Genomic DNA, 72,089 nt, shown 5'->3' with positions numbered 1-72,089 from the left:
AGTGAATCCTAAAATGATGTGGCCGTGCTACATATTAGCCACGGTTTATACATTGATTTTGCAACATTTCTTCAGTTAATGAGGTTGACAGGTTTCTTTAGCTATGAGGGACAGTTAATATGGTATTAATATGGTTTTGTTTTTTTTACCTGCATAAAACGCTATCCAGCGGCTTATACACAATGCGGCTAATACACAGGAAATTACTGTACTGTTTAAGTGAGGGCCTTCTCCATGACACTGAAGTCATCACACTAGCTGTGCTATGGCTGATTGAGCCATCAACATCCATATTAGGGCACAGGAGGGAAGAGACAGGAAGTATAGTTAAAGTTTAAAGAATTTTGGCAAAAACGGATGAAAGGCCATGGGCCGGCAGGTGCAGCAGTTTATCAGAAAGCCAGAAATAATTGAAAGTGACAACCAGCAGCACCACAAATGATTTATTAGAGTTTTACTCTGCTTCTAACCATCCTTGAGGCCAGAATAAATTATTTAACAACGATGTGTCTTCAAATCATTAATTCTACTGTGTGTAGTCAAACCCCATTCTGCTCAGTGGTCCCTGAGAAGAACAAAAACACTACATCTGGAGCTTTGGTCTCCATCCGCACATCAGTGACCAACTTCCCTCTTCTCTACCACACAGCATTTTGAAAAGGCATTACGAGAATCCCATGAACCATCTCTACATACATAAAAAACGATTAACCAAGAAAACTGCCAGGAAATGTGGTGTATGTTTTGCAAATAGGAGGACGGAAGGCAGGTAGAGATGAAGTTTGGGGCGTGATAACAAGTGCTTACTTCCACTGCTGGTTTATTCTCTCCTTTGCTCAAAGCATTCACACCAGACAAATCCATCACATCTGTCAAAGCCACACACACTCTGATACAGTGTAAGGACATATATGAAAAAATAATGGGCTTGGTTGGGAGGGGGGAAAAAATAAATAAACTAATGCTCCACAAGATTTTCAAAATTACATATTTATGTTTCAGACTCAATGGGTGATTTATAATTAATCTGACATGACTGTAAGTTTGGTAGCACCACTGTATTTATGATAGCTCAAGTGTTTTCAAACTTATAAATACAAAGCATATATAATGTGTTGCCTTCCTATTATTAATAATGGAAATAACACAGCAAAAGGCATATCCTAAATCCATTACTGTTGTAAGCTCGACTTGTCTCAATAAATCAGCATCTACAATCAAAACTGAAATAATTTTTTATGCATAATGTATGTGCTTGTTGCCACAACATCTGTTCATTATGCAGAGTAATGCATTCCTGTAGTTTTTAAAAACTTCAGTCCTATAAAATAATCATAATGAATGCTTCATTATAGAGAGCAAGAATACTGGAGAGCGCCTGTTGAGAGAAAGTAGTTCGCTTTTTAAAAATGCATCTCAAGTTTTACTACTTTCCTCACCTTTTTCCAGACAATATCATCATGAAAGTGTTGATGAACAGTCTCTCAACTTCTGTTGTTTACTTCTTTTTTGTATTATTTTATTTTTTAAATAGCTTTCTCAGCTTTTCAATTAACAATTTTCTAATGTGAAGTGTTACACTGGCTAACAATCATTTTCTAAGAAGATATCAGACTAAGGACATGAAAAATACAATTAAACTATGATTAAAAATTGTTTTATGAAGGTATAAATGAAGGATACTGTTAAAACAAAGAATAACAAACTGAGAAAGATATAATTAGACCGGTGCATAACTAATAATGACTAGTGGATAAACCACTCTATGCAGTGGAGTGAGTCATTACTATTTGCTGATAATTCAAATGCAGTTCTAGATTTAAAATATATCATCGTATGAGCCTTTTAGCTCTCTGTTGATCCAGGATGTTCACAAGATCAAAAAATCAAGAATTTAAATTCAAAAGAAACACAAAAAGTCTGAGGCAACCGTTACTGTTTGTTAACAAATGTATGCATGGTTGAAAGACACATGGTCCAGAAGTTGAAGACAACAAATCACAATGGTATATCTGGACACAGGCCCGAGTAACTGCCATATTGCGACACGACAAACCAACATTTCTCAGCAAGGAAGGTGCATGACATAGGTAATCTTTCAGTCATGTTACTTTCTGTTCAAAGTACTAGATAAGACAGCTATATGGTTAAGCCAACATTAGCTACAGTATTCCTGAATCAAGAATCACTACCTACTAAGCTATTTCATATTTCTGAAATATTCCTAATTTACTCTATTATGCTATCAACATATACAGGGAAGTAGTGTTCACTATAAGCACACCTAAAACTCTCTGCAGGCTTTAACACCAAATTGATAAGCCATATTATGAGAACAGTTCCACAAAGAAGTATGACAACACCTTTCAAGTACAACCAGTCCAGTAAAGATGATATCTGTACTTAATGCTTTGTCAGCTAAAAGTCAACATGACATTATTTGGTCACAGTCAAAAGTACTGCTGGCTCTAATATGCATAAGCAAACTGTGGTTTGGGAAAAATAACCATAAACTAAGCCATTCTAATTTTGTTTTTGTCTAATTAATTTTCTTGTCAACACAGTTCTTTTGTCCTAGCTAGGACCTGTCTCTGCTTTAGTTCTTCAGTTCAAATTAAGACAAAATGGCCTGAGAGATAGATTTAATTTCCTTGTGTGAGTTGATGTGAAAATGCGATCCAACACGGCAACAATGTGGCATCTGAATGCAATAATCTCAAATTAAGCCATACATAATTCAAGGCTTGTCATGAAGATGAATTAATAATTGAATAGATAAATAATTTACAAAATAATCAAATAAATAAATAATGACACACATAAATAACTGATTACACTAGATCATCTCATAAAGCAACCTTGTGCTGGAATCAAAGACAAATAACAGTGAGTAGTGGTCTTGAAGAACTATTTCACTTTGTCCAGGTTTACCAGGGGAAACAGGGATTACAACTCTTACTTTTGATTTCCAGTAACCTTGTGATGAATGATGGACAAAATGGAATATCTTACTAAATGAATAGTGATTTATTTAGGCTATTTAGCACTATTCACCATGCATTCACAGAAATTTCAGGTGGCCCAATATTGTATTAATGATTGACATGGCTAAACTAGCTGTAGGGAATTACTAAATGAAGAGCTTTAAAGATTTAAGGCAACCATATTCAATCATATATCAACCATACTTATCACATGCAAAGATAAAAAAGTGCAGTAGTCACAATAACAGTAAGGGGTAGTGTGTGGCAGGAAGCTACGACGTTGAAAAATATTTTTTTAAGCAGAGGAAATTATTATTATTATTATTATTATTATTATTATTATTATTATTAGTAGTAGTAGTAGTAGTAGTAGTAGTAGTATTAATAATAATAACAATAATAATAATAATAATAATAAATAAATTAATATTAATAGTAGTAGTAGCAGCAACATTAGTAGTAGTAGTAATAGCAGTAGTTAGATAGTCATATCTTCCTCATCACCATCACACCTTCAGGTAAATTTTTGACCACACAGGCTGGCTCTACTTTACTTGGAGACAACAGTAACCAGGTCTGTGGAGGTACACTAAGGCCCAAATGCTGCGTTCACACATTACAAGCAGATGTAGCCTAAATTAAACTTCCCCCAAGTGTGGCATTGAAAAAGTGATGCTCGCTGGGATTCCCAAAAGGCCTCCTGCAACTACCCTCATTAATAATTCACTGTACCCACAAAACTAATATTAGCCATTTTAAACATAACTTATTTTGTCTTTGTATACGTATGGCAACAAATGCTGGGGTGAATCCACAGCCCTGTCCCCAGAGGTGAGATAAGTCTGTCTCGTCAGTAGATTGGAGGACTATGTGGCGCGCATGTGGGGTGTGGTAGATGAGGCCCCAGCACTGCCCTCTACCACGGAGGTCACGGAGAGGCCAGGCGTGCCAGGCCAAGCCACCGTGCTCCAACGCTCCCGCCAGGGTCCCTAGCCACCATATGGCTGCCATCTTCCTTCCAAAACACACCCACCCAAACACACACACACAGGCACACATACACACACACACATTAACATTAACACACACACACACACACACACACACACACACACACACCACATAACTGGCAGGTGCCCCGGCAACAAGCCCACTGGACTGTCAATTCCCATAATGCAGCACCTGCAGTTCTTTGAAAAAGAAAGTGTGTTATAAGAGTGAGGTGGTTCACTAGCTTATCGGGTATGTGCATTCAGGCTGACAGTGAAGGCGGACAAAACTAATAAAATCAATTGAGGAAATAATCATTGTTTTGTTAAATAATGGAGAGGAGGAAATGTATTAATAATTCATGGGTGCTCAGTTTGTGGAAGGTGGGGTGACGTTAAATGGGTTTGCCTGAGGCAATGTTGGTGGACGGCGGACCTGCAGACAAATGTACAACATTCTGGTACATTCTGCGTGGGTGTGGAATTCAGCAGCTTATGAAATAACACACTCGTATTATTTTCAGAGTTCTCTATATTAAATTACAGCCTAATCACACTAGAGTCTCAGTTTGACTCTGAATTCTGCTCGAGTGAAGGGAGCGCACAAAATATGTAAACTTCCCCTCTCTCTCTACCTATTAAAACCCATTCACTCCCACTGATGGCAAACAATGAGGCTCCCAAAAAAAAGAAGGGGAAAAAAGAGGCACTGGACACAAAGATTAATTAAAAAACAAATGTACAATGGACACATGAATTGTTTCATTAGCAGCCAGTTTGTGCAGATGCAGAAACGCCAAGACAATATTTATGAGGGTCCAGGATGGACAGCGCTTAAGATAAAACAGTCTAAAAATGTGCAACAGACAAAACAGCAGATCTGGAATGGCGAACGGTCTAATGAAGCCAGCTGGTCCCCATCCAGACAGCCAGAGGAGGAGGGGAACGATTGATAGGAGAGGAGACCCGGGGGGTGGGTGGAGAGAGAGAGAGCGAGGGAGCGAGAGGAGAAAGAGAGAGAGAGAGAGAGAGAAAGGAGAGAAGAGAGAGAGGAAGACATGTAGGATGTATGGCTGCAGAGTCTGTTCTATTGTATCAGGAGGCACCAGTAGGTAGACTTCTTCCAAACTATGGGAAGCTCCACTCCATGCCAAATACTGTGCATCTGCTAATCACGCCGCAATTACTTGCCTAATAGATGTTTTTTTGTTCTCTTTTTCCACCCAAATCCGCCATGTTGTGGAAATTCATTATAGCGAGAGGGCAGGACTGCGGCAACGTCTCTCCCCGGCGCCTTTAGACAGAATCTCTCTCTCTCTCTTAGTAACACAATGAGGGCGGGAGGAAAGAAATGGACAATTTAAAACTGAGCTAAGCTTGCAAACAGCTTCCGCCATCATCCTGACTGATGCTTGAAACGTGACTCTGAAAAACAAACAATTCATGCCTCTCACACATGTTTAACCCAACGCTGGGTCATGCCTCAAAACATCTGAATTCATCAGCAGTAGCACTGCTTGAGTGTAAGGACTAAAACATATGTATTAGCTGTGTACAGATATCAGCTCCATGGCAGTGGAAGCTGAAATGTTTGAAAAATGTCTTCCATCATTGTAACAGTATATTAGAAATGGACTCCCAGTGAGAGTTCACTATGACCACCCTTCTTTTTTTTAAGACACTTCTTTTTTTAAGACAATGTACAGTTAAGAACAAAATTATTCATACCCCTGGCAAATATTGATGTAATGTTGATTTTCTCTTGACCAATATGTTTGTTCTGACTGAAACTGACACTGCCACATGCCAAAAGGTTGTAAGACAATGTGGTAGAAACATGGAATCAAAGAATTGATCGTTTTGATCTTTTTTAGCAGTTTTTATGAAAAATGCCATGTCCAAAATTATTCATACCCTTTTTAAATAATCAATGGAAACATCTTTCTTTGAAGTAACAACTCAAAATGGTTCTTATAATACCTACCAAGCCATTTTAACAGCAATCTGGGTTTTTAGTCAAGAGCGATTATTTGCCTTCCCTCTGGCCTTGTGCTCACTTTTTTGACGGATTGAGGTCTGGACTATGGCTGGGCCACTCTAAAATGTTGGTATTGTTATTGGTTAACCATTGGATCATTGTGTGGTTTAATGGTCCAATGCCGCCTATTTGGGCAGGTCTCTCGGCAGACAGCCTGATCTTCTCCTCCAAAATTCTTAATTTGCCCCTTGTTTTAGTGTTACCGTTTACTTTGAGAAGTTCACCAGGTCCCATTGTCTGAAAAACACCCAAAACTAACACATTTCTATAGCTATTCCATTTTGGATGGTGTTTTGGTGGTTGAAATGTTCACTCCATTTAAAAATGGATTACTTGGTCATCTTGGATGCTGATCATGGATCACCCTTCTCCTAACATGCACAACTCAGCTAAACCTTTATAAGGGCACACCTGGACCAAGAATTTAGCTTTCACTGATTTTTTTTTTTGACCCAGGGACATGGCCTGAGATTGGCATAAAAAAAGAAGCATTAAATTCCAATGACACCATGTCCATTTCAATTGTGGGGGTTAATAAAGTATTCTTTTGGGATGTTTTTCAACCAGGGGGACCTGGTGACCTTCTCAAAGTAAACGGTAACACTAAAACAAGAGGCTACACTGAGATTCTGGAGGAAAAGATCAGGTAGTGTGCCAAGAGACCTGCCCTTATAGGCATCATTGGACCATTAAACCACACAATGCCAGTGTGGTTTAATGGTCCAATGTTTTGGTTACAGCCAAACAAGTCAAGAAATGATTAACAGAGAACAATGTCATATTTTAGAGTGGCGCAGCCAGAGTCCAGACCTCAATCCGTCAAAAAAGTGAGTACAAGGCCAGAGTGATGGCAAATAATCATTCCTGCCTAAAAACCCGGATTGCCGCTAAAAAGGTGCGGTCTACAATCATTGTGGAGACATGGAGCAGCTTGGCACGTATTATAAGAACGATTTTGAGAGCTTTGATTGCAAATAAAGATGTTTCCAGTGATTATTTTAAAAGGGTATGAATAATTGTGGACACGTCATTTTTCATAAAAATGTTAAAAAAAGATAAAAAGGCTTATTTTTTGGATTCCATGTTTCTACCACATTGTCTTACAACCTATTGGCATGTGGCAGTGTCAAGTATTAGCTCTCCTCCTAGAGTACAGTACATGTACCTCAATTAAAAACTGCCATTGGTCGCCTTGGATTGAGACATTCCTCCCTTTCCTACATTCAGTCCTCTAAAGCACCACCACAACTACTCCATGGGCATAGTTCAACATAGTTAAAATAAAAAGTGTTTTTAACATTTTTAGAGGAATCTAAACCCATCACTTTCATAATACACACACTAAAAGAAATTGGCAAAAACAGTGACACAAAATGCCTCATGGGGCAAACAGGCAAAGCTGGCAATGGTACATACCAGGTTGGGCATGTCTAAATTGAAAATGTTATTTCCCAGAGCCATACTAGAGTTTTAAGAGCACATCTTGAACGGTATGAACACATCTGAAAATTTAACCTCAGTTGTACTAATGAAAAAAGCCAAAATAACACAAAATGAAGCACATATATAAAGAATTTTTCAATTCTGTATTCTGTATATTGTATTATAATTCTGCACAGATAAAGTTTTTCCTTCATTTTGTGTAGTACCATTTAAAAAAAACAGTGTAAGTCATAGCAGTTTGAATTTGTGGACATTGTAATGGGCTTCGCACTAATTAATGTAAGCAAGTGGCTCTCATGACTTCTGGTACCAACAGAGATTTTCTTAAGAGTGATGTACAGGCTGTTCACATATGCCTGCTTGTTCCGATGTGGTTTTCACCCAATTTGCTGCTGCAAACCGGATCCTTCATTTCCACATTATTATGTATCCTTCTCTTCAAACAAATCTCTCTCCTTTAAACTTCCTGCATTAAGGAACATTAACATATGGGTCCATGTTTTAAAATTCAGTTTGTAAATCATGGGCTGTCCATTACAGAAACATTTTCTAAATGTATGAATTTATTTAGTGAAGAGTCTCCCCCCTGGGGTTTCCATAGTAAACATTTGGAACTCATTACTGGCTCATTTTTGTCTTTTTTGCATAAAAAAAACAAGAAAACCAAACTTTCACTATGTCTTCTCTCCTTCAATCTCCCCCCATGATTGACATGTAAGGCAGTTCATTAGGCAATGTGATTGACTGTAGAACTGTATCGTTTTAGGTTGATTTTTCCTGCATGCTCGCCAAACATACAGTGCAGCCCCAAATCCACATAAGACCTTGGAGGCAACTCCCAAGTTTGGTCTTTCATGCATATAACCACAGTGTTTAGTACTGTTACTGGGGGTCTATAGTTGGCATGTCTTCAATTATTCAAGACACTCCAGTATATCTGTTCCCCACTTAAAGTGACACAAAACATTTCAGGAATGTTTTAAATTTGAAATTGTGTGGTGATCACATAAATTGATTATAATAAACTGATTTATTATTTACCCACTATGTGGATACGTTTTTTTAGAATTGATTTTGATTAAGTTTTATTTAGTATAATTTGTATTTTGTATATTTAGTATATTCTTTATCTTCTACAGTCCTTATTGCTTAGTTGTGTTTTTTATATTATATACTTTTAATTACTTTTTCTGCTGTTATTGAATGTGTGTGTGTGTTGTCTGTATGCTACTGTGACCTTGAATTTCCCTTAGGGATCAATAAAGTATATCTATCTATCTATCTATCTATCTATCTATCTATCTAAATTGGATCATTGCAATCATATTGACCTTTACTTTTCATATATCTGGCATGGAAGGACAGAAAGTCAAAGAAGTAGTAAGGTCTTAGCATAGACCATCTTTCCTTTTTTGCTCATTTTACACTAAGAGAAAAATCATTTTCAAAGTTTCATTAATTATGAAAAGCTAAGGTTACATGCATGGGTTGCTCTCAAACAGAATGACCTCTTAAAGCTATTACTGAGTCAAAGAACATACCATCGAACTCAGTGGTGAGATGAGTAAGTTCAATGTGGGTTGAACATCTCTTATGCGTCTTCCCTGAAGTGCTCCACTGCATGACACAACACAAAGCAAACAACTGGACACGACCAATAATTGAGCCACTTCTACAGCTTTTTAATGAACACTTCAAAACCTTCAGTCCTCAATCGGTGGTTTCCATATAGGCAGTGAGACTACAGAGTAAAATTTTGGCAGCAGAAGGGGTGTGATAGCTATTATTTCATGCCGTAACTTCATTATTGCAAAAGATTCAGCCATCTTCACTGGCCAAAACATGGCAAGATGTAGAGCAGGCGTTTCAAGCCATTCTTTTGAGGGTACCTGAGTCCACCAAAAGCAGTGCCTACAGCCCAAAATAATATGGCAGATTTGGGAATCTAATCCAGGCTGACTGCCTGTCAGGCGATGATGTTACTGCTGCTCCACCGTGTCCGCGAATATTATGTAGTAAATAACAAAACACTTAGCTTTAACCTGTTGAGGAGTAAATTCTTTTCCTGGGTCCTTCTAGAACAATCTATAGTTTCAGTGTTTTCTCTATACAGTTCATGAGAGAAATCTCTGAGGGTAACTGTCGCATCATAGTGCGGAATTCTTGGTTCGCGAACATTCTAATCACATATTTGTGATCATACTCCTCAACATGGGAAAGTTGGGGGATGCTAATGGAAGAACCGCTTATCAGCTAGTCCTCCTGACATAATATGATGTAACTTCAGAGTCCACATAAGATCCACAATATCAACCAAAAGTTTGGCCAGGGACACAAATTATCAGCCTATCAGAGGACCCCTCTCTGATCTGTGGACACACAAAGAGTCATTGGTTAGATTCACAATGACCCCCACGCCAAACTGGACAGTTTAACTATGGTAATTGCCATACTCCTCTAGGTCAGAGAAAAGATTTATAGTTCATTCCAAAGTTATCTGTGAAATGTATTAATGTATGAATGTAACATATTCATGTTTGATCTTGAATTGCTCATTGTGATGTGGGCAGCAGTCTGATAATGGTTTATTAACAATCTAAAGTATCTTTGGATAGTTGTAGACCAATAACTTCACTGTAGTTTACATTACTAATCTGAATTTCAGGCCTAGCCTCTTCCACACCAGCTGACCAATTTACAGGCCAGCTGGGTAGGAGGACATTGTTATTGGGGGCAACTGCATATGGGTGTGAGGATAAAAGATCTCCATCTTGGGAGATTTCTCTGCCCTCTTCCTGTCTCTGCTTGCACTTGGTGGGGCCTTCCTTTTGGGTCCTCTCTCATGTGGGTTTGTTTTGATTTCTTTACATTTCATGCATTTATGGTTAAGTGAAGAAAAAAAACGACTGCTGCCATTATCGAAAACTGACTGTTTTGGAACTTCTATAGCTTTTGAGAATGTGGCACTCCATCACCTGCCAACACTTTGCAAAGCAGGGACTGAACCTCACTGCACTACACTTACTGATCTATGACTACTCTTAACCTTGGAAACAACAGGTGAATTGATTACAGTTGGAACATTACAGTAATGTTAATAAGATGTTGGAATGTGTCACAAATCATGGCAAAGTGAGCTGCGTTGGGCTGTCCTTTGCTAGGTAAATAGTAGGCTATTTTGACATTGACACGCGGGGCTGATACAAAATAAGAGGATGGTTGCAGTTGCCTCCGAGTCAAACAAAAATATTTTGATAATATCCGGGTCAATCGCGGGCGACTCCGTGACAATGAAATGTAACCATATTAGGCACATGTCCTGAAGGCTTCAAGCAAAGTAATAGGCCCTAGCCTACTTTATAAAACGTAATCTGCTGACAGCAATCATGAGAGAAGATGCAGCCTGTGGTTCTCGCCACAGCTGGTCAGGCAGTGTAGGCAGGCTGCATTGCGTGAGTGAAGAATGGAGACAGTGCAGGAAAGGTTGAGGACCGAATACTTCAAAATATGTTTGTTTGCTGTGCTTTCAGACATGATTTATCGTCAATAGCACAATGGCTTCATGTCTTAATTCAGAGCTAATGACAGTAGTGTAAGGCTAAATCTAAACACATTCTTTACAACAAATAATTGCATTATTTCCACCATGTTAAAGTACTTGGAATGGATATCAGAAAGAAATTTAGTTTTTGCCATCAGTATAATATTTGCATACAATATTTATTATATTGTAACACAGCGGTTCCCAAACTTTTTTTCTCACATAGCCTACCATCACCTACATCCTTACTCAGCTCGCGTAACCCCACCATTCGACACATAAAAACGTAACACATTCTATTGACATATTCCAGGCATCATGTTTATTAGCCTCCCTACATGATAACAAATAACAAAATCAAAATATGCAACTGGTCTATGAGCTCTCACACTAAAAAACAGTGTGGAGAACAACATTATGAAACACAAAGAACAAAAAGAGCATAAGCTTAAGATTTAAAAAAAATCATTTTTAACACCTTTCCCACATTGCCCTTTTCATCTTGCGTACCCCCTAGTGGAAGCTCACATACCACCGGTGGTACACGTACCACAGTTTGGGAATCCCTATTGTAACATATTATATAATATTATATATATTTGTATTTATTATTGTTCTCTGAGTTGGAGTTAACGTCATTTCAATAAGACTGGTTAAGTAAGGCACATTATCATATCAAAACTTTTGGTAACACTTTATAATAACTACACAGAATTCATAATTTAGTAAGCCGTTGTTACTTATTAGTTAATGGTTTGTTCATCATTAGTCATTTCTAATTTATCATCAAGTAAAGCATTTGTTCACACAGTTATAAATAGTTTGTTCATAGTAAAAAAGTCTATATCTTAAATACGTTTATACATTATAGTTAATACTTAATAAATTATGCAATATGCTTTTGATTAAGTAATATTTCCATTATTTAACAGTTGTTACATACACATGCACTAATGACTAGTTAGGGTGAGGATACATGGTTTATAATAAGAAAATGATTTCATTATAAGTGTTTGTTTCATTACTTATTAAGTATAAATCATGTACTTACAAACATGTTTTTTGGATAGGCTTATTTACTATGAACAAACCATTTATAATTGTGTGAACAAATGCTTTACTGATGATAAATTATGTATGAACAAGAAATTACTAATGGTGAACAAACCATTAACTAATAAGTAACGAAGGCTTAATAAATGATTAATTGTGTGTAGTTATTATAAAGTGTTACCAAACTTTTTAATGGAAAGCTTTAGTGTTTACGTTTTACAACTATATAAGCAATTATGATGTTCAAAATGTTTGAGTTTCATTGGTAGGGTGTTACTTGGTTTGATGGCATATTTGAAGTATTTCCTCTGCTAAATAAGTTCAACCAGGTCAGCTATATTTCTAAACTTATGTTAATTGGAAATGTGGACCATATTTCAAATACCCAACATTCCATTTACATTTACATGAAGATTATGATAATTCTCTGCTTTCTTCAACTTCACAGTTGTAACACATTACAGAATGTCCCAGTGTGCTCCAGTTTTCTTTTCTATATTGTTAATATAATGTGTTGAAGTGGTGTATAGTTTTGAAATGAAACGTCAATTTGAGGATAAAACTGACTGAAAGGTGTGTTTTGTGCCAACAAATGGTATTTTTGACCTTTTTGTCCTATGGTTAATAATTAATAACAACACACAGTTGGTGTAACGATACACCAACCTCACGGTTCGGTTTGTATCACATTTTTTACCCACGGTAAAAACCTTGAACCTCAAACCTCTATTTTTCTTTTTTGTGTGTGTGTGTTTTGTGTGTTATAAAATAACATTTTAATAGCCTACCTTAGAACACCAGAGGACTACAATATAAATATAGTTTAATATATCTGTATTATTTTATATCCTGATATAAAAAGATTTCACTGAATGTCTGATAGGCCTACTATTTTTATTACTCTACCTCTTTAATTCAGCTGTCTGGTTTAAGCCTGGAAATATTGTAAACAAAGTAGCATAGTTGGCTAGCTTATCATAGTCTACTGATTGGACTGTTCAGTTTCCCCATGTGTGTTTAAGTTTCAAGGTAGGCCTAATACTTGTTCTCTTTAGGACAGGCCCTTTTGGGAAACGTAGGTATTGAGATGATCAGTCAACTTGAATGCAATAGTTTTAAACAAATATGTGCAGCATGCTAATGATGCTAAGCGGATTTAATTGTAATTTAGCTAGTCGTCTTCTATGCGTCCTTGCCTTCACAATTGTGAATGTTTTATTTGGATTGTGTTGGCCGAGTTGCGCGTGTTCATTGAGCGGGAGAGTGAGAGAGAGGGAGAGCAAGAGAGAGCTGGGCAAGGAGAGGGGGTTTACGTCTATACTGTTTGGTAAAGTGAAAGCAACAAGAGTAAAATATTTATTTATTTATTTTTGGACAACGTAGGCTACCGGTAAGCAAAGTGGGAGATGTGTGTTGCTTATGCGGCAGTGTAAGCTGCAAAGCACTGCGTGAAACACTAGAAAGGGTGTCACGGTTCTGCCTTTTTCACACCACATCACAGTATCGTGGATATGAGTGTCGCGATTTTGGTTTCGATTCACATATCGTTACAGCCCTACAGTATTAGCTTGTTTATTGATACGTTGCACGGCGCAATGTAGGCCTATTAGAAATCAGTTGAGTAATTTAGTCATTTGTTTTATTTAACATCTACACAAACATGAAGGAGGTTGACTTTAAATGAGAGCTTGAGTGCTATGAGAGCTATGTTCATGTTGTACTGAGAACTTCATCGTCTGTGCGCTGACCTGCTGGTACTTGCGTGTTGCATGGTGTTGCATTGTGTTAGCAAATTTTGCATTGCCCAGTTCATCACATTAGCATTAGGTTGTCTGGGTCGGTATTAAGGCATTGATTGCACTGTGTATTAACTCTAGTAAAAGCTTAAAAGCCGACAAATTGATAGCCTAATGTTAACCGCGAGCGCGTCTCTTAAATGCATGTTGTTAACTGCTGATAACTTTCCCTTTCTAACAAATTTTATCTCTGCAATTGACTCTGTGATAAGAACAAACTAGTTAATTTGCATGCATGAGTAACCTATTAAACTTAATATGCGCTGTGGTGTTGATAATGCTAACCTTTATGAACAACGAGCTGAACTGTCATTCTGTGCTGCAACAATCTTGGATTGTTCTGATTCAAGTAGCCTAGGCTACAGAGGGGTGTCTCCGTTGTGCGTATGTGTGTGTGTGTGTGAGTGTGTGTAAGTGTGTGTGGGTAACAGAAGCCAGCAAGCTTAGCTGTGCGTGTGGAACATTGGTAAACCTCACTCCCCGACGTCTCAAGAGTGCTGCTGGCATGAAAGCTAGTAGCCTGAGATTTTAGCTTGATTGTCAGCACGCTCAACTCCCGATCCGAAGTGCTGCTGTTCACGAGTTTGAGTCCGGCATGTGCAGATCTGAATCGCGCAGGTTCAACACAAAGCAGGTTACATATGTGAGAGTGAGAGTGGGACAAGGAGAGGCTATGTGAGTTTTCTGCCACTACATGTAGCCTTACTAACGAAAGACCATATCTACGTGAAATAGCAACGAAATGCAAACCATCGTAATAGCCAATGTGGTGGTCACGCTAGGGGGCACAGATTTGATCTGAGAGGGCACCGCCCCTGCACTGCTCCCTGTTAATTAATCTAACATAACCTCATATCAGGAGGAGCAGTGCTGAGTGTGTATAAACACTTATCAGCTGGATAACATGCATACTGTCAGCTGGGGACCTTGCTCCTCCACTCCCCTATACAGCTTATTTTCATTTTTAACACAAATCCCCAACATCCCTTTGATGTTTGGTAGGGCGGCAGGTGAAAATAAGAGCCAACTTGTTTGATTAAGTGTTGGGTTATTCATTTTAGTAAGTGTTTTCGAAAAGAAAAAAAACTCAAAAAAATCTTGAAAATCTCTCCTTGGGTGCCGTGGGTGTCTCATCATGATTCCGGAACCCAAGGTGATTGGCTAAATTAAAGTCGCTCAGTCTAAGCCATTTGCGTTGTCTGCAAATACAGTAATGGTTCTCGCTAACTGTTCAGCTTTAATATGGGTGGTGGGGGTTCGGAGAACAACCTGACACCACTGACTCATCAGTGAGCTGCAATGGAGCTATTACTCCAGTTTAATCATGATGTTTAACGCGAGCCCCTGTAGATATGAGACATTGAGGCGGTGTCCTCTCAGCAAGTTGTGAGTGCAGTTAGCAGGTACTCTCACACTTAATTATTGAAATACTACACTCTTGTAAATGCCTGTGAACATGACAAGAATAAATACCACATGCAGCAAAGAACAATGGGCTTTGTCACTGTCAGATGACATGCTACCACACTCGACTGACAGCACAGCAGTGGAAAGGTTTTGTTTACATGTGAAGACACCGAAAATTGAGTTTCTGGATAAATAAATGTCATGGGAACTGGCATCACTGTAAACTTTAAATACTGTATGGGGCTACAAAAGCTTACATGTCAAAAGATTTTTTAAAAGCCTTTAACCTGATTTCAAGGATCTTGTTTTGTGTGACATTTTTTTCCCTTTTTCTCAAAATCATTTAATCTGGTTAAACAAAGGGGATTTGCTTGGACAAAAATGGAGAACACTTGCTACAAATGCAGAGTTTTAGAAAATGTTCAATGGCGAAGGGAACAAATAGATGTTCTGAATTTACGTCGAACAATGGCAAAACAATGCTTCCATTCTGGGTTGAAAATGCTCCTTGTAAAGACAAGCACACAAAAGGAAAGAGGGGATGGTAGTGGCAACTCCTGCTGTGGCCATTGTTTGAGGATCACACATATGTGCACACTGAGCAGGTGTGTGTGTGTGTGTGTGTGCCTGCATGCACAGACACACACACACACGTATACATGTGTGTGTGTATTTGTGTGTGTGAGCCAGTGTAACTACATTGTTAAGACATCAGCAACAGAATCTCATTTTGTCAGGGCAAGGCAGACAAAGTGTGCGAGGGTCCATCGGGACTTTGCTAGCTATTGTCTGGGGCCTAGCCCTGTTGAGGCCGTGGGGAAGGCAGCAACACTGGGGCGTCTCCCTACCCACCCCGCGGAGCCTCCGGGGGTCAAAGGCAGCGTGCCAGGCGATACTCAGGAGGCCAAGATAGGAAGGGAGGTGGGAAGTTCAGAGAGCGTCTCATTTACAACAGACTATCTCTCCAATGCCAAGCATCAGGCAATGACAGTCAATTAGGATGTTATGTATAAAATACATATATAAAACAAAACCACAAAATTAATTGTAACTGTGAGACAGTTATTAAAGTTCTGGTAGTTCTTCTAGCAAAATTGATTTAATAATATGTACTTGGATAAATATTCACAATGTCAATGTTTCTAACATTTGGATATTAATGCAATGAACTGACTGATATATCCAAACAAATTAAATCACTGTGTACCTTTGTAGTCATGAATAAAAATTAAGCATATATTTTTTTTTGTTTACACAAAGATAACAAAAAAAAAAATCCACTGAGAAGGAGGCAGCATACATCCGCCTGATGTTATATAACAGGAGATGAGTGTTTGACGAGGCTCATTTCTCTTCGGTGTAGTAACGTCTCTATTTGCGCTCCCTGGGGATTGGAGCTTGTCAGCATGGTGGCTCCAGAGAGGCAGATACAGTCACTGGGGGAGATCACTGCGTTTGCTTTGTGTTAATCGACTGCAATCACACTCGGCTTGCTCGCTCGCTCTGCTGGGGAAACTCTCCCCGCCCTTGTGATGCAAGGTCTGACCCTCTATGCTACGGGAGTCCCACCCACTCCCCACACACACACTCTCTCTTACACACATACACACACACACACACACACACACACACACACACACACACACACACACACACTAAAACTGCCTCATCCAACATTACCTCAATAGCAGTGCTTAACTTTATTTAAAATATATATTTTTTTTTTTATCTCTCTGTGTAGTGATATTATGTAGAAAATGCAGAAAAGATCAGATACAAGTCAAGGTCAGTCCAAATTTTAGTAGGACAAGTAGGACTTGCCATATCAGAAGAATTGACAGTACTCTAAAAAGGTGTTAAGATTTCAAGTTTTCAAGGCCTTAATATATTAAATCTTTTCATTCCAAGCACCTGTATACCTCAATCAACAGAACAAACCACCCTAACACTGACATGGGGTCTGCAAACAAGGCTTTTTGGGTGCATCTCATTGTTGCACCGTTCTGCCCTCCCTCCCCTCCTCCCAGCAAAGTTGTCCTCAACCTGTTGGAGGCGACAGAGTTTAAGTCCTTTTCTTGTGACACAGAGTGGTTAGAGAGAGAGAGGGAGAGAGAAAAAACTTCCAACAAAAAATAAATAAATAAAATAATCCCCATTGTTGAGCTGAATACAGTAGCAGGTGCAGACTCCCACTCCCCCCGACACTGCGCATGGAGAGCACCCATCAGGCACAGATGCGCCCCATCAAAGGCCATTTCAAACACCTCCACCCCATCATGCAAACCAAGATAACAACCTATTGAGTTTGAAGACTCACTTTGGGCGCAGCACCTTGCTTATTTTTATGTACCCACCCCCACCCTCCTGCACTCTATGTCTTCTTTCAACAATGCACATTTGCTGAGGAAATGTTTTTAGGTCACATATGGTTGGGTACTGCTGCCACGCATGCTCCTATTATGCCGTGATGGGCGTTTGTAAATTGACAAGAAAACTGATAATGCGATAGCAGCAGCGTTGTTGAGAGAGAGAGAGAGAGAGAGAGAGAGAGAGAGAGAGAGAGAGAGGGAGGGAGGGAGGGAGAGACCAAGGGAGATGGGGTGAGGAGAGAGAGAGAGGGATGGAGATGGAGAGAGAGAAAAAGCGAATGATTGAATAACAGTAATTAAAGCAGTTATTCGTTCGGCGAGCACCTGCATGAGGGATGATATTGCTCCTTAATTCAGCTCAGTTTAACTTCTCTCAGCCGGTGGTGTTCGACTGCGGCTCATTAATGGCTGATTGGCATCGAGCTGTTTGCAAGAACAAAATGTTTACTCCGCTATATCCTGTTTCTCAAGGCAGTTGTTGGGTTCACATAATTTTTACATTATGCAAAGGGTCTTTATATGCTGATGTTTTTCAGATAATTTTTCTCCCACCACCCCCTCTATTTACTGCAAAAAAAGTGATCGTTAAATATATGTTGTAAGAGTTTGGCAGAGTTGACCAGACTGGTGGTGATTACATCCCGTGTGCTGAACACAGCATGAAAGAAATCCATCAGTGATTAAAAAAAAGATACATCCTACACACACGTCAGACAAACATCCTATACACATGTCAGACAAACATCCTATACACATGTCAGACAAACATCCTATACACACGTCAGACAAACACACTTGCACTGTAAGCTTGCAAAGTGCATGTGTGAATGAGTATGATTTATACGTGCATCACAATTTATCCAAGAGCAGAAAGACGCCTGTCACCGACCGAAAAGGAAGGAAACACACAAACACAAATAAATACACATGGGTGGGCCTGCACATAAACACACAAACACAAATAAATACACATGGGTGGGCCTGCACATAAACACATTCACACATTCCAATTATACTCCTTGCATTATTGTCCTACTTTAGAGAAAGTCGAAAACATGAAAACAGAGAAAGAGCAGCTGTAGCTTTATCTTCAATGTTTACTCTTCTCTAACAACAAACAACAATGCACAGGCACTTGAATCGAGCAATGAAATTCTTTTAGATGGGAGGAAGATTCCTCTCTTTAAATTGACATGGTCTTTATTTTATATAAATACTGTTTATTGGATTTTCTACCATTTCATTTAGCTCCGTCTGTGTTGTCTGTGTGTGTGTGCTTTTTTTTTTTTTTTAAAGGTGAAAATGAAAAATGATATTGAACAGAACATGTTCAGTGCATCATATTGTGCTTGTTGCAATGTAGGTCAGTGTTCTGCAGCGCATGAGATAAGAGACGGGGAACAAGTGTTGTGTGTACTTACAAGCAAATATCTGTCAAAATAGCAATTGACAGATCTACAAGAGCATTTTTTTGGCTTGGGGAACGTTCCTTCATCATTAGCATTTTCTGAAAAAAAAGGAGGGAAAAGGGGGCCAGAGATTTGGGCCCCTATCAGCCTCAGCTCATTGCAAAAGCAGCCTGGCCCAGGTTGTTATCTGTTCAGTACAGAGGTGCAGCTGTTTAGCAAATGGATTTGCTGATTTTTAAAGGGAGATGAGGGGAAAAAAGGCAAGAGAAGAATCAGGTACTCACACTACCCTTCCCGAACCAGCGTTTTCTCTCGCTATTTGTGTCTCAATGTGTGTGTGTGTGTGTGTGTGTGTGTGAGTGTGTGTGTGAGTATCTGTGTGTGTGTTGCTTCTTACAAACCTTCCCTTCTGTTTTTGGAAGCCTGCATTATTTTTGGAAGTGAAATGAGATGAAGACTGAATGAAAGAAAAAAGATGGCGAAAAAGGGGGGAAAAAGAAAAGAGCTCGCAAAAAAAAGCATGAAAAATGCTTATTCTCTCCCTCTATTCCCTTTCCCCTGCCACTTTTCTTTATTCACTTTCCAGTCTCCCGAGGGCCTCTCCTGTGCCGGCTGGGCTGCCACCCGAGCGGTCGTGGCGCGCGGCAGAGAGGGGAAGGAGAGAGGGGAACAAATGTGTTGCTTTAGGTGGGATGGAAGGATGTGGAGGCTGCTGGCAAGATCGCCTTCTTTGTCTGAAGCTATCCCGACATGGCTCGCACTCACACACACGTGGAGGAATTCATTCTGGCCTCATCAGGAGAGATAGACGGAGTGTGTGAGAGAGAGAGAGAGAGAGAAAGAGGGAGGGAGGGAGCGAGAGAGAGAGAGAGAGAGAGAGAGAGAGAGAGAGAGAGAGAGAGAGAGAGAGAGAGAGAGAGAAAGAGACAAAGGCCCCAAGCCACTGGGAGCCTCACAGGGTGGCTGCCTTCCCTGAGCTGTGGTGTATGAAAATCACACACACACACATACACACACAAACACACACACACACACACACACACACTCGCACACATGTACGCACACACACTCAACCCAACAGGGCAAGATCACACTCCCAGGTTCCACCAGGAGGGGTCGTTGGACTGGACTGACTAAGAAGGAAGCAAGTTTCCAGGAACATGCAAGTATCTCTTCCAGACAGATGCTGAAACTTTCATACAAATGCATCAAACAGATATCCACTTGGAAGTTTACCAAGTTACACAAACAGACTAACTTTTCTCTGTAATGACTTTGAGATTAAATCTCAAAAGCATGACAGAGCCGAATTGAGAAGATACTGTTTATAAAGGACATTATTACATTTGCCACTGTTTAGGTACAATTTCAGAGGAAAACAAGAAGCAATGCTAGTTTCCATATAACATGCAGAGACTGAGGGATGGATGCAGGTGTCTACTAATTTATTCACTTATGCTTTTTCAGATCTATTGCTGCCTTTTCCCTTGTCTAGCTATTGAGAGATTGGATAAACTAGCAATTATACTATTGTTAAGATAAGAGCTAGTTGCAGTTTGGGGAGATGATATTCAAACACCACTAGACTAGAATTAGTAGTACATGGCTTCTCCCAGAAATATGTGGTAAATTCAATGGAGCAAACTTGAAGATGAGAAAGTATAATCAAATATTGTCTCAAAGGTCGAAAATAAATGATGAGCCCATCAGCTACAACTTTTTAAATTATGTTAACTTTAATTTGCACCTATTCAAAAGTGAGGGAATACTTTGTGTGTGTATGTGTATGTGTATGTGTATGTGTATGTGTATGTGTATGTGTATGTGTATGTGTGTGTGTTGCAAATTGTGTCTCAATCTGATCTCTGATATTCACTACAAGTTAGCAAACTTGGGAGAGTTGAGCTTGCTAGTGTATTATTTTCCACTAAATTTTGTGTGTGGAAAATTTCTGGCTTCCACTGTGGAGCTGACAGATGCTGCCTGTCCGCAAGTCTCTCCACTCTGCCAAAAATATCAGGCAGGAAATTAGGGGAGGCAATCTATTATTTAAAGTAACAAGTGACAGTTCATATGCTGCTGCAGCAGACTCACAACAGAAGTGCATCACTGTGTCAAGGATCCAGGCAAGCCCCGAGCCATAGAGCACATCGTTTCCTAAAAGTGAAAGAAGGACAAATAAAAGACAAAAAGAAAAAAGAAACATACCATTCCGACACTTGCACTCTATATGTCTCCCTGTTCACACGGGAAAAGAGGTGCAGCAGTTCCATGTGGTAGACACTGGTTGATAAACAGTGAGAGATGAAATGTTCAGAAAAATGTTCCTCTACAAAGCAGCACAAAGCATAAAGCAGGATCTCTCATATTTCTTTTCTGGTTCTTGCCTTGCTGGTGATTACCCTCTCGTTCAAGTGAGCTTTAACATTAATGAGGGACCATCCCGCACTCACTGATGAGTGTGTGTGCAGTTTACTCACATAATCACAGAAACGCTCGAGACACAACGAGACAGGATTAGCTTCCTCGCGGTGTGTGAAGTGGTGTACAGAATAACAGGCCATACTAGTATCATCACAATGAGCTCTCCATGGCCTTCTCGAGACGCAACACTCACCATCATTAATTCTTCTAAAAAGCTCTCAATTCTATTGAGCCCCAAACCCTTGCTTTTTTTATTTTTTTATTTCCTTTCCATTTCTTTTTTTGCCAAACTTCGACACTGCCTTCTGCTGTGAATTAGCCTGCTGCACAAAAAAATTAGCAGGTAGAAAAATGTTAAATTAAGATAAAGAATTGGAAAATGTTTCCAGTTGGAGGAGTGTTGATTACAAGGCCATGGTCCTGGAGGATTACCCACTATTTATCCTCATATTTCAGGATGCCTCACCCTTCTCGTTCCCTCCCAAGTCTCCAGAGGCCTGGAGAAGCAGCTTGCATCCACCTCTGCCAAAAGAATTTATTAAAGCAAATGGCATCGTAAGCCCTATGGAAGGCATACCTTATGTGGAGATTTAAAAGATATTAAGAGAATAGTGCGGATGAGAACCCAGGTGTGCTGGGTAATAGCCATTGTCTTCCCAGTCTGGATGGAGCAAATGTGCTTGCCAAAAAGAGAGAGAGAAGGGGGGGGTCGGAGCAGAGAGCACCCAAGGCAGCACAACAATTTGCGCCTGAGTGGAGATATTTCCAGACAACACATTCGCCTGCCTGTTGAGTCTATGCCACCGACAACATTAACACAAGTCTTTTTTTATCTCTTAACCATATTCTGGTAATATTTGCATTTGCACCAGAAGATCAGGGAATTGTTGCTGGAAACAATCCGTATGCCGTGTTTGATACCAAAGATTGTGAGCACATGCTGTCACTTTGGGGAAACCGTAAAAGATCAAACAGTTCAGTAAAAACATTTGTTTTGATATTTTTCCTGTAGATATTATCTCTGACCACTGTTGCTGTTGCTCTATACCAAGATGCTACATAAACAAACCTGTAATTTCTTTGTAAATAAATACTGCATCAACCCATCTTAACAGACACCTTTCTGTATTTGTGGTCTGATGTGGTATAAGCATAACTAAGACTGAATTGTTGAATCTTCACCGTCCCAAATTGCATTGTGTGCCAAATCATCATCCCACCTTGCTGCCCCAGAGAGTATATGCTATATTTAACATTTCTTAATCCAACATAAATAATATAAATCCAATCCAATATTCGTAATGAAGCCATGGTTCATTCATACACACTACTAGATTTGTCTAAACAGTCCTGCATCTGATTCTGACAAGCACCACTATAGGTCTCGACAAAGTGCTAAAAGTTTTTCCCAGCCATGGAAACCCTGTTCAGCAGGAAGCTGAGGAAGATGCTTCTCCGTTCCTGTGCATCCATCACAGGAGCTTTTGAGTGACTGAGACACCAAGCCGTTAAGTACAGTACAATACCAACACCTTATCCTCATTACACTCCCAAATTATTCCATGTGCAACACCTGCACAGCAAATTTGGCACTGGGATTTGCTAAGGATAATCAAACAGCAGCGAAACACTGTCATTATTTCTACCTCAAATACACCAGTGGAAATTACTATTTTTTCACATAGATTTACCGACTTATCAATTCAGCTGGAAGTAAACTTCATTTTATAGGTTTGATTTACTTCATTTCCCAAAAGCGTACTCAACTGTCATGGCTCCACCAACAACAAATGCATTCATATTTATATATACTGCACCTGAACAAATTTACAAAATCAACATGACCCAAGTAAAGTTTTGTGTGTGTGTTTTGGAAAAGTCACATCAAAACTGCTCCTGACGGCTTAATCGCTAATGCCTTATCACTCCCCCCTTTTATTATTGGAATGTACATGCAGCATGGGAATTTCACCAGAGGTCTGCATTTCAGCAGCAGCAGGCCCAACTGCCTATTGAGCGCATCCCCCATCTGGAGGGGAGAATAAACAACATTTATCTAGGCCTGCACCGTTAAGGTAGCCTTGTACTCAAAAGCTAGATAAAGAGAAATGAAAGCTAATGAATTGCACCTCCCTGGATATAATTCTGTAATAGCAGTAATCAGGCCGTTTCCGAGCCCATGTATATTCATGCCCGGCATCAGCTGCAATCCTGTTGGTGGTCAATATTCTTGAAGCTTTGCCAGTCTGGGAATATCCCTGCCTTCTCTGCCTTAATGTTATCAGGTAACACACACTGGCATTAAATCCACAACATAATAAAAGCCCTTTCTGGAAGCCTTCACAGACAGACAATGCTGCTCTCGCCGAAAGCCCTTTAAGTGTTCGCGTTTAATGTCATTACGGCTCCACGAAGCACGCAGAGGCTCGGCGAAGCAGAGCTTGAAAAGGGAAACCCTATACAAGACCTCAAGGTATGTTCCCTCGGAGGAAGAGATGAGAGAGAAAGAGGGGGGGGGCATAAGCAAGGAACAAACAAGCTGTTTTATTACGTTCGGGGCAATGAATGGTGAAACAACAACTCCAGCCATCTCGGCTGACAGCTTTTTAAAGCCAGAGATTTGTGCACATTAGTCACACATTTTAAAGAGAAGGTGGCTTTATAAAGTGCATTGACAAGGATTATAGTTCTATCGTTAACCCGTCTTTCTTTCCTTCTAAAATCTGTCGCTGATTTCAGGCTTGCCAGGATGCTTCCGCAAATAAAGGGAGTGGGGGAGCCATTGTTATATTTATTTCTGAAATGGAAATCCATTTCGTATTAGGAACGTTAATCTGCGATTAATATTTTAATGATTGTGGCTGCGAAGTTTCATCATCCTAGGCCATTAATATGCTTATTTACACGTGTATGTGTGTATTTGTACAATATGAGTGTGTGTGTGTTTATGTCTGTCTGTGTGTTTTGTTTTGTTTTGAGGTGTTTTGAGGTTTTTTGAGGGGGGTATGACTGGGGAAGGCTGGGTCATGCAGAGCCAGTGATCAGGATTATACAGTGGCACCTCGGTGCGATTACAGTGTACCAGTGCCGATTTGAATAATCTCAAGAGTTTATCGACTTGAATGTAATTCTTAATCTTAGATTAAGACAAACCATTACACTTTAGCCCGTTTGAGAAACAGAAGATTGGTTTAGTATGAGCACATTTACAGACCAATTGTGAACAATCAAAGATTGGCTGAGAGATCATTTATAAGTCCATGTAATCGGAGCAATGGCTCTATTGTGGGTGTTAGAAGGACTTTTGTCCCACTTTCAATAATAAAGAGCAAGTCAGAGAATGAGTGCTGTAAGATTCATGTTAACACTGACATTAACCCAACCCAGTCAGAAACAATATAAAACCGCTGGCAGAATAATAGAAAAGCATGAATTATCTGGTAATGTTCTCACTGCCCCAATCATTTACCAAATTATGTTCTCACTGCCCCAATCATTTACCAAATTATGACAAATGTGTTCTATTAATTTTATAATTCCCAGATTCAGGGCAAAAAGTTCAATCTGAACTACATACTCAAGACAGAGCCAAACATGAAAATAACAATTAGGGTTGTATGTGTGTGTGTGTGTGTGTGTGTGTCTGTCTGTCTGTGTGTGTGTGTGTGTGTGGGGAGGCAGACACAAAAGTTTTTGATGATTGTTTTTTTTTTACCTCAGTAAAACAAAGTAAATTATTTAAAGTGTACTGAATTTAAATTGAGTGAATTTAAAAGGAGTGAATACATCCATCCTCCTCAAATAAAGTGATGTAAAATCTCTATGCTGGAGTCAATGTATGTGTCAATGCCAATACCCCTTTCTTCTGACAAGCTATGAGGAATTAGCGGTCTAAAACATCCTGTTTTTCTGTTATGCACACACACAAAAAAGGATTTAAAAAGGCCATGTAAAGATTAATCAACGTACCACTTTTTTTCTTTTTAGCTTCCCTCTTTTGAACACATTTATTCCAGCTATTCTTAAATGCAATCAATATGCTTCCACACTTCCATGCCTGTTTAAACCATAGACACCAAACGGCTAATATTAGCATCCTTAACAAAACTAACATCCTTGTTCCCCCCGTGAAGCATTCATATTTCAAAATATCAGAGGATTAAAATGCAGAAGAAAGAGTATATAAGCAAGAGCCCCTCGGGAGTGGTTTCTCTTCTTTTGCATTCTTTCAGAGGGAAAAGAAAGGGAATCGTCTGCACCTTGGCGGTACAGAGGAGGAATTAATTTTTCGCCTCTGGGGAAAAAACACGCTGGATCTCGAGTTTGAATGAATCTTCACATCTTGCTCTGATTGGCATGTGCGCAGGAGGGAGAGAGTAACAGTGAGAGGGCGGAATAAAATAAATAAATAAATAAATAAATAACGATTGAAGCTGTTTATCAATGCGACGCCCGGGCAAGGCCATGTGACATGTCATAGTAAATGACCATTCATTTAGCACAAGACCAGCCATCACACATATTCATTAGGTGAATAAGCATTACATAGGGCATTGTGAGAACAAACTTTCCAGGGATATTATTCATTACGTTCAGTTAATTTTGTGTAATTGATTTAGTTCCTTTTTTCAAGTTTGCTTGAACGGGTACATGCTCACAGCTTAGCTCACATTACTGACGTTTTGTTACTTAAACAAAAAACATCAAGGCTCTAGACTAGATCTAAAATCAGGACTTTTTTATGGACTCAAACTAGCACCACAGGATATAGTCATATTGCCAAAGGCTACCACAGTAAAGTTAGACTGGGACCATCAACAGGCTTAGCATTCTAAAACATGTTTTTGATCTGCAGAAACTAGCATCGGCTAGTCCATTTGGATTTGATTATGAGTGTGTTCCAGCGTCATCCAACCATACAATTGGATAAACCTCACCAATCAGAGCAAGATAATATGTGAATCCTGTAGGGAGAACAGCCAGAAACATCCTTCTTCTCAACAAATGCCTCAATTGCTTATTTCTGTTCATTTTTTTTAATTATTGTGGTCAATATCTTGCACAACAGATGTGATAGCTAAATCTAAACATCTACCTTCTCTAGTGACGGGCTTTTTGTTGTAAAAAAATTAGGGCGGTCAAACGATTAAAATGTTTTAGTTGATTAATCGCATAGTAATGGTGAGTTAACTCACGATTAATCGCATTTTTAAAATTCTATTTTAAATCCACTCCAATTGAGATTATCAAATGTAATGACACATTGTCATTCATACCAAATGTACTTAATAAGTAAAAACTAGACCAATTGATCTCAAGGGGGTTTTATTGACTGGCTGTCACTTACTGCATTTGTAATCAAGAAGTCACTTACAATTATTGAATGTAAACTGTTTCTAAGCTGCAATCATATTTCTAGCACTGTCTGTGTTCAGCGTGCTCACTTTCTCTTCAATGTTCCACTGACCCGCCACATCCATAAAATGACTCGCGCATACATCAGCCATATCATACATCAGTTCTCATTACAGTCAATGCATGTGAATGCAGCTTCCACTCCTGATCGATGTAATGAGCTGTTACTCCAAGATAGCTATGATTACCTAGCGATGTCCAATAGTCACCAGTAAGTGCGACAGAAGCTGTGTTGTCCAAATCCGTAGCTAGTTTTGCCTTCTCCGTGTCATACCACTTGTGTATCCTGGACATGACTGTGGCCCTGGATGGCAACTCGTACGTGAGGTCACCGGAGGCAATCCGGATAATATCACGGAGACCTTCGTCTTCCACTATATAAACTGGTCTGCATGCTGTGGCTATCCATTTAGCTATAGCTTGGGTCAGTTTACTGGAGGTCGACGTATCCATCGATCTGCTTCTAAAACGGCTGTTAAGTGTAGTTTGTCGTATGTTACCAGAAGCAGAGCTCAAGCTGGGATCCGTGTGCTTGGCTTGCACGTGATACCTCAGACTGGATGTACTTCGGTGATAACTGAACTCAGCTCGACAAATACTGCATATAACTTTCGTTTTGTCAAGTGTACTATCTGGCAAAGTTTTGAAAATAAACTTCCCATCCATTATCCCATCTTTCTCCATAATTCAACTTCTGTGCTGATTATTTTCAATGTGGCTGAACACCCTTCTATGAGACTACTGTACCACTTGGCGGCACAGCTACTGTTCATCAGTGTGTTCCCTGTGTGGAACACCTCAATACGGGTCATTTAAGGGGTCAAAGACAACGTGCGTTAATTGCGTCATTTTTTCTTAATCAAATTAAAATATTATTGCATTAACACGTTATTATCGCACTAATTTTGACAGCCCTAAAAAATATATAAACTCAAGCACGCTCAGGTGACGTGAATGACTAGGCTCCATTGCTCATCTGTCCATCATTATATAAAGCCCGCCCAGAAGATTTGTTTGGTGTGAACAGCTCTGGCCCAGATTGAATTTGCTATCCTCAAATTTTGTGGGTGTGGGTAAATTCAGAATGGTTTTCAGGCTAGGTCCTTATGCAAATGTCAGGTCATTGAAATTGGCCTGAAATTCTGAAACTATACTTTATATAGTATAGTATAATTATACTTTATTTGTTTTGTTTTTTTTTCCAGATCAGATTTTTGGTACCTCAAGCTTAAAGCGTAACTTTCACCAAAATGCATCCTAGGGTGTTTTTGTGAATGTACCCGAGTCAAACTTTCGCTTAAAAGCATAATTACGTCCGAAGCGCCACTTTTAAGCTTGTTTGTGTTGTCGTTTTTGGGTCAAATGGCCTTTTGAATGGGAATAGTAGGGGCACTGCTATTTTCATACATGACCGCTTAAAAATCGCTATTTTTAAAACACTAAGAAGGCTCGACACAACATGAAACTTTGATCGAAGTATCATCAGTGTGTCTACACATGAACTTGAGCATTGAGAACATTGTTCGTGTACACATAGTTTACTAAAAAGAAAGGTTTTGGACTCACTCCTTGACCAGCAAGATGGTGGCGAGCAGAAAAACCAAGTGAGTTGTTCAAAACCTTTCTTTTAGTAAACTCTGTGTACACCAAAAATGTTCTCAATGATCAAGTTTTTTCGACTTTATTCCATTTTAAACCAGAGACTTTCTAATGAGACACAGTACTCAAAAAATCCTTCATAGAAATGCATGGGGTTATTTTGTAATGGCAATATGGCAGTTGTCTACACATATCCTGCCCCTTCCGCGTCAAAAAAGTTGTGAATACATTGTGCCAATCATGTGGTGTGATCCCACCGCTGGAGCAAGGTTGGTGTCGTAAAGCCTTTCTGCTGAAATAAATGCCCGATAAGTGCCCAAAAAGCAATATGGCCGCCGAGTGGAGGGACTTGCCTAAAAGGACTTTGTTTAAACACTTTGTCCCAAATGATGCATCATGGGTCTGCTTGTTAGTTTGGGAACAGTGTAGTTTCTATAGGCAGGTAAAGTCACATTACGGTAATGAGGAACATTTAGTGTGGACACAATAGTTTTACAATAAATGTAATATTTCCTTTTACAAAATACCATCAATATCAATGTTAACCAAAAATATAGACATTTTACACAACTTTGCATAATCTTCTTCAATGTTAAAGCGAACGTTAATGTTACCAACGCAAGTGCTGTGAATCTGTGACGCTTCCAATATCATTAGTGATATTGATTGGTTGTCAGCGGTAAAAACGTCATTCTATGCAACAATATTTTGATTTAGTAACTACTATCTACGGTGTACCTTAAGTAGCAATGGTGCAACAGAAAAAGAATGCAGCGCTAGTTTAAAGCTAGTTTGTTGGTTTAAGACACACGTTACACCTAAACTTACGATTAACCTAACATTCTACTGGTGCAACCGGCTGCAGAATAGGCCAATCACAATCTTGGCCTAGACCTAACCCAGACTACTGAACATACTGAGCCATTCTCTGTTAATAATAAATTCTAGAGCAAATAAAGTCAGTTACATTAGTCAGTGATATAATTAGCCAGCGATAGTTCTACTCAGCTCACCATAAGTGAGTAGAAATGAGTACAAAGACACTTTGCTTGACAGTGGCTGATAAAAAAAATTAATAAACATATAAGTTCATATCATGTCTCAATCAATCAACCTTTGGTTATTTTATATATATATATATAAAATAAAAGCTATGGGCAATGACAACAGCATCTTCTTTACTCTAGAAGTCACAAGCTACTTGTGGAAAAGTTTGTCTGGAGTCCAGCATATGTGCTAGTGATTGAGGAACATAAAGCAGCGAGACAGGCAGAAGGGTTAACTCAGAGATGGCCATTCAGAGAAACTGACAAACGCAGACAGACACACACACACACACACACACACAGGCAGGCAGGCTGGCAGACAACCACACAGACCGTCAGATAAACTTGATCCTATTTGATATGCAGCGAACTGAAGCCTCCAGAAGGACCCAAAGGGTGCGGCGAGATCACCCAAAGCAACTGAATATATTGACAGAGAAGAGTCCTTTGCAACTGGTTGATTTGTGTGTCAACACAGATCATGCCACTTAGTCCTAGTTTATACTCATACACTGCTGAAGTCTCAACAGGCGTCTGCTCTCTGCTCCACCACTTCTTATTTCCACAATCGTAGACAAGCTATCATGGAAATAAAAAAGTAATTTACCGTATTATCTATAGATTATATTAAAGTTTAGTCTCAAACTTTTCTAAATGGCATGGGTGTAACCTTATGATGCCTGTCTACTGTAACTAAAGAATAACAGGTGTTATCCCATTCTACCGTTCCTTTGGTTATACGTTATTTTGACTGTGCAGGTAGTTTAATGTCAAAGTCAGACCATTCCGTTCAGTTTACACATTATAGTAACATACATTATGTCACTAGCCTCTGCCATTAATTCTGCTAATAAATGTTACTTAACTCAGTAGAACAACTAAGCTGTCTGACAACAACATTGCAGTATATTTTTTACCGATAAAGATTTAGAATTTTTCCACAATATTATTTGTACAAGTTTCCTTATTTGTCAAAATCGGGCTGAATAGAAATCTTGATTAAATTGGTTCCTCTAAATGTATTGCCGTTCTCAATTAGCAAAGAGAGCTCGCTTTTTATCATTCTTTTCCCATCATGGAGAAAAGTCAACTCAGAGAGACATAATAAACCTCTGCCATGATGTTCAAACATTATCTTTTTTTCCATGAGCCCTCATTTTTTCCCCCAAAATATGAGACAGGTGTTCGAACAGGCCAGCACTTCCTGTAAATATTGACCTTCTGGAAATGCTCCCAATCTAGTACTCCTCCCCCTCCTCCCCCCTCGCTCCCCTCCTCCCATGGCTCCAAGTCAAAGCGCCAGCGCTCCCTGATTGCAGACTGGGAAATGGTAAAACACAAGGTACCATCTCCATCTCGCTGCGAGCCCAGCTACTCCCACCAGGGCATTGTGGGTAGAATACAACTGTTGAAAGTGGGCGGCACATCTGTTCCTTGAGACAAGCAATGCCCCAAGGGTCAGCAAGCATTGTGGCTATCATTTCACGCTCTTGCTAATAACCGCTCTGATATCGGTGCAGGGGTGGAGACAAAGGTTGCTTTGTAAGGCTTGCCAACGTCAGATCATAGGCAAATTTTTTTTAATAAAGTAGGAAGTAGTAGGAGTATTAAAAAGTCATATTTGTCATGCTCCCATACAGCTTTCCATATGGTGCTTCGGATTCACAACAGGTTAAGTGTATTCTAAATACACTCTTTTTGAAATGGAATACATTAAGGAGGGAAAACAGGCTCTCACTGACAGTGCCATATGCACACCATCGCAATGGCATGTGCTTGCGCAGTGTTTCACGCTTATTTATTTTGGCTTCAAAAACAAATTAGCTTCCAACTATTGACTCCAAACAGAGAAAGCACAATATAACAAAACAAAACCTTAGTGGTTAGGAAACTTTCCTCACAAAGTCTTCTTTTTAAAAGTAGGTGTTAAATCTGGCATGTCTGTCCCGGTGCTAAATCTCTATAGCTAGGGCATACATTCGCCTCAGCTCCCGATCAGAACGTACCTGCTTCCTCATAACCTGAATGTTTCAAACCCAGCCTTTCCTGCGCCAGAGGCACATCCACTGCGGTGCCACGCAGTCCCAACGTGAGCCAGAGAAGTGCCTGCTCAAAGATACACGGCAGGTTCTTAAAGTTTGCAGTGAGGAGATATCAGAGGTGTGTGTGTGTGTCTGCCTCTGTCCACAAATTCACCTACTCCAGGAGCGATGATGGCAGCGGAGGAAGAGGGTGAACAGGGAGCGTGGAGTGAAAAGCATGGAGGATGAAAGATGGATCCTAATCCTTCACATGTGGATTTTTTTTTCTCCTCCCTCCCCTATTTTTTGTTTTTTTTTAAGGAAAGCCAACTGGAGCCATTCTTTGGACTGCAGGCCAAGGGCTTCAGGAAAGCGTCGCCCGAAGCCAAAGCACATAGTGTGAAATGAGGAGCTAAAGCTTGAATGTGCTTTTGTTTATCAGAAAAATGCACTCTAAGTGGGATTGGCAGTACGAGGCCCAAACTCCATAAGTCATATAGACTGGCTTGGGCCGAAGTGAGTGGGGATGGCGGGGATGGAGCAGGGACGCTTCAGGCATGAGCAGCCTAGGGAAGGCTTCGGCTTCTGCTCTCCCAGGCGGCTGGCAGACTCACGCCCCTGCCTCGCTCGCTCACTTGCTCACCCTAATCTCTGCCTAAACACAAAGGAGGATCAGGGGGGTCAATCTAAAGTAAGGAACGCGGTCACAAGTTGGAGCGGGGAGAAATCCACGGGTCTGGTTTGGACTGACAGTGGGAAACATTGGAGGAAGCCACCGGGTAAGCTGAGGAGGCAGGAAGGGCCAAACAAAGCTGTAGGAATTGGGGACGCAGATTTCTGGGCATGAGGCAGACGCGGGCATGCCAAGGCCTGATCAATCACTCACAACAATAGCTGCGTTCCTACACTCGTGGGGGACATGTGTCAGCCTCACGGAATTGTGCCTGCATAAAGTCGAAAGTAAGAAAAAGTTAGGGAAGAAGCTTGTCGGCTTTTGAAGAGCTGTGCTCTAAGGTGGCAGCTCGCTTTTTGTATTTTGTATATTAGAGCTGGAGACAATTTATTGTATTTTCTATACTGAAGCTGTGGATCACTTCCCATAACGCTGTTGTTTATGGTTTGGCATTTTATTTTTATTTATTTTTTTTCAATAGACCCCATTTTTCAGCCCCACTGCATTGTCATAAGCTATTTTTTTTTAAATAAACACAGAATGTCACTATGAATTTGTGCAATTTCAATTATACATGGCCACTGCAATCAACCTACCAGTGTATGTATCAACGCTATTTTAATCCCTAACACTTCATATGAAAATACAAGTGTCGATATCTGTGTTTAAAGCCTCTTGTGAAAGGGCCTGAAGCCATCATTTACATAGCTATACCATACTTGGAATGTTTCAGTTCTGCCCCATTTACACACATACTGTATGTTGACATATGTCATCAGAAATACTCTCTGATGTACAATGCTAATTTAGCCTCTAACCCCATGTGAGAATCCAATAAGTACTTTTTACCCCTTTCCTCTCCAATATACAATGTAATAAGATGGCCTTGCATTCTGCTAGTAATGATCACATGAAAAACTTAAAAAAAAAAAAAAAGAATTAATTCATTAAATTAAATAATTCATTTGAATTAGGAATAAGAACAGTCCAATGTTAGTTCTAATCCCATATTTTTGTGGCGCTACAATGTGCATCACATTAAATGCCTGCCTGATTACAGAAAGATAGACATTAAAAAGTTTTAGCCATGTGTGTAGCAGACTGTACTTCAGTGTGTTTGTGTCTTTTGTGTGTTCTTGTCTTGTTAGGACTCACACACCCTGCATGAGGCGTAGATACCACGAGCAACATCATGGGCATGAGCAGCCATGAGCAGCATCACACACCGCGCAGACATGAGCAGTCTTTTGTCTCTCCCACTCACATGAAAGGCTGGTTGCTTTTGTAGCAATAAGAGACAATAGCTGTCGCTGACCCACCAGCATTTGATGGAGGGGAGTGCTGAGCTGATTTTAACAGATTGTTGATTTGTTATTCATACACCCCTCGCTGAAGGATCCTGCTCCCCTGCAAATGAGCTTGTGCAAATAGAGAAAAGCACACATTCGGTGCTGCTCAGCGCAGTCTTCCATGAAAACTAAAGGGGGGCACCAAAACAGATGTATGTCTAGACATTGATCTGCTCCGCAACAAGGAAAGCAAGCAGAGGAGTGTTCAGAAATGCTGAACTTTTGTACCAGATGCTTGTTGTGAAGTTGTCTTGTTTTACGAACGCCAACTGACTTTCAGAAGTTTTCTAACAGCTTAAGTAGAAGTTAATTGAGAAATGCATGACTGATTGATTTTCTTCAGACAACACCAACGTTCAAGGGGCCTGAATCACAGTCTGTGATGCATGTCTGTAGCAGTGAGAAAAACCTTGGTTAGTTAAGCACAACCTGCACACAGATGATTTGGATCTCAAACTGAAGGCATAACACAATTAGAATACTTAAAAGCTCTCAGACAAAAAAAAAAACATTTATGTAACCTATCTTTTTGCTGTAAAGATTTGCGGTAAGATTTTTTTATTCTAAAAACTTATCTCTGTGGGTCAAGTTCTATTTGCAGTTAAACATTTAGCTTGACCAATAAAGACTCTAGAAGTCACAAGACTACTGGCAAACACAAGTATTAAAAGCACAGGATCTTTGTAAATTATCTACTGTACACTCAAAGAGAATGTAAGCTTTACTGACATAAAAGTCACAATCAGTATATTTTTTCATGTTTCGTTTCTGTATTTTTAAAAGAAATACAACAGCTCTAATTCTAATTTCACTTTTACTAACTTGTTCAAATTGATCTAATTAATTGCTTACACTACTACCATACAACATGCCCATTATAGCATGAAGTCATTAACTGAGGCTAAATATCAGTACTCCATTCTTTATTGTACAGCATACTTCATTGTCTGTACCTTACTGAATAGTTCACTGTTGTTTAGAGTTAAAGACATACCATCTAATGACCTACTCAGGCACAAGTCACACAAAAGATCACAACAGGATCAAAACATATACAAAAATCAATCATTGTCAGTGCCAGGCAAACTTTTGTTAAAACAAAAAATATATACATATGAAATTACTGAATTATTTATAATACCTGAAATCAAAAATATATTTAGAACAGAATCAACACCACCTCAAGACTTTCATGACAAGAGAGTGGGAGCATTAATACCTGTCACTGAGAGAAACGTAATGAGGCAATTACATGCAACTAATTGATGGGTGAACGATGGTCATGAAAAGGAAAGATGTAGTATTTGATTGAAAGTTCTGTATCAATCAGTCATACCTGCCTACATTAGGCTGTGAAAAAGAGAGATTTTTCAGGTTGGCGACGATGTATGACCATTCATTGACATTTTGGGCCCTATCAAGCACCCGGCGCAAGGTAGCACAAAGCGTGACACAAGGCTTATTAGGATACAAGGATACAAGGATACAAGGAAGTTTATTGTCACATGCATATAGTTGCTGGAAGTAAGAAATGCAGTGAAATTATGTCTGGTGTCAGCCTATTTGTGCATTTATGGGGGTAGAAGTGCAGTAGAAGAGGGGTTTAGTAGATTAAGTTGCAAGGGCTGCATAAGAAAGGTGGGGGAGGATTGGGATTGGGGGGGGGGGGCACCAACAAGGAGCACCCAAGAGCAACAGGGGCAAGGAAAAACTTCCTTACCAAGGAAGAAACCTTGGGCAGATCCACGGCTCAAGGGGCTAACCCAACTGCCAGGGGTCTTGGTGTGTGTGTTGGGGGGATGACAGGGGAGATGGGATAGTGTGCAGTGTATGTGGGGAGAGGGCAGTGTGCAATATGTGTGTGTTGGAGAAGCTTCCTCATGAGACAATGTGCTGTGTATGGGGGGAGTGTGCTGTAAGTATGTTGGGGATGTGTGTTGGAGAAGCTTCCTGATGAAATAATGTGCTGTGTAGGGGGGGGCAGTGTACTGCAAGTATGATGAAGGGACTTACTATTGCAAGCAGAGTACTGTATGTATGATGTATGTGAGTGATGACAGTGAAGATGTGTGTGTGTGTGGGAGTGGAGCAGTGACTGTGTGTGTGTGTGTAGTGTGTGTGTGTGGGTAGGTGGGGGCAGTGTGCTGTAAGTATGTAGAGGATGTGTGTTGGAGAAGATCCTGAAGACAATGTGCTGTGTATGTAGGGAGGGGGGCAGTGTGCAGCAAGTATGTAGAGGAGGCTTACTGTAGCAAGCAGTGTGCAGTATGTATGTGAGGTGAAGACAGTGATGATGTAAGTGTGTGTGTTTTGTGTGTGTGTTGGGGATGGGGATGGGGGGGGGTTGGCAGAAAGGCTAGGCAATCAAGGACATAGATGGATGGATAGATAGATGGAGGAGAAATCAAAAAATAATAAATAAAAAGTTCTATGGAGATGTGCAAAAGTTGTAGAAAGTCAGATGTGTGTGTGTGTGTGTGTGTGTGTGTGTGTGTGTGTGTGTGTGTGTGTGTGTGTGTGTGTGTGTGTGTGTTTTGACGTGTGATGAAATAAGAAAATAAATAAAAGGTCTGTAGCATAAGGAGAGTATACTATACTATACTATACTATACTATACTATGTGAGTGCAAATGTGTGAAGGCTAAACCGTCTTGTGTGCAAGCAGATTCCTTCAAATGCGCCACTGATTGTCAAAATACCAATGCACAGTTTGAAGTTGCGTTCCGTACTGGTAAAGGGAATGACAGATGTCATTCTCATTGGTTTGATGTTACGCCCAAAACACACCCATGACTGACACATAAGGCCCACCATCTTGCGCCGTGCGCCGGACGGACCCAATATGGACTGGACAAACCCCGAAATTTGTTTAAACTATTCGCCAGTGACCATGCACTTGACTGTCATGATGGGGCCCTATAGGGGTAAGATAAGCTTTTTTCAGGCTGCTAGTCTCAAACAGGTTTTAGCAAAGCAAGGTTTAGTGGAATACTTGTTCCTTCAAATGCACCACTGACTATCAAAATACCGATGCGCTGTTTGAAGTTGCGCAGCTTGCTGTTAAGGGGAATAACAGGTGTCATTCTCATTGGTTTAAAGCAGCCATCACCAAATGGCGGACCACGGTCCGAGTCCGGACCGTGACGTGATCCTATCCGGACCCAGACCATAATAGCCTAATTTAGATTTTCACGTAAGATTTCAAAGCTGCGCTAAATATTTCGTTGGTTAGGACAACAGCATTTACTTCAGGAGCTTCAGGAACCATCATTTCGCTTGCTGCTACTCAGCCAGTGAAATCTGTGAATTCTGATAAAGTCGAGTCAATGAGTAAAGTAGCCTACTATGGAGAAGAGACTGATAGCCTGAAACGAGCGAGGATAGGAGTCGGGACGAGAAACAATCAGATGGATATCTAAGTTAACGATAAGTAAGTTATTTTCAAATCATCGATTGCTCAAAGAGGAGAAAGCTAGACAGCGAGAACAGAGCATTATATAACGATACGGGGGCAATAGGCCTACCACGCAAAACTGTCACGTCTGTAACGCCAACTAAATATGGATGTAACAGTTTTGCGCGGAATTGCCCTGGACCTCTTCTATATATTCTGAGACAGGCGATTTTAAGCGCCAGTTTGAAGCACCTCTACTAGACAAAGCATATATTTTGAGCAAGCATAGGGTAGGCTAGGCCCATATTCAACAGTGAACTGAGACCCCAGAATATTTTACGATTTAAGAAGGCAATATGATTGATCCACCACAATCTAGTTAAGCCTACATGCATTCACTGCCCAACAACGTGATATTCCTGGGTTTCCAGGATTTCGGGTCAACATATAAAAAAAAAAAAAAAAAAAATTAAACTTGCTAATTAATGGGTTCAAGGAACCAGCTGTGGAATATCCATCCTTGTCTCAGCTCAAATTTTATTTTAAGTTCACGTTAAGATCTTAAAAATTGCCAAGGCTACTCAGTTTTTCTCCCCAATTAGGCTACTCTTATCTTGCCTTATTTCTCCTCATTTCGAATGTTGCCTTTTAGGCTACTTATTTTATTTCACATTAAACATTAGGCCTAGGCCTACAATCTTCTATTTCTTGAATTTCCCCTTGGGGATCAATAAAGTATCTATCTATCTATCTATCTATCTATCTATCTATCTATCTATCTATCTATCTATCTATCTATCTACAACTAGGCTCCATCCATCCATCCTATACATACATACATATACATAGCCTAAACACGCACGTAAAACATTATGATGCTCCGGACCTTTGCTTGAGGTAATTTTCCGTAACTGGACCTCGCTGAAGATTAATTGAATACCCCTGGTTTAAAGGATGTTATGCTCAAAACACACCCATGACAGATTAAAGGTGCTCTAAGCGATGCCACACATTTTTTAGGCTAAAACATTTTATGTCACTTACTGCAAACATCACTTCATCAACAGCTAGCTGTCTGTGTCCTGAATACACTGTAAAAAAACGCGATCTCTGTGGACAGCCCAGGCTCCAAAAACGGCAACAAAAACAACCTGGGCAAACCTAGCCCATAAAAACATAACAAACTGTTCCAGCAAATCACAGACGAGATGCGCGTTTAGGAGTTTCAATTGCACGAGAGCAGCATGGGAGGGAGGGGGAGGAAGTAGCGAGCTAGCTCTCTGTTTTGTTTGAAAGTCAACAGAAGTGACGTTACCCAGCATCGCTTAGAGCACCTTTAAGAAACATAAGAACAACCCTTTTGCGCCCAGCGCTCAGTGTTTGATTGATCACAAAATCATGCCATTGTGAATATGGACTGGCCTGCCTTTAATGTCTATAAACTTTGCGCCTCTGACCATCTGTTTCTGAATGTTATTTGAAGTTCAAATGTCTACTTAAGCCTTGGTAGTTATAAAATTAGACCGCACCATGGAAAATGAGACCAGACATATACACACACACACACAACACACATACCCATAAACAAAACTCCTTCAGAGAAAAAGTGTCACCCACTCTTAACCTCTAAGCCAAGCTGCCACAGGTCAAGCACAGCATCCAAACCTCTCCTCTTTCTGTTAAAGCCCTTTAACGAGGACCTGAGAGTGACTAGTCATGTGACCCTTGTGGCTCATACTCGAGCAGGAAGCTCTCAAGGCCAGGCTCAGATACACTCAAACAAGGTCAATTAACACCCAAGAATACTTCACAGGCTGCACACAGTAAAGTCCTGTTCCAGTCTCAAGTTTTTGTACAGCTTTTGCAGCATTTGTGGATAGCATTTAAATCTAATACGATTGGATGATAACTTAAAGGATTAAAGCGTTTTCTAGCTGTCAATAAATTACCTATTTCTTTTTTTTTCAGATAATAAGCAAGTGAATGTGTACATATGAATGTGAACTTGAGCAAGGCACCTAACTCCTCATTGCTCTCCGAGCGCCGCTGTTGTAGTAGCGCTGGGATGAGTGTGTGCTTCACCTCCTTGTGTGTTCACTGTGTGCTGAGTGTGTCTCACTAATTCACGGATTGGGATAAATGCAGAGACCAAATTTCCCTCACAGGATCAAAAGAGTATATATACTTATATTTATACATTTGATGCATTCTCTTTTCAAATACTAATTCAACACTCCTTCATTCAACCCTGCCTAGGAGTTGGTCAATGTCAAATGTGCCTCACAAAGTTAACCAAAACAAGAGAGAAAATTAAGAGGACACTGTGTACTTAATATTGCTGCTGACAAGCACCATTGCCAAACTTCGTATTTGACTTAATTTTGTTTAAACATCACAGCTGGAAAAGAGGAGATTAATACATGGTGGTTGTTTGCACAGCAAAGACACTCCCACACTAAATCTGTGTTTCTAAATATCATTGAAAAGGTGATTGTAAATTTACTATACTCATGATCCAGATGTGCTTATCCCAGCTGCATGAAGGCATAAATATGGTCTAAATTATGTATATGCGTTTAAAAGATAATCCTTTAGTCTACTCTTAAATTCCAAAATTGTACACAATATTGTCCTTTAATGTAGCCAGGTCCAAGGAAATACAACAGTTTCTACTTGGCAACTTCTTGGCAGAATCAACTGTGTAAGACTGCTACAAAGATATGATTAGAGGAGAACATAGTTTTGTGGTTGCTCCACGTCTGTTGACAAAACAACTCTGTGCACCTCCACACACCATAAAAATGTATTACTACTACCTGATAAACCAGAGAGGACAAAGAGAGGGATTCTGATTGACTGTTGATCAGAAACCATCTTTTTGTTTCAAGCAGCAGTTTTATATTATATTAGGTTACTCCCTAAGATTTTTGTCATTATTAAATCAGGGAACCAAGAGTTGGCAGAAAACTAATAATGATACTGATAACTAGCTCAACCAATGCTTACATTGATGTTATTTTACCTTTGGACATAACATTCAGCTGGTGACCAATTGCTCTAAGATTAACGTCACTGCAGTAAAAAACAAGCATGTCCAATAAACATTCTCCGGTTTATCTTGGCTTCAAGAAGAAATGGGAATTACATTTCACGTGAAAATCCTACCATGAATACACACAAGCCATAAAGCTGTGAAACCATAAGCTAACGTTGTCATCGTTGTAGGAACTGAAGTGGAACAAAGATGCTGCACAATCTGCCAATAGGCCTACTGGAAATGCAGCCTAAATGAAGGATCAATATGCGGTTTTCCTTTACTGAATTTCAAAATATTTGTTATAAATGAAGTAAATGAAATAAAGTTATAAATGCCGATACCGATAATTAAAGCAGTATAATATTGCATTTTACCGAGAGGGTACAAATCACAAATCAGTGGTTATGGGCTAGGATCACGCGGGCCCTTGAGACCAACATACCATGTTGTCATCCTCTGTGCCACGGTTCAGGAAGTTATTTAGGAAAAATAAGCATTTTTCGGGTTTCGGGGGCCCAGTGCGAGGGGTTTCCATGAAAGTCTATTGGGGCGACATGTACCCCGGTGTCTCGGTGTCCCAGGAATCGTTGATCAAAAATTCAGGAAGTTGATGATAACTTTGAAAAATAACTTTGACAATCCCTATATGACCGCTATGCTAGCTAGCATTAACAGAAGTTAATAATTTTTTCAAAGGCATATGAAATATGAAACTAGAAAAAGAGAGTAATGGTTAGATAACAACAAATGTTGCCCTAAATATATAAAAATGACTGGATATGGGTATCACAATGAGGTAGGTCACAACATGCCATCCAAGTTCCAAGTATTTCAAGAATTACATTAAGCCTGTCATATCAAAACGGTCATCATATCTAATAAATATCACAATTAATACTAATATCACAATAGTATTTGTGAGTCTTTGTTTCCAACTCCACCCCAGGAATATTTTAGGTACCACAGCAAAGTTAGTCAAGTTTGCTACACTGAAGAGACCCTTGAAATACTGTCCACGACACATTAACAACAAGCGTCACAGTGTCAAGACCCCACTTGTCTGGGATGTAGGGCACAGATGGGGTGAATGGTGGCTGGTAGGTCCTGTAACAGAAAGCCCATGCCCAAGCCCGAGCTCAGTGGCCAGTGTTAGTGCTGGGCCCTCTCCAGCGCTCCCAGCAGGAGGCTGGCCGGGGATGGCACTGGGGCCCGGGGCTAGACTCTGTGTCAGCAGATAGCGCAGGAGGGTGGGCAGGGCCAGGGGGCTAATCAGGGGAGCTTCCCCCCGCCAAGACCCACACTCTCTTGGCATTTTGGCAGGGCAGAGCAGGCTCAATGAAATGATCCAATTTAAGCTGGTTTAGGGAGTGTCTGAGAATATTCAAATATTTATCTCACTTTTTTTGCGTTCTTTCCTACTCACGTCTATGGTGGTGGTGTTGGTGTGTGTGTGTGTGTCTGTGTGTGTTCTGGAGGCTGCTTCGCTTGCTGAGATCACGGAAAAGCTGTGGCCATGATGAGCGCCAGAGGCTCCATCTTGATGGCCAGTTGTCTCTGGGTGGTAAAAAAATATGATCAAAGGGTCCTGTTGTTTCCTCCATATTCCAGTTAAAATGGCTCCTCTGTCATTTTCATTTCCTTTCCCTCTCTTACTCAGCTTTTTATCTCTTTTTCAAAGGTGTAGATCTTAGAACCAGGGTCAGACAGTTATATTTCCTGAAAACTAAGCTACTAAAGGTTTTAGGCTGCAGTACAAGTGCATGAGGCGCAGACGCTATGCATGGGGTGAGAGCTTAATCTACTTCTGAAATAAGATCACAGTGAATGTAATAATGTCTTGTGTCTCGACTCCATATTCCCCTTTGTGCTGATGCATTTCTTTGGGGCTCTCTAACATGGGGGTGATTCAATCATTTCTATAAAGGACTAATGCCCATCCTTGTCAGATATAAACCTTGATGTTATTGATGTTGATGATGATGAGGAGGAGGCGAATCATTGTAATAAGTGAATTTCAAATTGTTATTGCTATTATTGTTGTTATTATTACCACTAATGAAGGAAGCGCTGCACTGAATGGTCTCAGCAGAAATTTCACCATGGAAATAAATGAAAAAAAGCCTTTTATTGAATTACACTAAAAGCAATTCCAAATAAATGGGCCTTGAATATGTCTCTGCGAGATGAACATCACAAACATGTAATCTCATTGTGCTGTGTGAGGTGCAAGGTCAACCAGGGCAGAGGCAAGCACACACACACACACACACACACACACACTGTACAGACAAATGTATGTAGTTGTGAGGGCCATGACGAAATGTCTATGTTCTGAGGACCGTGCTTCTCTGTTTCAAGAGTAAACATCTGAAGCTGATTCATTCAGAAATAGTTTAATGACTTGAAATTTAAAGGTTTTCAAATGAACCTTCTGTTGTGAAGCAATACAGTTGTGATTATTTTTTCCAAATGTAGACCAGGGACATGGTCTTCAAACTAAAATATATGTTAGGCCAAATCAGCCTATTTTGCATACCAACCTTTCTGAGCATGTTCACAATGACAAGACAGAATTTTCTGATTACAAATAGTCTGTTACTGATATATAATTACTGTACATGTTGTTTGAAAAGTGTGTGTACTGTACAGTTTGTATATATGCAGGTCCTTTCTGCCTGCCGTCAAACCTTACACCACTTTTCAGTGTCAGATAGTATGAACCAGACATGTGGACTCGAGTCACATGACTTGGACTCGAGTCAGACTCGAGTCATGATTTTAATGACTTCATACTCGACTTGATCAAATTCGGCATGACTTGCGACTCGACTTGGACTTGAATACTATTCAGTCGAGACTTGACTCGGACTTTGCCTCTTTAACTTGTAATGACTTGACAGGTCTCGAGTCAAAAAATGAATTTCCTGATCGTGGACCAGTCACCCCAGAGATGCTTTCACCTGCATAACGAAAAAAAACAAAATACACATAGTGGACACAAACAGGCAGAGCACAGTGATCAGTGCTGCTGTTACCACCACGCATCACGCACTGTGTGTAGGGCACCAAGAGACAGAGGAAGGACCAATAATAAATAAATATTAGCTTTACTGCAAACTGATTTGCATTTTTGTTAGAGAACGTTTACAATGTCAAAATGTATCAACAGCATGTTACATAAGGATGATCCAACTTGAACGTATGCTAGCGGCCTACTCCATTTAATTGAGCGCGCACGAAAGGGAGAGAAACGTGGGCCTATGAAGGGAAATCATGAAGGAAACAAAGATGAGATTAAAGGAAATTGCGGATTTATCCGGTACTCACTACTGTTATAAACTGTGAGAGCCAGGGCACTTTGACATAGGCTGCAAATGGACAAGAATATGAAGAGTTGTCTTTGCTTTTGTGTAATGGAACTGGTGAGTCTTGAAGTCTTCAATAATTCGTTTACATGAAGCACATGATATTATGCGATTGAAGCGCATTCCACGTAGCTAGGTGGCTACTGGCTATACCAGGCTCATAATTCACTTTTAATTGCAAACAGAAAATGTCTAGCAAGCATCATGTCATTACATGCTTTTATTTCCAAAAGAATGAAAGCTGTTTGTGCCAACTTAATATCATGCGTATCGTTGTAGTATTGTGCTATACATGTGGCACAAACAATGTTAGAGTTTGTGGACTAGGCTAGCCATAGCTATATTTGAATGGAGCTGGTAAAAAAACATCATTAGGAGAACGTGTGGACAGTGGCACACAATGGGCTTAAAGTGACAGTGCACCTTTTACAAACTTTGTCATTATTATCCTTTAAATAAATAGAAGTGTTTTACTTTTACCTTTGTGGTTACTCAGTAATGTTATGCTTTATGCTGTATTTAATATGCCATATCAGAAGCTTTAATCACAATTAATCTAGATTAATTCATTTCAAAATATGAGAAATTAGTTTTTTTTTTAATTGTTTGACAGCCCTAATAAAAACGTAAAATATTTAACTGCAGCAATTTACTAATGTAGCCTATGTGACGATTCTTCTCGTCACCATTTATTGTAATCATTAACCATGTCCTTGGCTTCCAGTATGAGTCGCCACTGGCAGACAGCCTAATAAATTGTTTGCAGGCAAATCTGTGGCCTAACATAGTGAAATGCCATCAGTCAAATTAGTACTCATCCTTACAGTGGACACCGCAATTTGGAAAAACAATACAATTTTGCTGCTATGAGTGTCTTGTAGCTATCCGTTTCGTACAGATTACTCAGGTATGCTCATGCGTATATTTCACAGGTATGCGCATGCATATATCGTAAAAGATTTCAAGACAAAACCATTGAACATATTTTAATCTGTATTTATAAAAAAAAAATACTGTAGATTAGATTGATGTGTTAAAATTATGATCGATAGTCTAATAATGGCATTATTAAGTGAAGAGTACCTGATGACTTGTTCAGGACTTGAAAAAGATTGGGACTTGGACTTGGACTCGACTTGGCTTTGAGGTGACTTGGACTTGGACTCGACTTGCCCTTCTCTGTCTTTACTTGGGACTTGACTTGGACTTGACTGCTAAGACTTGGGACTTACTTGTGACTTCCCAAACAGTGACTTGGTCCCACCTCTGGTATGAACTGCTTTTTTTTATTGACTTATTAGAGGGCATGAAAATGCACTCTACTGTTATTCGATTTATTAGAGGGCATGAAAATGCACTCAAGTGTTATCCGATTTATTAGAGGGCATGAAAATGCACTCTACTGTTCTCCGATTTATTCTTATTATTTTTCTTCTACGTATTTGTGCGTTTAATTCAGCTTCAACCGTTTGACGTAGAAACTTTGTTCAAACTGCGTTGCGTAGGTCTTACTTAGGTGACTTCAGCTATGTATTTTTCAACTTTGTAACTTTTATACTTTTTGAACTATTAATTAAAAACTACTAAACATTTCCCTATAGACTTAACATTGGTGATTATGACATCACAGTAGGACACTTAGAATCCTATGCCAAGTGTTCCGGCCACCTCCAGCAACTGTCTGTCTCAGGCTTTAAAGTGGAAATGAAGCAGTGAGAACTGTGACCATTTTTTGGTTGCTTTTTCATTTTTGAAGATACATGGATTTTCATTAAACCCAAAATTCAAGTAGTTTCACTGGAAAATGACATGTCAATAACGACTTTCGCCACTAGGGCGCGGCCATGTTTTAAATATGCAGGCGCTACGTCATCAGAATGGTTAGCGTTTGTTCGTGGATGTTTTATCCATTAGCGGACGTTCATTTTATTTCAATATGCCAACGCAAATTATGTTGATGTTTGTTTTTGCGTTTGTACAAGAACAAGGGCCGCTGTAGTGTAGCCTGTAGGCCTATCAGAGAAAGTAGGCCTACTTAATTAGATTTAACTTCATTTACAATAATGTGTTTGGATGTTCTCGCACAACTTGTGGATTACCGCGACCTGAAAATGCAGTTGCATCGTTGATGAATTGGTGAATAAACTCGGGGGAGCAAACTTCTCATGTGTGAGTAAAAGGTTTCTTTTTGTGATTGAGTAGTATCGATGATTGCATTTGTTTCGCTCAAGTAGTAGTGGAAACTATTTGCAGAGACTTGCGAACAGGCGCGCGGGAACCTATTTTTGACCAGGGGTGCTGAATAACAAAATAATAGATGTCCGACGATACCACCCCTAAACCCCCGATGTGTAAATCGCATAGAATATGTAGGCCTATATCAACCGTAGGCCTACACACTTGATCGCTATCACATAGCTGAAACCACGCTATGGTTCTTACAGTAACTGAATCACATTCACGTTGGTCTCTATAACTGTTAATTTTTAGTAGCCTATATTCGAACCTATCCATAACCCTTTTTTGCTATTTGACTAATCATTTCACATACAAAAATATAAATAATATCAGACAGCGAATTAGTAATTATTTAAATATATATATAATCATTTTTAAAAATCTATCTCCTGCCAGCAGGGGTGCTGCAGCACCCTCAGCACCCCCCTTCCCGCGCCCTTGCTTGCGAACCTGGTGAGAACTTGTTGTGGGTACGCTAGCCTACGTCTGACTTGTGTAGGCTACTCTGTAGTAGCCTAGGTCTGTGATTGTGACAGGCATGGTTTTGTGGGTAGACGTTGTTTATGGACTGTAGGCTAGGCGTCTAAGTTTTTATTTGTTTATGTAAGCTGACATAAAATAACAAGCTGTTCACTTTAAGTAAATAAATGCACGGATGTGCCGCTTGTAGCAACCATAGATTTTAGGGTTCATGCTATGCTAGTTACAGTATGTGCTTGTTATGTTATGCTATGCTAGTACTGTATCACAGCTTCTACCATGATAATACATTGCAGAACAACTGAGTATGGGTGTAAAAATTAGTGTAGTCTCAGGTGATCAGTGTAGTCCCCTAGCCTTCCCCCTCCGCACAACCTATCAAGAGTGTGTTAGTTGGTTAACTGCTGTTTATTGGGCGTTCCAGTGTTTCGGCTCGGATGTCCCTCAGCGACCGCATTACGACCTCCAAGGTCTCGCTTTAATGATAGCATTTGGCACGTAGGATTGGACGTGATATATCTGTTATTTTGGATGAGATGTCCCAGGTTCATTTCCTGTCAGCAGACACTCTCCATGTGTGCCATGTCAGTGAACATAGGGACACAACCCCCACATAAGCACCACCGATTGTTTTCTGTGCGCTCAGATACACCTCTCTCGATCATCTATTTCTCCTCCATAGTCAGGCTCTGTGGGGGGCACTAAAACTCCCACTGCTCTTACTGGCTCAAAAGCGTAGGCAATTGGATGCCTGTCCTCATTGGTGGGTCTATCCCATTCGTCCATATCCATTTTGTTGAGGCAGTAAGCTAACTGTGAGGCTATGACAGCCACTGTGTAAACAGCATAGAATGTTGTACCAACCATTCTTGTGATGTCATAATTTTCTGAAAAGATGGCTGCGCACAGCTGAAATTAATGCAACTTGTTTGTGCTTTATTCTGAAAAACGGGTCATATTTCTGACTTTATTTGTATTTATGGTATATTTAAATATTTAACTAGTGCTATAGACATCTGTTTTATTTGACTGCTTCATTTCCATTTTAAGCATACAATCTGGCTCTATTAAGACTACAGATCCTGTTCAACTGCTTCCTCTGCCCACAACTGTTTCAAAATAAAAGTCTCCACTACAATAATTCCCTATTAAATAATTTAACCATTTAAACTATCCAACTATTTAACTTTTCAACTATTCCAACTGTCAGTTATCATCAACTATGCCTCTAGCCTACTATATTAAACCACCACCTACCTAGCAACCAATTTAGCAACCATTGAAATTAAGCATCTATGTCGGTTTCCAGGGCAACCAACATGATTATACTAGCAAACCACTGTAGTAACTCCTTTATTTCTGATAGTAGCTACCATGGACACCCTAGCAACAACCTAGCAATGACTTCAAGTACCCTAGCAACAGCCTAGCAACTACATTCACAGTTAAAACCTAGCAACCAACATTAACTTAGCAACCAGCATAGCAACCACCATAACTACTCTAGCAACAGTCAGTTGTCATCAACTTTGACTCCCGTCAACTGTTTCCTTTCCCCACAACTGTTTCAAAGTAAAACTCCTCACTACAATAATTCCATTTTAAATCATTTAACCATTTTAACTATCCAACTATTTAACTGTTCAGCCATTCCAACTGTCAGTCGTCGTCAACTATGACTCCCGCCAACTGTTTCCTCTGCCCACAACTTCAACTTAAAAATAAGTCCTCAATACAATAATTCGCAATAAAATAATTTAACTATGGAAACAGGTTATGCTGGCTAACATGGGCCTGGTCAGGCACGCCTGCAGGTGTACGTCTGCGTACCATCAGGTTACTCAACAACGAGAGAAAATTTCCCTTGTGTGTGTGTATTCACTCCGAATTGGCCTACCATACCTTCCCAACTATGCACAGTATACCATTAGCTGCATGCCATCAGGCTATTTACAATTTTCTATTAAGTAAAGTTCACAAATCAAATCAAAATTAAACTGTCAGTTGTCATCAATTATGGCTCCCCGCCAGCTTTTTTCTCTATCTGACCTCCATCTTTTTACTTAGATTATATTTTAGACAATATTCAACAATATTTCATTCAGCAGCCATTTTTGCATTTTCATGCACTCGTAATTCCCTGGAATTACATTTTCTAGTTTTAAATATGTTGTTGTCTTTCTACTTACTGCATCATCATATCTTGCTTTTTTACTGATGTTTCTTGCTATTGCATTATTCTCTGTCCTGCTGTTTTTCTTGGTATTGTAATATTCTCTCTTCTGCTATAATAGTGTATATTTCCATTTTGCTGGATTAATAGATTATTTGATGTTATCTGATACTTGTAACTACCAGAAAATCTTATCACTAATTGAAGGTAATGGGCAAAAGGAGAATGGGAACAATGCCAGTTGAGGTATTCAGCTAATGATAGTTGATGATAGCTAAACATAGCCTGTGTAAGACTTTGATACATTATATATATATAAGACGTGTGGAGGCTTCACAGAGGACTAACGTGTTTTCTTTATAAAGAAAACAATTTCATTGGCTGTCTTTATAGAGTTGCAGATTATCAACTGCATATGTTTCATGATTTAAGATGTAACTAGAGAATTAACTAAGTTGGTTGAGTTAGTAACACTGGTTAGGGTAAAAAAAAAAAAGTAACAAAAAAAATAAGTTTGGGTATTTTGAGTCAACAACAAAGACAGAAAATCATTCTAATTAATGACCTTCAGGGCATTTGTATGAGAAAGAATAGCAATAATCTATTTTAGGTGAGTTTAGGTGTTGTTGTAGGGTTTCGGCCACAAAAATATCTTATTAAGATATCACTGTCACTGCAAACATTTAAGAAATGTCTTTTGTATTTTCCATTGTGTGAGCTCCCTGACCTTCAGGATCTATACTTCAGCAGTACTGTAGGGATTTCTCAAAACACTTTACCTTCTACTCCTGGTTCTGTCATTTTCACTGTTGTGTTCTGTTGTGAAGAACTTGATGATTTTTCTCTGCAACATAAATATGCAAAAGTTTACCATACATGGTTAACCCATTGAAGTGCAGTGTCACTGGACTTTAAGCTAGGCTGTAGCCAGCTAACTCACTATATAGCTGTGTAAGGTGGCAGCTAGACAATGCAGATATTGTTTACCCGGATTTCTAAAGCCATTTGATGGTCTTCCTGACAAGGAAAGACTTGGAATAAAACAGCAGGGTCCAGACCAGGGTCCACTAGAAAACGAGGGTCAGGGGTACGGTTCGTTAGAACTCCGGTGCAGTTTGAATGCTATCTGTTCCAAAGCCAGGAAATAAACTGCTGTTTTTGCGACGTTGCCAAGCGATATTGGTCAAAAAGAAGCTAGTGTTTATGACATAAACGGACTCTGCACTCCTGTACTCTGTTGCACCATACAATTTCTATTATTATTATAGCAATAAACTGTTACATATGTATTCTTGTATTTTGTATCATGTATTGTGCGGTATTATATTGTGTTGTGATGAGTTGTGTTGTAGTCCGGTAGCCAAAGGAGAGAATCTTCTTGGTGAACCTGGTTTTGTCGGTGAAAGTTTTTTTCTTTGCTGTTTCTTGTTGCCTAGGGGTTATTCAATAAGAATAGGGAGGGTGCTCGGTGATATCCCTTGAGCAATTCTCTATATTCAGCTCTGAAATTGACCTAAATGGTGATTTTTCCATAAAAATGTCAATTTCATTACTCTTTTCGAAGGACAGCATGAACTATAAGCCATTTGGTTATTTTTCCTGCAGTAGTATGCCACATTGTGACCAGCTTACAAGTGTTAGATCCAACTTTTCTCTTTTACCATCCCCTCGGGACATGTTTGAAGTTGGAAAAAAATAAAAGAGAAATCAACTGAGGGAGTCAAAATGGTCAACTTCTGCAAAGATAACATGGGGTGTAAACACAATTTTTTTTTGTTTGTGGCAATTTTATGTCTTCCTGTAGACAACTTAAAAGCATTAGATCTGTCTTTTCTGTTTTTATCATCCCTTAGAACATGTCTGAAAGTGAAAAAAATAACTTGAATTGTCAGGTGTGTCACACACAAAGTCCAACCCCATGTCCCTGTCATGTGATATGGAAACAGGTTATGCTGGCTAACATGGGCCTGGTCAGGCACGCCTGCAGGTGTACGTCTGCGTACCATCAGGTTACTCAACAACGAGAGAAAATTTCCCTTGTGTGTGTGTGTGTGTGTGTGTATTCACACCGAATTGGCCTACCATACCTTCCCAACTATGCACAGTATACCATTAGCTGCATGCCATCAGGCTATTTACAATTTTCTATTAAGTAAAGTTCACAAATCAAATCAAAATTAACGTGCACACATTTTTTTAAGCAGGAGAGCGAATACGCAGGCACGCAATAGGCTACTTGTTGTTTTCTTTTACTCAGCTATCTATATATGGCTATCTATTTATGGTTGAGCTAATTCACTAACTAAATACTTATCATGGATAGGCTGTCACAAGTTTAAACAACGAAAATAGAAAGGATGGAGGCAGCAAAGCGAGAGGAGTTATTCCAGATGGGCAAGTACAAGGTAGGCAATTGGTGTGCTTGTCAGAACGTTAGACTGCATTACAGCTGTTTAAAGCCAGACATTACGGTACGCTAGAACAAAACTAAAGGTAACTTTAGCCTGTATATGGCTGTATAAAGTTATCCAAATGAATAGGTCATTGTAGACGTTGTTGTTGTAGCCTGTTATAGCTTGTGGATGTTATGCTATGTAGGCTACTTTTTTGCTAAACAAAGCACAGACCTAAAACCGGCATCGGACAAATGTTTTGCCGGGGGGTGATGGGTGTGCGATGTGCAGACCATAGCATTAATTCCTGCAGGCAAGTCACCTGGGCCTGGTGAAGCCTGGAAGGCCAATCCTACACCAGGCGGATAATATGGATTACAGAAACGCAGACAATTACAAGACCCAGATGGAAGCAAATTATCTGCAGCCTCAGTCTCAGGTCAGGTGTGTCAAGTGCTACAGGAGGGAGAACATTAGGACATATATGACCCCCATATGACCATGACCTTTGACCTTGAGTACCTAATAGCTGATGTTTATTCTCATTCTCTCAATGCTGACAATGTCAGGCAAAATACTCAAAATGGACAGTATGCATAAAAAACACTTTTGCTTTGTTACAGTTGATTCCACTGGGCTACCTTTCTTTCATTCTGAGTCTGTCATTGGGTGAACAAGAGTACACACACGTTAGTTTGAAAAAAATCGTCTAAACCAGGGGTCTCCAACCTTTTTTTCTCCGAGAGCTACTTTGACAAAATGGACAACGCGCTGAGAGCCTTTTTTTCCCTCCAAGAGCTACTTTGACAAAATGGACACGCCGAGAGCTTTTATGTTAGTAAGTAGGCCTATACCATGTATTTACATGCTTCTTGAATTTCCCCTAGGGATCAATAAAGTATCTATCTATCTATCGAGCTACTGTTGGAAACCCCTGGTCTTAACGTTTTCAGAAAACCATGTGCAAATGCTGAGGATAACACTTAACTAACCGTGAAGTGTAGGCTACTTCTGACGAAAGATTGCATGTCTGAAGTTAGCTGTTAGCTGCCTGTTTGAGGTTCCCCTTCTCAGGACAAAAAAACACAAACATATTTTTGTATATTGTTGAACTATGTGACCAATTATTTATGGTAGAACTTTCTGCCCAAAGGACATTTAGCCAGGCTAGGCTAACGTTAACCAGATACAAATCTAGCTGGACTGAATCACTACTGCCATGTCACACAAAGCTACTAGCTAGTTAGCCTGAAGTCACAACACAAACACACTATCTTGGTCTAAAATAACTTAGCAGCTATGTTAATTGCACTATTTGCTAACCATGTGAAGGACTGGTCCCATGCGCACAATCTGTTTTTTGTGAAGATCTGCAGGTCCTGTTCCGTGGTGTAGAACTCCAGGGAGTGTCCTCCGGCCCGATTGGATTGCTGAGCTGGCCTCTCAGCAGCTTGGATGTGGCGGTGAATCTGAGCGTAGGCATACTCAGAGCGGTAGAAAAACGGCATACTCCACCAGGTTGCAACAAACAGTAGCCTATATCCTGATAAAATATAATAGGCCTATCATATCATTTTCATATATTACATTTAAAATGTATGTAGCTTACATGTATGTTTCTTAATTTCTTTATGTTTGTTTACATACAAATCTTATACACACACACACACACACATAGAAGGGGAGAGCACTAGGCTATCTGCACTATCAGAGTAACAGAGTAGTTGATAATAGGCCTAGGCCACAGACTCAAATGTTTCTGATAGAATGACCCCATTTAATTCCCTCAACATCCTGTCTTCAATAGGTATTCACAAACACAGGACGAGATGTTAACACTGTCCATTGTGCAATTAGGTGGTGAGCACTACTGTAACTTGAGACTTGATATTAGGATGTTCTGTGAGTTTTGTGAGAGATCTTGTCCAGGGTAGGACTTTGAGTCAATTGAGTAACAGTAATTCTGTGGTCAGACTGCATCCTGTCTAATCGTATCATTTCTTTTTGTGTTGTGTCTTTTTTTAAAACATTAATTGTGTGTGTGTGTGTGTGTTGGAGGGGGGGTGGAGGGTGAACGATGCCACTAATGCTCATGTAAACTCTTCAGTGCTTTTTTTTTTAACACATGCTCAATCACTCTTACCCGCACACACATATAATCACATAACCCACCTTGCTCTGGGTTTAAAAAAATCTATACAATATATATGCAATTATTATCAGCTGCTGGTTTTCAAAGAACGTAGTTATCAAAGAAAAATGTAAAGAAGAACTCAACAAATCAACCTCTGTTCTATTGCCTCTCACACATGACAGAATGGCAATGTAGCCCGCCAGTGTAATGATTTTAAGGTCAAGGCACAAACTAGAGTTTATTATAGTATACAATGCATTTTGATTTCAACTGTTGTCTTGGTTATAATTGCTCTGTATTGCTCCCTTTCTCTCTCTCTGTATGTGAACCAAACAAATGCCTCCTTTCCATCCTCAATTTGGTATGTAATGACTTCATTACACTCATTTGGACATAATATGCTGTTTCGTATGTTCCATTTTTTTGTGTGGTAGCCTCGTTACAACATTTGTGTCCTTCATTTTAATTTCAAATGCATGTTCATTCACAAACAGCATGTATTGCATATGGGAATGGGATAACGTTTTGTAAAGTTTTAAAAGTAATAAATCATACCCTCAAAGACCTACATTTTTTTTTTTTTTTAATTTTCAGTTTTTCACTGGTCTCAAGAGTTTCATAAACATGTCTGAGTGGAAAGTTCATATTGTTGTGATGATGTTAGGCCTCTAAGCATAGATAGTCTATTGTTGGGCATGATCTCTGCCTGTGCTAAATGAAGGTTGTTTACTCAAGTCTTGTCTTTCTGTATACCATAGTCTTGTCTTTCTTGTTAATTGCTTGAAAAGGCTGACATAAATTAAATGCTCTTGAATTAGAACACAATGAAGATGATAACAAACACACAATTCTAAAACAGATAGTTCCAGTCCTTGATTATGATTGGCTGAGTCGCGTTCGATGCCTTTGTAAAATCCAGCAAAAAACATACACCTTGACCGCGTTTCGTTTTATATCACTGGGGTATAAAAGGGGGTTTAAGGCACTCCGCTTGCGCGTCCTGCCTAACTGTTCTAAAATCAGTGTAACCTACAGCCTCTCAAGGCTTATTGCTTAAACACACAGTACCTACACCCATGCTGTTGGGCGCCCATACATTATTAACATCCTAGCTATCCAACAAGGCGTGTGGTAACCAAGATGGTGCACTGTCAATTATAATAATGTTACTTTCTCTCTCCTATAAATAAAAGTGTTTACTCCAAGTGTGGAAAATGAAAAGTACACAAATGTTATGAGTGACACTGTGGATAATCTGTGTACATTTGTTTGTTTTCTTAGCAGGATTGAACATAAAAAAAACTATTGGCCTGACTTTCATGAAAGGAGGGAAGGTGTAGTATGGACCAAGGAAGAATCAATTGAAGTTCTGAAGCATTGTGACATATGGCATTCACAGGGTGCATGCATGAATTTCAATTTACTTTTGCAAACATTACAAGTTAAAGTGTTCATAACACACCTCCACAATTTAGTTTTGATCTCCAAAATGTAATGGGCTTTTCCTTGGCCAATGCTACTAGCCTAGCAGACCCCAAACCGATTCTCAAATCTCAGTTCAGATGGAGAATGGGTCTAGTGATGTTTTAGTCAGTTTGCGGGCAGCCCTGGCCTACTGGGGCCTGGTTAGGGCTTCAGACTTGTAACCGGAGGATTGCCAGTTCGAACCCCAACCAGTAGGAACGGCTGAAGTGCCCTTGAGCAAGGCACCTAACCCCTCACTGCCTCCAAAGCGCCGCTGTAGCAGGCAGCTCACTGCGCCGGGATTAGTGTGTGCTTCACCTCACTGTGTGTTCACTGTGTGCTGAGTGTGTTTCATTAATTCATTGACTGGGATAAATGCAGAGGCCAAATTTCCCTCACGGGATCAAAAGAGTACTGTATATATACTATACCATACTAGTCACTATCGAGTTACAGGGGCCACAGCCAGCAGTGAAATAAAACTTAAATTGGTACATTAAACTCTCACTGAAGCTTTTTGGAAGTACAGCAAACACATCTTTCTTGTAAATTAAGGTTTTAAATGCAATGAAATGCAAATTCCAATTCCAGAAAATACATGTCCATGTCATTTAAAGGTGAATTCGTGTTTGTTTGTGTATATGTTTATATTTAAATTTATTAGCAGACACTGTTGTGCAAAAAAACGTACATTCTGTTTTAACTAAGAACACCAGAGAGGTAGCAGTGTTCCCAGAGAAATTCCGCGCAGGGTTTCGTTTTTGTTTGGGAGCCTGGGCTGCCTACAGAGGCCGGGTTTTTTACAGTGTAATCACAGAATGGGAAGCTAGCGGTCGTGAGGAGATGATTGATGAATGTGACAAAAAATGTTATGGGCTTGAAATCGCGTAAAATTCCTGACTGCACCTTTAACACTGACGTCATCAGGCCAGCTATCGGTAGCGTTCAACACGCTGTTAACTGTACTCTTCTGTCTGTCATTATGTCAAGCCTGCCCCATGCTGGCTTCATCAGCTTGAATGGGAAGGTCGCCAGACGTAGGCCTACCTGTAGAGCATTCTCCTCTACCTCTAGTGTATTCTCCTTTCCAAGAAGTTCCATAAAAAAGTCAGGCCAGTTTTGCTTTACTAATTCTTCTAAAAACAAATAAACAAGTGTACAATGAAATGGACATGGACATTTTTATGTATATTTGAGTCTTGTAATAGTACTGTATGTTTGAATCACTGCCGGAACACTGCAATTTCCCTCCTTGGCTGAGGATATGTTACAGGTCCAGTGAGCTTGATGGAGATATATACTCTACTGAGTACCATGTACTTAATTATGAAATAACGCCATGACAGTCATATTTAATATAGCTGTAGACAGAGAGACATGCTGTAATTACCTTGGTCATTATCAGTTGTGATCAGAAATGCACAACCAGCACCGTGCAGTCATATACAGTACTCACAATTACCTTTAGAATTGTTACAGATATGTATATTTGTACTCTATGCAGCTAACGCAATATTTGGAGATTTGGAGACGGTATCATTTGGATGTGTAGCCATTACAATCCCAGCACCACATGACTATGCAAACAAGTACAAATGTTTGATATACCGTACAGACACAGTCCCTTTCTCTCTCTCTCTCTCACACACACACACACACACACATATACAACACAACACACACACACACACCCCCACATCCATTTATTTTCCAGTCTGCTTCTGTCTTCATCTCCACACACACTCAAAAGATTCAAAAGTTCCGTACCCCACTGTGAGTCCACTCAGGGGTGTCGTCGCTAGGCAGACAGTGACAGGTAAAAGCAAATTTTAAAAAATGCAAGGAGTCTTTCCTTGATCTTTCCTAATGATAAGGAGATTTTAACATCACAGTGGTGTCATCAATCTTTTCAGGAAGCACTGCACATTAATAGCCACACTATCATGTATTAGTAGAAATAAAGATTCAGCATACTGTAATAGGAGAGATAGAACATGATCAGCATTAAGCATGCAACATCAACCCATATGTGCAGAAATCTCTGAAGCGGCAGGTAGCTTTTGAAAGGCTCCAGGTAATTTCTTGAGGGGGGAATAAAACAAGTTAACAGGTGAAATAATCAGTGCACATTCTTATTTAAGGACGAAAGGCTCTAAAAGCCCCTGCATGCTATAGAGGCTCAGTGCCTGGAAGGGAGAGATTGGGGGATGGAGGGCGAGGTGGTGGTGGGGCTGTTAAGGAACGATCACATCTCTTTTTGAGATTCCTTTGACAAACACGGAGGAGCACCCAAATCGCTCCATCTCCATTAATTGTGCTCTTAGCATCCATTTGCTACCTGAGGATTCGCCTGCATTGCAACACCTGTGTGTTAGTGAAACAAGAGCTCTCGTCACCCCCTCCCTTCCAAGGTCGCAATTGCAAAAGATAACTACAAGTAGTGAGTCGTCACCAAATTGGAGTGTGTGGGTGTGGGTGTGTGTGTGTGTGTGTGTGTGTGTGTGTGTATGTGCGATGGATGGAGGGGTGTGTGGAGACCGTTAACTATGAGGAATGATGCCGATTTATCATGATATTACGGCACTGACAGGGAAACACACCTGTACTTTTTGATGTAATTTATTGACTGGTTGTGGATGCTGAGCGAGAGAGGGAGAAATTAGCAGTGCTTTAATTACTGCTGCTGCTGGTTAAAATATTAATGGGGCACAGAGTGTTGCATGCTCATTTCTGTTGATTTTTAATTAGCAGTAATTCATTTCGCACAAAGCATGTTGATGCCTGTGCCTCAGACATTAGCGGAGAAGCTGAATAAAGATGTTTTTCAGACTGGGGTTCAGTGCATACTGAGTGACACGAGGAGGGATGGAGGGGTGGAAGGACTTGGGGGTGGGGGTGGGTGATTCAGATCACACTATGCACAGGTAAGAATAAAAGAAAAACAAACATCTGCCCCCTATACCCCTACAGAGGGACTCCTCTGAGGAAGACCTGCAGAACTTATAAAGGATGTATAAGAAGAGCAGCAGTGGTCAGTCATGCATAGATGTGGCTTGATGTGTTATTACTTCTCACTGGCCCTGGCATGAAGACACAAGCTGAGGAGAGGCTGCATGAACTATGTTGTGAAGTCTGACTCATTTAATTGAGAGTCTAAAATTGGATAAATTCCATCAGCAAGATTTCTCTTTTTTCTAAACAATGCAATTTGTTTCTAAGCAACAGATGTGCTCACGTACAGTAGGCCTATTAGACGGCAACCTATTAAAAAACTGCTGGAGGCAAACAGGTATGGCTGCCATCTCGCTGTGCCGCAGCAGCACAGGGGGGCTCTGCGGGTGCTATTTCCCAACGAGCCATTTTTTTTGTTTGGGTGGTGCCCCGATTGTCTGCCAGATTTGGACAACACATCCTATGTTGCTCTGGCGCCCAACCCCTTCCACCACACACACACACACACACACCCCTCCCCCAGTGCACACTCCACAGTGGAGTCCGTGTGGCATCTGGGAGGCTGTGATTGAGAAGTGTAAATAAATAATAATCCCTGGAAAGGGGACCGGCACATCAGCATCTGTCGGTTCCCCTGCTAATAGTTTTATTGTGGCACCATCAATTTAACACTCTTTGTTTCAGCGGATCCCATATTCAGAGAGAGATATTTCCTGCTTTAATTGAGCCGAGCAGCTTTTGTTTGAAGATCTTTTTCCTACTTGTCTTTACTGTTTTGCACACAAACAACAGAAATGCAGAACACAAATGAGAACAGCTTGACCACAAGAGAACAAAACCAATGCTTACATGTTTTGAAAGATTAAGACTAAGGCCTGGGATAACAATGCATACACTTATGCATCATGGCTGCCATGTGTATCCTGCTTCCGTTCAGTGCGTTGGCCGTGCACATCCTCTAAACTTAGCGCATGTGTAGACGTGACTCGATATTCACATGAGTGTTAGGGGCTAGTATATGCGCAGTACGTGACCATAAATGAGCATGCAAGATTGAAGGTAATTCGGTAAAAATTCTGTGGTCTGACCACAAATAAAGACCTCCTGTGACATGCATAGGGCCTGTGTAGTACTGAAGCATGACTTTGTTCACAACACAGCCGGTTGCAGTTGTGTATGTGAACATAAGCGAAAGCTTGGTCAAAAAGCAAGTATATACCAGGCTGTAGCAGGTCATTTCAATTATGTGGCACTTTAACTAGTATAATCTAAATAAACAACTCTCTCTAACATATGTAATCAGAAGCAAAAATATCTACAAATTTAAATGTATGGTTATTTAGGTCAAAAGACTGGTGGGCTGCAATATTTTGGGGGAGGTGGAAGTTTGTCTCGGTGTGTGTGTGTGTGGCAGAAGTGATAAAAGGATTCAAGGCCAATTACACAGCTGACTATATTCCTGCCTTTGACAGTAATGTCTTCCTTTTCTCAGAATCTATAGCAGAGAGATTGATTCAAGTGCATTGTTCTTCGTGAACATAAGCGGTTGAAACATCTGGCTTAACACTAAAAATGCTACCTTTGTAAATTACTTGTCTAATCTGTGATGGGGTGACAGTTATGCTTCCCTTGAAAGCAGACTCACACGCACACACGCACACACACACACACACACACAAATGCATACACTAGCATATGACACACACACATACACTATGTGATAATATACACAAACACACACAAACATCCAATGCAACGAAACAAAGTACAGTATAATACCTGAGTCATAAGCTACCCAAAGTCGAAGACTGGATAAATGTAACCAAATATGTGCTGTACCAACAGCACTGTGAGCAGCACTGTGTACGTATGCTTCCCTCACTTCTGAAGAGGCCTGGAGTTGGGTGGCAGAATGAGTCTGTGTGTTTTTTCGTGGACATCGGAAGATGGCTGATGGGGGAGCATAAATAAAGCATGCCGGAACATCTGGTCTTTGTTGTGCGTTCAGCTTTTTAATGTCTTCAAAGAGCAACTCTGACGCATCGCTGACTACCACTCCTTGCTCCCACTTCATTTTAGCATGGAATAATGAACCATCTATGGGGAATTGATGCAGCAGTAACCCCCACCCCCACCACACACACTCTCGTCGTCTCTTCTCCACCCCCCCCCCCTCATTTGGGACGCCACTTCCATGTTCCTCCATTTACGAGAGGGGAGGAGGGGGGACTTCGTTTTTTACTTAGTTCGTTTTAAATTTTTATACCTCAGGGAACGCCAGTGTGTCACTGTAGCTGTGGCTATGCGACTGTCTTTGAGCACAATTAAAATTCACACAGCCATGTCCTCTCTGGCAGTCTGCTGCTTGCCAAGCCTCTGTAGATGGCGCTAAGATGGAGAAGTTGTACATTTCTGATTAAATGCAGAATATATTTAGTATCTGTCTTTGAGTATGTGTGTTCCTCTGTAAGTATGTGTGTGTGCGTGTGTGTGTGGTTGTGTATGTGTGGTTGTGCTCAAGACAAAGTGTGTTAAAAGTGGGAGAGACTTTCTGAGACACAATTAAGAGCAAGGAACCCATAAATTAAACACATATAGGTTTTAAAATCTGAATGATTTTCACTAATCTGCTTGACCAAATGGGGGCCTGCTCTACAGTTGTACACTCATTACAGCAAGAGTGGCTAGTGCGCTCGCCAGCGCGACGACTCACAGACAACTGATGTAAAAATTACAGAGCACAGGAACGTGAAGAAAGTGTGCCTTTTTTATTTCACACATGATAAGGGGAAAAACGCTAGCCTACCATTGTGCCATTTTGAAAGAATATTGAAAGGCGAAAAGAAAGAAGTATGTAATACTTATTATTTTTGGAATTCGCTCGTGATCGTGAAAGTAATTGAAAGAGCTTGGCTGCTCGGGTTCCTGAGAGAATGATCATTTTGCCGAGGTTCAATGGTAGGAAACTCTGCAGCACAAAGGGGCATTTTGAGGGCACACTGAAATCTCGCTGAGCACTCAATGATGTGAACAGGTCAGGGGGGCTGTTCATTATTGGGCTCCATCCGGCGTCTGATGAGGGCCGATAGTTTTGGCGTGGGGTCAGATTTTTATTTGGATCTCATTTTGGGAAGTGTGAATTGCAAGGAAGTGGCGTCGCTGAGAGTGGCGCTGTCGATATAAGATGTTTTAAAAAATGTTCATTCAGACTCAGAATGAATCATGGCTCTGTCTTGTTGATGGAAATGAGATGTTATACTGCTTCATTTAACATCATAGTGACGGAGGAGAATGATGCGCAAGTTAGTTGCATTTAATGGCTTTTATCGTTGCATTGACTTACTCCTTAAGAACAGTGTAGCATTACAGCAAGAATCCCTTGGGAAGCCATATTACAACTAGGAAACCAAATAATACAGAAAAACAGGAACCCTTTCTCTTTACAGACAAGGCAAATAAATCTCTCCACAGAAAGTTATCTCGGCTAACAGGAAGCGTCCTTCCTGAGCAGGGAAATGCATTAAAATAAAACAAGCTCAAAGTACAGTAACAGGGTAGTGGGATATTTTTACAAAGAATTTATGACAGTTATTTGGCATAAAGAGCTGCATGGTTGGTTTTCATAAACTGACACTGATCACTGCGAGGCAGCATGTCAAATTGTATACACACACTCTTTTGCATTTCTCTGCATGCTGAATTCAACACAATGTGCAAGATACATTTGATTCAACAGATTTTCCTGGTTTGCGACCCTTTCACTTGGGAACCTCTACAAAGCTGTGGCCTTGTCCTTTGTTGCAATTTGTTAGATATACACTAGGCGCTGTACCCTGGAGATAAGGGAGGTTAGTTGAGCTGAATACTGTCGGTTTCTGAAAAACTACGCTTTTTAAAAAAAAAAAAAAAACTTCCATGCAATGAATTATGTAATTATGTTCCATATTTCACCAGTTTTCAATAGTGAACTATGAAGTGTGTGAACATTTGAGAAATCTGACCTTGTAATGATATTCTAGAATAGTATAGAATATTCTAGAATAGAATAGAAACGCATACAACCAACACTAACTCCACAATATCATTAGCTTTGCAATTTTCTGATCACCTGCAAACATAAAACACCACCTGTTTATTGTACACTAGATAGGCCTGCATGGTTTACATTTCTTGTGATTTAAAGTGTCTGAAGAAACACCACCGAGAGACCTGTGTGTTAAAAGTTGAGAGTGCGCCTTCACTGGTCTCCCTTGAAATCACCCATTAATTACATGTAAACATTTCTCTTCTATTTCTAATTGGTTTGTATTTGTCAGGATACAGTTACAGAGAAGGCTTAATTAATTAAACATGAAAGTAACACCTTACTGAGTGTTTGAGAATGCAGATGTAACAGATTATTTTTTCCCTCCCAAATCCAGCGCCTCCATCAGATTTGTTCAACTCTTTATCACGTTAATTAGCACCACAATCCAGTCCCCTTTGCAAATGAAAGGGTAGGTGAGGAGGTGTGCGATTTAATGACTTAAAATGCACAGAGCTAACGAGTTATTCATTCCTGCACAGCTGTTACATCCATTTAAATACTGCAACCTTTTTTCTCCTTCTCCCCCCTTCTCTGTGTCTGTCTGTCTGTTGTTGGCTGTGGCTAGCTTGGTGGAACTTTTACTCTTAAGACCCATCACTTGTTCGGGTTCTGAAATGCTGAACATTTTGTTTTGTTAGTTAATGATGATGTTTTAATGAGTTGGAAAAACATATGGTTGTGTGTAGATTACTGTTCAACTTACAAGGGTTCAACTTGCAGGTTGTGGGGAAAACAGTGTCTCTGAAGGCAAATGCTGTATTTCACTGTTAGAAACTTTCAACATATGTTACTGCATGCTATGACGTTTCTCTGTCAGTTTCACAACTTACTGGTTAACCATGCACTGTGCTGACTTTTGTCTCCCTGAGGTTGAGCAAAATTATCCAGTTAAATAATGTAAAGATAAGGACAAACAAAACCGGAGAATGGAGGTGTTTATCTAATTTAATTAACTGAAAATAAATACAAATATGTTTTATTTGCTCTTATAATGATGGACAGTCACACATAAGTTGCCTTTTAGTGAAGTAGGTACTTGAAAGCCACTATGGCCAGACAGGGAGTCCAACAGATCTCTTCACACCTATTTCCACAGATGTGTTTTATGCAACAACACAGTTTACATAATATAGTCTAGAGGTGCTGTTTCAATTCATTTGCCAAGTGCCATACAACAGATGCCCTTCAAGCTCGATATTGAGCCAATGGATATGAATAGATAAGAGACTGATGTCTGTGTGTATGTAAAAGTCCTCTTCTTCCTCTGTGTGTGTGTGTGTGTGTGTGTGTGTGTGTGTGTGTGTGTGTGTGTATGTTTATGTCCCTTTCTTTCTGTGTGTCTGTGTGTGTGTGTGTGTGTGTGTGTGTGTGTGTGTGTGTGTATGTGTGTGTGTGTGTGTGTGTGTGTGTGTGTGTGTGTGTGTGTGTGTGAATGTGTTTGTGTGTGTGTGGGTGTGCGTGTGCGTGTGCGTGTGTGTGCGTGTGTGTGTGTGTGTGTGTGTGTATGTGTGTGTGTGTATGTGTGATGTGTCAGTTTTGGTCAGCGCCTGAGTGGTAAAGCCAGAACGAGTGGTTTGCGGACTCTCATCGATGAGTTATTGCTTTACAATGAATGCAGGGAGACAGGTTTAGAAAAGGGAAATGGGTTCAATTAGTGCTCGAGATAATAAGTGGCCACTTCAAGCGAAATCCCAGAAAATTAACAAGGGGGGTGCACACCAAGCAAATGGCGATGACTGTGTTGTTTAGCAAATTGTTTGGCTGCCTCCGAATGCTGCGTGGTTAAGGTCACGACGAGAGGATGGAGAGAGCGGGACGTGGTGCCATGTTCTCGTGTGCGGCTCTACTGTAATTGTTGCACATGTCAATAGCATCAGCGTCAGAGAGGCTCAATTCCCACAGAGCACACGCACTGATGAAGTGTCCCTCCACACTGTATGTCGCTTTCGGTTAGGGCATGTTGACTGTATTTCCCATCCCCTGGTTCTTGGAAGAGGTGGGCTGTTCCCCGTCCACTGTGCTGGGAAGGGTCCAACGCGACGGTGTGACTGGACAAGAAAGTGACCTCTATAATCATGCAGCTGAAAAAGCCAAGACGACTGTGTGTGAGGTGCAGCCATATTTTGTGCAAAGTCATTTCTGCCTCTCTCATCCACAGTATCACACACTGCAACCATCTGAACTGCAATTTTGTTAAACTTGCTTCACAATGTAGCCTTATTCACAGCTGTTAGGTGCACTCGTAAGGAACAATCTGAAAAGGTGCTACATTATTGTAAAGATATGTCATTTCCATATGCTGTGTACAATTTGCAAGACATCTTCATCAAACACACTATCCAGGGTATGTCAGACTAGTGACATGTATGAAGTCTATGCTGACATACTTTGAATGTTTGAGAGTCAAGAACATCTTTAATTAACCATGCTCAGTGCATTGTCGGCCCTTGCCTACCTTGGTGTTGACAATTCAGTCCCTACTTTCCTTTGCTGTAAAGTTGGACAGACTGATGCAATCATATGTTGCAAACAACACATATGGATATGCATACACAGCACGGCACCTTTGCTTAGATACCACTACTGTGTGGTTGCCTGGCAACATCTCAGTTGAGCCCCTGAGAGGTGTTTTGTTAGCAATCAGTTATGGTAAAGTACAGAAGGCCTATACCACACACAGAGAGCATTAGAATCATCCTGCAGGTCATGTGTCAGTGGTGTTAACTGGGATTTGTGTCAGATTTTGATTAATGAATATTTTGTAAGATGTCACACAGCTGGTAGAGGGCTGTAGCCTACAAACAGCATTAGAATTGAGACGTCACATGCGACGGCATAGTATATATACCTGTGACGCTAATATTCTGTAATGTAAAATAAATATTGTTTATAATTGAGCTTAAGAGAGGCGATTCAGTGTGTGCTAGTCTGGCAGTGCCCACGTGAGCCAGCCTTCTTGCTCTCCCAGGAAGGCTGCCAAGACAGCGTCTGATTGGCCCATCTCTGCCCTGCTTCCCTCATGTGGCAATCGAGTGTCTGCTTCCTGGCAGGTGGGCGCTGACTCGAGGCTGGGGGCAGCTGGCTGCTGGAACCGCTTGGATTGGCTGGAGCTCGTTGTCACACACATGTTTCTGCGTGTTGATTTGGGCCTTAACCTCATCACTGCACCACTCACGGGTCCTGGACAGACTTTTGTTGTGCGTTTGGACTCCTTCCTCCTCCTCCTCCTGCAATGCTGCTGCTGATGCTGTTGCTGTCATTGTCATTGCTGTTGGGTGCTGCTGGTGTTGGGCTGCCTCTCGATTGATGGATGGCTGGCTAGATGGCTGGCTGGCTTGTGTGTGCTTGTGTGTGCTTGTGTGTGGTTGTGTGTGGTTTATCTTGCCATCCAGCTGTGCTCCGAATCACTGCACTCACACTGCACCACGCGAGGGTCTGTGACACGCCACCATTCACCATGCATCACCGCTCGCATCAACCCAGGCATATACACCGTCGGACTTGACCCATAAGATACAGGGGAAGGCCACAAAAGAACGAATTTATTAAAACAACTAGTTCTTCTGTCAAATGCAGAAGTTAATCGAAACATTGATTAAACATTTCTGCATGTTTTTGAAGTATTTGTTATTGACTACATACAGTATGTGTAGAGCTTTCAGCTCAGTCTCTCCAAGGCAAACCAAATCATGAGTAAGTGACAATTGATTTAATTATGTTGGTAGGATTGGTGGAAAGTAATAATGTTCAAGCCTAAAAATACGACCCTGTTTAAATCACCTTTCTTGCAGTGATGCCCACATACATGGTAATAATATTAATGGGAAAACGCCGCCCTATATTCTACATTTTTTCCCCTTGAGATCATCAATTAGTATTCTTGTCATTGATAGTTCATGAACTCTTTGCTGAGTCCATTTTCCCCGATCAACTCTCCACTTGTTAGGGTAGCGTTCTGACAGCGTTATGCCATAACTGTGTTGGTGTGACCTAAAAAGGTATTACTCTGGTTCATCTTATGTGTGGACTGAGAAAGGCACTCATTTGCAGAATACATCATGCTATCAACAGAGGTGCTTGACACAGTATCACCTTTCTGTGGTGAGCTTCTCTCTCTCTCTCTCTCTCTCTCTCTCTCTCTCTGTCAGAACCTAATCATACTGAAACAAACAGCTGTGAAACCTCAGTGAGCCCTGGCACATTTTGTCTTTAGTGGAAATCTAGCATGCGTTGGCACATCACAACACAAGAGTTTCTATTAATACGGACTGAAGCACAATAAAGGGCTGAGAGACTACACTCCCATTTCCCCTCTGTGCATCAAAACATAACATTAGGGGCTCTTGAACCTTTTGTCTGGGGGTCTTGCAACCAGGAAGAAATCGCTGAGATCATCAAAGGCCCACACCAGAACACCAGGCCTTGAATGCTAGAGTTCTAATATCTACTTTTTGTCAAAATGCATGTATGAAACAGACCGCAAGGTTTTTTTTTCCAGTTTGATAACAGTACAGTGAATCATCATCAGATGTGCGTTTTGACTCCATTTCTGGTAAAAATAGTATTTTGACTGCCAGAGTGTTTATCTCTGTGTTTATCTCCTCCAGGATCAATGGAGTTTTATCACATCATCAAAAACAGTAAGTTTACCATTACCTGTGCCAACTGAAAGGAAACCGAGACATCAGAATGATACTAACTAACACATAGGATACACATCAAATGGCATGCACTCTAACCTGATAGAAGGAAGCATACTTATTGGCACTGAGAGAAAACTAAGGAACAACAGATACTTTTAAGATTCTCCTTTAACAATGTCCCAAGCATTGAGACTGAGACTTGAGGAAAAGCTTGGTTGTTTTTCATCGTACACAGCATTTACTTTCTTTGATATTCTGATAGTCTGTGATATTTTATAACAGAGTGAGGTCTCTAAAGCAGCACTGATGCTCTGTGATGCCCAATGACCCAGATAGATTGGTCCCATTCTGGAGCTGGCCCAGTGCAGAGTCAGACGTTGTTCTGGGGGAAGCCTCCTGCTTTAAATGCAATTACAGCACAAAAATAATTTAACTGGAAATACAGATATGGCCACAGCAATGTTCACTGAACTGCCCATGATTCTGCTTTCCGTTTGACATTCCTTCAGGAGTGATGCTACAGTATCTGGTCTGTGTCAAGGGAAGGGGATGGAAAGCAAACTATTAGCTTCCATCCAGGGAGGGAAAAACGGATTACCCAAAAGTTTAAGCAGAGGAGCCACAACTCATTCATTTGACTGATTTATTGACTAGATGGCCTTTCAATGTCTCTGGATATAGATGGCTTTACTTTTAAATAATGGCCATCATTAGGAGAGCCTAAGCAGTTTTCTCTCAGTGCCAATAAGTATGCTTCCTTCTATCAGGTTAGAGTGCATGCCATTTGATGTGTATCCTATGTGACAGGCCCACTGTCCTGTCATGTATTTTTATACATTAACCAGCTCTCAGGAACATATTGTATGCATTGAAAAGTTGCGGTAGAAATATCTGTGATATCTAGAGTGCTGCATAGGCTGCTCTGATCAACATTAAAATTAAAATATAATAAAGTAAATTACAATGCTGAGGCCTGGTGCTTTCCTGTAAATTAATATGCATATTCATGTGTTTGTGTGTGTGTGTGTCTACCCCTCCCTCTCTTTGTGTGTTTGATGGTGTGTGAGTGTGTGTGTGTTTGTGTGTGTCTATCCCTCCCTTTCTCTGTGTGTTTGAGTGTGTGTGTGTGTGTGTGTGATATTTGTGCACGTGCATGAGAGTGAGTGAGAGAGAAAGAGAGAAAGAAAGAGAAAGAGAGAGAGTGTGTGTGTGTGTGTGTGTGTTGTGTGTGTGTGTGTGCTAAAATTAATATGTTCAGGAAGATGCCTGCCTCCCCTAGGGCTGCCCCCTCTGTTTAATCTGTTTCTGCTTCTAGAGCAGGAGGTAAAGGGCAGAGGAGAGAGCTGGAGAGGAACGCACCACAGCGATTAATGCTATTAATTCCCACACCCAACCTTCTGTTTCCTCTCCTCTACATCACAGAGGGGAGGAGGCAGGGGGGAGAGAAAAAAAGACAAAAAAAAAGGAAAACAGTTTAAACGTTCGAGTTGCCAAACAGAGCAGCAGGAGATGGAGAACTTCCTGATTTACGCCAAGCGATTCCGCGGAGATCGCTATCATTATAATAACTTTATTAGCGTTTCTGCTGCATTTCCTGTTTGATTTACTGCGCAGTCCCAAGGGCTACTGGGTAGGCAGCAGAGGACTCCCAGCATGAGGCAGACCTGCTATTGTTGTGCTGCAACCTGAGCATGATGCTCTTATAATCGGAGGTTGAAGTCTGATGAGCCGACACTTAAGCTTTTTCCTCAGCAACCACTTATACATCTGAACAATGCCATGGTACAGTGTAGTATATTTGGATCGTGGTAATAAATTTGCTTATTTTTAAGGCCTGTTGTCCATCAGGCAGTAGACAAGTGATTAAATAAGAAAATGAATGAGTCTTTATTGAGGACAGATTTAAAGAGATTAAAAATTAAAAGTTCCTATCTATGAATACACGGTAAATAGCTCTAGTATTTGACCTTTTGTTGACCCCTGTTTGATAAACTGATTTAAAGACCATGCAAAATTGACTACTTGGAATAGCATTCAATATTCCGGTTTAAAATGCAGGGAGCTGTGGTGGGCCCAGCCTTTCTAACTGGACCCTGGTGAAATGGATTTTGGAAAATTGATTTGCTGTATATTTGAAGGAAGGTGACCATGTTGGTGCCCTATTGTGTGTAGATCAATGCCATCTTGATGTCTTTTAACCAAAGAAAGAACCATCTTACTGTGAAAGTAGGAAGGAAGTTTGAGAGCCAATTGCCTTGGTCTCTACTGTGCTCAGTGGCTTATCTCAGAGCGTTCAGTGTTCAGCGATACGGCGTGAGCACCACACACATTAAAGTGAATCTTCACGTCTCAGGCAAGACATAATCATTCTGGGCTATTTTGAAATTTAATATGTGTACAGAGCAATGTGCAAACATACCCCATGATGCACTATTCAGTCCCTTGAAAAGCATTGAAAGCCTGTCGCTGGCAAGGAAGCCAACAGCCCTCCATTTCTCAATTTTGCCAGAGCACTCCTTCCAGACCTCCCACTGTCAGCCAAAGTAAAATATTACAGAATTTGCATGAAGTAACACTGGAATAGAAAACAAACAGACTTTGAAAGTGAAAACAAACATGGAGGGCTCCCTGTCAATAGAAGAAAGGGGAGGGAACTCGTCAGCTTCCAGCCTCAAAGCTGTGCTGTGGAGTAGTCCGCTCATGCTGAGGACAGGGATTTTTTTTTAGCTGAAATCCTTCTCTTCTTTTTCACTACCTGCCCAAATCCCCACCAAAAACAGGACCTGAGCTTGTCTTGACAACCACAACAGATCCATTCACCTGTTTAACACCTGCCCAGTATGTTTGGCATGGACACATATCCATTTATTGTCCATTAGCTTTCACTCTTTCTTTTTACATCAGACGTTGTTCTTCCTGGTACTGCGCACATGTGCACTGTGGCTAGCACTTCAACTGGACAAGTTATTAGCATTGACGCTGCAGATGGAACAGTAGCCTCAAGAGCCATCATCAGCCAAACGCACGTACGGAACAGTCTCAGCCGCCTCCGAACCCCACATCCTGTGCAGTGGGGTGCTCCTAAACCCAGGTGTCGCCCATCAGTGGTGATACTGTTTACGCTCCACGTGAGCGGAAATTCTGTTTACTTATTGAAGCTCCTTGGAAGCTGGGTGTTCCTAGTGTCACTGATGATTTTATATAGATGTTAATGACAGATGTAGAGGTGCAATCAAGGATGGGGAATTGGAAGCAATTAACAGAATCTCCTATTCTCCACATGTAGTGTAGTGCAGAGTACAGAGGGGTCCAATCACAAACGTATTGTTGTGTTGACATCTCAGATCCTGCGGAAGCTGTGACTGGAAAATAGTTCATAACTCTTGAGGGATGATGGAGGAATCAAATTATTAGACATTCACTGGACCCTCCAATGAGTATAACATGAATTGGTTGCTGTTGTGCGGCTGTGCATTTGCACAGAACTGAAATGGAACCAAATTGTAATTATTAAAGCATGATAAAACATTGCCATTCTGCTGCAGCAGGGTCTACATCAAACTTTAAAAAGGAGGACCCATCTGTGGTGTGGTGTGAGTGTGTGTGTGTACACACTGGTGTGTTTGAACAGCAAACTGCAAACTGGAGGCACTCACACACCACACATACTGGCACGGATATGCACATACTCACACACATTCATTCTTTAAAAAGAGCAAGCTGTATGTGGAAGAAAGCCCAGAATGGGTGGCACATTTCTGGTAGGTGTGAACAGCTCAAATGAATTCACCATGCCAAGGCTTACCTGGAGATCAGCGAGAGACCACTGCATCTCCACAGCTCCTACACTGCACTCTCCCTTTGGATGGGTTAATTAACAAAGGCGTTAACACCACTGATTTATTTACCCTTAATTATCAGTGTAGTTCAGACATGCTGCAAACAAGAACAAAAAAACACAAGGAAGAAAAAAATGAACCGGTGCTCTATAACCCAACATCAACACTGGATGCCAAAGTCTCTCTTGATGGCAGAAAAAAAAGTCAGCATTCCTGTTGCTTCCTGATATACAGTGAAAGTCTGAGTATTCATCATTGTTTTGGGTTGAGAGTGTGAAAAGACATTGTTGTTAACTACTGGTTGTTACACTACCATTTCATGGTATATCGACTCACATCTCTATATCATTCTTTCAACCTGGTCACATGAATACAAAGATTCTGGAGTACAATACAAACAGTTTAATTGTGTCATTAACAATCAATAACCACTCCTAGTTAGAACATTTCTGCATAAAGAAACAGAGAAACACTTATAAAACAGTCAGTTGTAACAAAATAACTGGTGTTCTCATTGCATTAAACTCATAAAAAAAGAAACACTTTTTTATACAGAGTATTTATACAGGAATAGCTTCGAATTGGATTGTTAACCAAAGGAAGACACATGGCAAACATCTATTTTCACACAAATTGCATATGTTTTTCTCTCTAAGGTGTCCTATAGGTTAGTAATTGACCTAAGCTTATTTGCATGATAGTAAAAATTGCATACAACATTAATTGTGAAGCTTATAGCATGAGTTGCTCGACATACAGCACTTTTTCATAGGCAACCATTAAAGCACATTTTCCATTTAAAATGTTAAGACACTTTTGATTTTACTGCCCATCAAAATGACATTTATAAATAGAAAAAGTTCAGTAAAATAAAAAGCGCTATGTAACAGAAACTTTCCAAAATCATAATTACATCAGAATACTGCATGAACTGCAAATAAATAACGTAGGACAACAAAAATCATGGAAATAAACAAACAAACATAGGTTGTGATTCACATTTCTTTCTAACTGCTTGGAGATCCCGAAAATTACAGTGACAAAGGTTTGCAAAATAATCTTAACATCGGCAGTGCCATATAGTACAAGGCATTTGTTGGCATAGTTTTCTTTAAGACTGTATATTTTTTACAATTAATATATGTTTATATAATATATTTATCTTTTCTTCCAAACAAATGATAAGATTGAGCTAAACTCCCCAATGAGCCCAAAGATCAGAGGGTCCAGAGTTTGAGTGATTTGTCACACTGAGTTGTTTTTATTTATTTGTATGTTTATTCATTTATTTTTTAAGAGAATAACAAATCAGTCAGCAGGTTCTAGACTCCGTACCTCAACATTAAGGCCTGGTCCTCCTCTTTGCTTCAGTTTCATATGCGTTTAAAAATCCAGTTAACACCACATACGTAAACATCTATCAAAGTCTATCAAACTCCATTGAATTCATTTTTTAAATGGTAAATCAGTAGCTCAAAATCAGTGTAAAAACAACAGACATCAAGTGCAGTCAGCAATTATCCACAGCAACAGACTTAGATTTTTTTCCGTTTTCATCTTTTATCTTTTTTTTGTGCGGGTTATTAAATGATGCGTCAGTCTTTACAGTGAATAATACAGGATTTACAAAATGGGCAAGGCAGAACACCGCAGCATCAACTGAGTCTGTCTGCAACAGAGTCCATCGGTGTTGGCCATACGATGAGTCGAGAGAAAGAGTGAGAGAAAAAGGAGAAAGAGAGAAAATGAGCAATAAGAGAGAGAGAGAGAGACTAAAAGGAAGAGAGACACTCGTTCAGACCACAGACCTAGAGAGAGAAGGTGAGAGGAGAGCTACTGGCTACTCCTTGGCCTCCTGCTCAGCCTGTGCCTGGCTCTCGGCCGCCAGGTGCTCCTCCAGCTTGATGGAGAAGATGGTGCTGTTGGTCTGGGTGCCCTCGTCCAGCCCGTCCAGGAGCTCGCCGCCCTCCTTGAAGTCTGTCAGCTCCTGCTCGGCCATGCCGGTGGTGGTGGTGGTGGTGGTGGCGGCGGCTGCCGCTGCCGCCGCAGCAACCACTGCTGGGGTCACCGGAGAGAAGCCGGCCGACTCCTTGCTCTTGCCGGGGTGGTTGACGTAGAAGCGCTGGTTCTGGAAGAACTTGATGATGGTCTGCTTGGGCAGGTCCAGCTGGGCTGAGAGCGTGTGGATGGCCTCCTCGTCCGGGTAGAGCCCCACGTCCTGGATGAAGCTCTGCAGGATGCCCAGCGCCTCCAGGGAGATGCGGCTGGGCGGCCGTGACTTGCGCCCGCTGTCGTCCTCACTCTCGGCCGGGGAGGCGGTGGAGGGTTGGCGTG

The 72,089-nt window shown here is 40.4% G+C and overlaps 1 protein-coding gene and 1 long non-coding RNA gene across 17 annotated transcripts in view; both read right to left on the bottom strand.

Annotated features, from left to right (window-relative positions):
- Positions 1 to 20,830: 20,830 nt before the first annotated feature.
- Positions 20,831 to 49,411, bottom strand: LOC125305521. The gene is made up of 3 exons (XR_007195428.1): positions 49,231 to 49,411; positions 49,023 to 49,087; positions 20,831 to 21,186 (listed from the first exon to the last, which is right to left on the bottom strand). It is a non-coding gene; the product is annotated as an uncharacterized LOC125305521 (long non-coding RNA).
- Positions 49,412 to 70,142: 20,731 nt separating this feature from the next.
- LOC125305565 (DNA-binding protein SATB1) overlaps positions 70,143 to 72,089 on the bottom strand; it is a 53,442-nt gene continuing 51,495 nt past the window's right edge. For all 16 annotated transcript variants that reach the window (XM_048260378.1, XM_048260381.1, XM_048260368.1 and 13 more), the window contains one exon: positions 70,143 to 72,089. This exon is cut by the window's right edge. In XM_048260378.1, the coding sequence (XP_048116335.1) occupies positions 71,596 to 72,089 (494 nt within the window). In that variant the 3' untranslated portion in view covers positions 70,143 to 71,595.

The sequence above is a fragment of the Alosa alosa genome, chromosome 13 (genome assembly GCF_017589495.1).
Source record: "Alosa alosa isolate M-15738 ecotype Scorff River chromosome 13, AALO_Geno_1.1, whole genome shotgun sequence".
Classification (NCBI taxonomy): Eukaryota; Metazoa; Chordata; class Actinopteri; order Clupeiformes; family Clupeidae; genus Alosa; species Alosa alosa.
This window is presented reverse-complemented; position numbering and strand designations above follow the sequence as displayed.